The sequence below is a fragment of the Odontesthes bonariensis genome, chromosome 19, assembly GCF_027942865.1.
Source record: "Odontesthes bonariensis isolate fOdoBon6 chromosome 19, fOdoBon6.hap1, whole genome shotgun sequence".
NCBI classification, from domain to species: Eukaryota; Metazoa; Chordata; class Actinopteri; order Atheriniformes; family Atherinopsidae; genus Odontesthes; species Odontesthes bonariensis.
This window is the reverse complement of record NC_134524.1, coordinates 613,317-683,032: the sequence shown is the minus strand read 5'-3', so window position 1 is coordinate 683,032 and position 69,716 is coordinate 613,317. Positions and strand designations below refer to the sequence as shown.

General features: G+C 48.4%; 5 protein-coding genes across 5 annotated transcripts in view; 3 read left to right on the top strand and 2 right to left on the bottom strand.

Annotated features, from left to right (window-relative positions):
- The window catches only part of LOC142368586 (voltage-gated potassium channel subunit beta-3-like), a 40,722-nt gene extending 31,163 nt beyond the window's left edge, over positions 1–9,559 (top strand). The window contains exons 10-14 of the mRNA XM_075450794.1: positions 1–29; positions 6,331–6,425; positions 6,491–6,611; positions 8,195–8,283; positions 8,474–9,559. The exon at positions 1–29 is cut by the window's left edge and continues 92 nt beyond it. Of these exons, the coding sequence (XP_075306909.1) occupies positions 1–29; positions 6,331–6,425; positions 6,491–6,611; positions 8,195–8,283; positions 8,474–8,566 (427 nt within the window). The 3' untranslated portion in view covers positions 8,567–9,559. The remainder of the gene's footprint in view (positions 30–6,330; positions 6,426–6,490; positions 6,612–8,194; positions 8,284–8,473) is intronic.
- Positions 9,560–16,440: 6,881 nt separating this feature from the next.
- On the top strand, positions 16,441–24,343 carry mepceb (methylphosphate capping enzyme b). Its single transcript, XM_075450709.1, has 7 exons — positions 16,441–16,972; positions 19,552–19,933; positions 20,031–20,582; positions 20,662–21,250; positions 21,331–21,543; positions 21,639–21,747; positions 23,827–24,343. Exons 2-7 carry the CDS (start codon positions 19,572–19,574, stop codon positions 23,877–23,879), a joined length of 1,878 nt encoding a protein of 625 aa, XP_075306824.1. The 5' UTR covers positions 16,441–16,972; positions 19,552–19,571; the 3' UTR covers positions 23,880–24,343.
- An 816-nt stretch (positions 24,344–25,159) lies between these two features.
- On the bottom strand, positions 25,160–30,012 carry LOC142369439 (uncharacterized). Its single transcript, XM_075451800.1, has 6 exons — positions 29,849–30,012; positions 27,793–27,897; positions 27,592–27,633; positions 25,664–25,693; positions 25,449–25,583; positions 25,160–25,369 (listed from the first exon to the last, which is right to left on the bottom strand). Exons 1-6 carry the CDS (start codon positions 29,966–29,968, stop codon positions 25,160–25,162), a joined length of 642 nt encoding a protein of 213 aa, XP_075307915.1. The 5' UTR covers positions 29,969–30,012.
- Positions 30,013–44,274: 14,262 nt separating this feature from the next.
- LOC142369434 (uncharacterized) lies at positions 44,275–53,766 on the top strand. Its single transcript, XM_075451793.1, has 8 exons — positions 44,275–44,340; positions 46,193–46,540; positions 47,465–47,578; positions 49,435–49,770; positions 51,308–51,652; positions 51,737–52,057; positions 52,823–53,158; positions 53,648–53,766. The coding sequence occupies exons 1-8, from the start codon at positions 44,310–44,312 to the stop codon at positions 53,764–53,766; spliced, it is 1,950 nt and encodes a 649-aa protein (XP_075307908.1). The 5' UTR covers positions 44,275–44,309.
- Positions 53,767–59,454: 5,688 nt separating this feature from the next.
- On the bottom strand, positions 59,455–62,924 carry LOC142369094 (uncharacterized). The gene is made up of 5 exons (XM_075451340.1): positions 62,870–62,924; positions 61,226–61,267; positions 60,882–61,133; positions 59,944–60,186; positions 59,455–59,715 (listed from the first exon to the last, which is right to left on the bottom strand). Exons 1-5 carry the CDS (start codon positions 62,892–62,894, stop codon positions 59,591–59,593), a joined length of 687 nt encoding a protein of 228 aa, XP_075307455.1. The 5' UTR covers positions 62,895–62,924; the 3' UTR covers positions 59,455–59,590.
- Between the last annotated feature and the right edge of the window lie 6,792 nt (positions 62,925–69,716).

Genomic DNA, 69,716 nt, shown 5'->3' with positions numbered 1-69,716 from the left:
GCAGCTGCCTGAACTTTATCACAAGATCGGTACAAACACACACCCTGGTCCACCAGGTGGTCTAACCCTGGTCCACCAGGTGGTCTAACTCTGGTCCACCAGGTGGTCTAACCCTGGTCCACCAGGTGGTGTAACCCTGGTCCACCAGGTGGCCTAACCCTGGTTCACCAGGTGGTCTAACTTTGGTCCACCAGGTGGTCTAACCCTGGTCCACCAGGTGGTCTAACCCTGGTCCACCAGGTGGTCTAACTCTGGTCCACCAGGTGGTCTAACTCTGGTCCACCAAGTGGCCTAAACCTGGTCCACCAGATGGTCTAACCCTGGTCCACCAGGTGGTCTAACTTTGGTCCACCAGGTGGTCTAACCCTGGTCCACCAGGTGGTTTAACCCTGGTCCACCAGGTGGTCTAACTCTGGTCCACCAGGTGGTCTAACCCTGGTCCACCAGGTGGCCTAACCCTGGTTCACCAGGTGGTCTGACTCTGGTCCACCAGGTGGTCTAACCCTGGTCCACCAGGTGGTCTAACTCTGGTCCACCAGGTGGTCTAACCCTGGTCCACCAGGTGGCCTAACCCTGGTCCACCAGGTGGCCTAACTCTGGTCCACCAGTTGGTCTAACCCTGGTCCACCAGGTGGCCTAACTCTGGTCCACCAGGTGGTCTAACCCTGGTCCACCAGGTGGTCTAACTCTGGTCCACCAGGTGGTCTAACCCTGGTCCACCAGGTGGTCTAACCCTGGTCCACCAGGTGGCCTAACCCTGGTTCACCAGGTGGTCTAACCCTGGTCCACCAGGTGGTCTAACTCTGGTCCACCAGGTGGTCTAACCCTGGTCCACCAGGTGGTCTAACTCTGGTCCACCAGGTGGTCCACCAGGTGGTCTAACCCTGGTCCACCAGGTGGCCTAACCCTGGTTCACCAGGTGGTCTAACTCTGGTCCACCAGTTGGTCTAACCCTGGTCCACCAGGTGGTCTAACCCTGGTCCACCAGGTGGTCTAACTCTGGTCCACCAGGTGGTCTAACCCTGGTCCACCAGGTGGTCTAACTCTGGTCCACCAGTTGGTCTAACTCTGGTCCACCAGGTGGTCTAACCCTGGTCCACCAGGTGGTCTAACTGTGGTCCACCAGGTGGTCTAACTGTGGTCCACCAGGTGGTCTAACTCTGGTCCACCAGGTGGTCTAACTGTGGTCCACCAGGTGGTCTAACTCTGGTCCACCAGGTGGTCTAACCCTGGTCCACCAGGTGGTCTAACTTTGGTCCACCAGTTAGTCTAACTCTGGTCCACCAGGTGGTCTAACCCTGGTCCACCAGGTGTTCTAACTCTGGTCCACCAGGTGGTCTAACTCTGGTCCACCAGGTGGTCTAACTTTGGTCCACTAGTTGGTCTAACCCTGGTCCACCCGTTGGTCTAACTCTGGTCCACCAGGTGGTCTAACTTTGGTCCACCAGTTGGTCTAACTCTGGTCCACCCGTTGGTCTAACTCTGGTCCACCAGGTGGTCTAACCCTGGTCCACCAGGTGGTCTAACTGTGGTCCACCAGGTGGTCTAACTCTGGTCCACCAGGTGGCCTAACCCTGGTCCACCAGGTGGTCTAACTGTGGTCCACCAGGTGGTCTAACCCTGGTCCACCAGTTGGTCTAACTGTGGTCCACCAGGTGGTCTAATTGTGGTTCACCAGGTGGTCTAACCCTGGTCCACCAGGTGGTCTAACTGTGGTCCACCAGGTGGTCTAACCCTGGTCCACCAGTTGGTCTAACTGTGGTCCACCAGGTGGTCGAACTGTGGTCCACCAGGTGGCCCAACCCTGGTCCACCAGGTGGTCTAACTCTGGTCCACCAGGTGGTCTAACTGTGGTCCACCAGGTGGTCTAACCCTGGTCCACCAGGTGGTCTAACCCTGGTCCACCAGGTGGTCTAACCCTGGTCCACCAGGTGGTCTAACTCTGGTCCACCAGGTGGTCTAACTCTGGTCCACCAGGTGGTCTAACCCTGGTCCACCAGGTGGTCTAACTGTGGTCCACCAGGTGGTCTAACTCTGGTCCACCAGGTGGTCTAACTTTGGTCCACCAGGTGGTCTAACTTTGGTCCACCAGTTAGTCTAACTCTGGTCCACCAGGTGGTCTAACCCTGGTCCACCAGGTGTTCCAACTCTGGTCCACCAGGTGTTCCAACTCTGGTCCACCAGGTGGTCTAACTCTGGTCCACCAGGTGGTCTAACTTTGGTCCACTAGTTGGTCTAACCCTGGTCCACCAGGTGGTCTAACTGTGGTCCACCAGGTGGTCTAACTCTGGTCCACCAAGTGGCCTAACCCTGGTCCACCAGGTGGTCTAACTGTGGTCCACCAGGTGGTCTAACCCTGGTCCACCAGTTGGTCTAACTGTGGTCCACCAGGTGGTCTAATTGTGGTCCACCAGGTGGTCTAACCCTGGTCCACCAGGTGGTCTAACTCTGGTCCACCAGATGGTCTAACCCTGGTCCACCAGGTGGTCTAACTCTGGTCCACCAGGTGGTCTAACCCTGGTCCACCAGGTGGTCTAACTCTGGTCCACCAGGTGGTCTAACCTTGGTGCACCAGGTGGTCTAACTCTGGTCCACCAGGTGGTCTAACCCTGGTCCACCAGATGGTCTAACCCTGGTCCACCAGGTGGTCTAACTCTGGTCCACCAGGTGGTCTAACCCTGGTCCACCAGGTGGTCTAACTCTGGTCCACCAGGTGGTCTAACCTTGGTGCACCAGGTGGTCTAACTCTGGTCCACCAGGTGGTCTAACCCTGGTCCACCAGGTGGTCTAACTCTGGTCCACCAGGTGGTCTAACCCTGGTCCACCAGGTGGTCTAACCCTGGTCCACCAGGTGGTCTAACTCTGGTCCACCAGGTGGTCTAACTGTGGTCCACCAGGTGGTCTAACTGTGGTCCACCAGGTGGTCTAACTCTGGTCCACCAGGTGGTCTAACCCTGGTCCACCAGGTGGTCTAACCTTGGTGCACCAGGTGGTCTAACTCTGGTCCACCAGGTGGTCTAACTCTGGTCCACCAGGTGGTCTAACCCTGGTCCACCAGGTGGTCTAACTCTGGTCCACCAGGTGGTCTAACTGTGGTCCACCAGGTGGTCTAACTCTGGTCCACCAGGTGGTCTAACTGTGGTCCACCAGGTGGTCTAACTCTGGTCCACCAGGTGGTCTAACTGTGGTCCACCAGGTGGTCTAACCCTGGTCCACCAGGTGGTCTAACTGTGGTCCACCAGGTGGTCTAACTCTGGTCCACCAGGTGGTCTAACTTTGGTCCACCAGTTGGTCTAACTGTGGTCCACCCGTTGGTCTAACTCTGGTCCACCAGGTGGTCTAACCCTGGTCCACCAGGTGGTCTAACTCTGGTCCACCAGTTGGTCTAACCCTGGTCCACCAGGTGGTCTAACTCTGGTCTACCAGGTGGTCTAACCCTGGTCCACCAGGTGGTCTAACTGTGGTCCACCAGGTGGTCTAACCCTGGTCCACCAGGTGGTCTAACCCTGGTCCACCAGGTGGTCTAACTCTGGTCCACCAGGTGGTCTAACTCTGGTCCACCAGGTGGTCTAACCCTGGTCCACCAGGTGGTCTAACTGTGGTCCACCAGGTGGTCTAACCCTGGTCCACCAGTTGGTCTAACTGTGGTCCACCAGGTGGTCGAACTGTGGTCCACCAGGTGGCCTAACCCTGGTCCACCAGGTGGTCTAACTCTGGTCCACCAGGTGGTCTAACTGTGGTCCACCAGGTGGTCTAACCCTGGTCCACCAGGTGGTCTAACCCTGGTCCACCAGGTGGTCTAACCTTGGTGCACCAGGTGGTCTAACTCTGGTCCACCAGGTGGTCTAACTCTGGTCCACCAGGTGGTCTAACCCTGGTCCACCAGGTGGTCTAACTGTGGTCCACCAGGTGGTCTAACTTTGGTCCACCAGGTGGTCTAACTTTGGTCCACCAGTTAGTCTAACTCTGGTCCACCAGGTGGTCTAACCCTGGTCCACCAGGTGTTCCAACTCTGGTCCACCAGGTGGTCTAACTCTGGTCCACCAGGTGGTCTAACTTTGGTCCACTAGTTGGTCTAACCCTGGTCCACCAGGTGGTCTAACTGTGGTCCACCAGGTGGTCTAACTCTGGTCCACCAGGTGGCCTAACCCTGGTCCACCAGGTGGTCTAACTGTGGTCCACCAGGTGGTCTAACCCTGGTCCACCAGTTGGTCTAACTGTGGTCCACCAGGTGGTCTAATTGTGGTCCACCAGGTGGTCTAACCCTGGTCCACCAGGTGGTCTAACTCTGGTCCACCAGGTGGTCTAACTGTGGTCCACCAGGTGGTCTAACTGTGGTCCACCAGGTGGTCTAACTCTGGTCCACCAGGTGGTCTAACCCTGGTCCACCAGGTGGTCTAACCTTGGTGCACCAGGTGGTCTAACTCTGGTCCACCAGGTGGTCTAACTCTGGTCCACCAGGTGGTCTAACCCTGGTCCACCAGGTGGTCTAACTCTGGTCCACCAGGTGGTCTAACTGTGGTCCACCAGGTGGTCTAACTCTGGTCCACCAGGTGGTCTAACTGTGGTCCACCAGGTGGTCTAACTCTGGTCCACCAGGTGGTCTAACTGTGGTCCACCAGGTGGTCTAACCCTGGTCCACCAGGTGGTCTAACTCTGGTCCACCAGGTGGTCTAACCCTGGTCCACCAGGTGGTCTAACTGTGGTCCACCAGGTGGTCTAACTCTGGTCCACCAGGTGGTCTAACTTTGGTCCACCAGGTGGTCTAACTTTGGTCCACCAGTTAGTCTAACTCTGGTCCACCAGGTGGTCTAACCCTGGTCCACCAGGTGTTCCAACTCTGGTCCACCAGGTGGTCTAACTCTGGTCCACCAGGTGGTCTAACTTTGGTCCACTAGTTGGTCTAACCCTGGTCCACCAGGTGGTCTAACTGTGGTCCACCAGGTGGTCTAACTCTGGTCCACCAGGTGGCCTAACCCTGGTCCACCAGGTGGTCTAACTGTGGTCCACCAGGTGGTCTAACTCTGGTCCACCAGGTGGTCTAACTCTGGTCCACCAGGTGGTCTAACCCTGGTCCACCAGGTGGTCTAACTCTGGTCCACCAGGTGGTCTAACTGTGGTCCACCAGGTGGTCTAACTCTGGTCCACCAGGTGGTCTAACTCTGGTCCACCAGGTGGTCTAACTGTGGTCCACCAGGTGGTCTAACCCTGGTCCACCAGGTGGTCTAACTCTGGTCCACCAGGTGGTCTAACCCTGGTCCACCCGTTGGTCTAACTCTGGTCCACCAGGTGGTCTAACTTTGGTCCACCAGTTGGTCTAACTGTGGTCCACCCGTTGGTCTAACTCTGGTCCACCAGGTGGTCTAACCCTGGTCCACCAGGTGGTCTAACTCTGGTCCACCAGTTGGTCTAACCCTGGTCCACCAGGTGGTCTAACTCTGGTCTACCAGGTGGTCTAACCCTGGTCCACCAGGTGGTCTAACTGTGGTCCACCAGGTGGTCTAACCCTGGTCCACCAGGTGGTCTAACCCTGGTCCACCAGGTGGTCTAACTCTGGTCCACCAGGTGGTCTAACTCTGGTCCACCAGGTGGTCTAACCCTGGTCCACCAGGTGGTCTAACCCTGGTCCACCAGTTGGTCTAACCCTGGTCCACCAGGTGGTCTAACCCTGGTCCACCAGGTGGTCTAACTCTGGTCCACCAGGTGGTCTAACCCTGGTCCACCAGTTGGTCTAACCCTGGTCCACCAGGTGGTCTAACTCTGGTCCACCAGGTGGTCTAACTCTGGTCCACCAGGTGGTCTAACCCTGGTCCACCAGGTGGTCTAACTCTGGTCCACCAGTTGGTCTAACCCTGGTCCACCAGGTGGTCTAACCCTGGTGCACCAGGTGGTCTAACTCTGGTCCACCAGGTGGTCTAACCCTGGTCCACCAGGTGGCCTAACCCTGGTCCACCAGGTGGTCTAACTCTGGTCCACCAGGTGGCCTAACCCTGGTCCACCAGGTGGTCTAACCTTGGTCCACCAGGTGGCCTAACTCTGGTCCACCAGTTGGTCTAACCCTGGTCCACCAGGTGACCTAACTCTGGTCCACCAGGTGGTCTAACTCTGGTCCACCAGGTGGTCTAACCCTGGTCCACCAGGTGGTCTAACTCTGGTCCACCAGGTGGTCTAACTCTGGTCCACCAGGTGGTCTAACCCTGGTCCACCAGGTGGTCTAACCCTGGTCCACCAGGTGGTCTAACTCTGGTCCACCAGGTGGTCTAACCCTGGTCCACCAGGTGGTCTAACCCTGGTCCACCAGGTGGTCTAACTCTGGTCCACCTGTCTCAGGTGTCGGAGCCATGACCTGGTCCCCGCTGGCCTGTGGTCTGCTGACGGGTAAATACAACGAGGGGATCCCTGAGAGCTCCAGAGCCACCATGAAGGTAGAGATGCTGACAATCATCCATGTTCAGGCTGTTACCGTGGTGATTAATGTTTGTGTGTGCAGGGCTACGCGTGGCTGAAGGAGCGCATGCACAGCGATGAGGGGAAGAAGCAGCTCAGCAAGATCAAGGAGCTCCATCTGCTGGCCGACAGGCTGAACTGCACCGCTGCTCAACTGGCTATAGGTACACTGACAGCACTGGAGACACCAGAACCGACACCAGAACCGACACCAGAACCGACACCAGAACTGACACCAGAACCGACACCAGAACCGACACCAGAACTGACCCGAAACCAGACCCGAAACCAGAACCAACACCAGAACTGACCCGAAACCAGAACCGACACCAGAAGTTAACCATATTCAGTTAGCAGTTAGCCATATTCAGTTAGCAGTTAGCCATATTCAGTTAGCAGTTAACCATATTCAGTTAGCAGTTAGCCATATTCAGTTAGCAGTTAGCCATATTCAGTTAGCAGTTAGCCATATTCAGTTAGTAGTTAGCCATATTCAGTTAGCAATTAACCATATTCAGTTAGCAGTTAGCCATATTCAGTTAGCTGTTAGCCATATTCAGTTAGTAGTTAGCCATATTCAGTTAGCAATTAACCATATTCAGTTAGCAATTAACCATATTCAGTTAGCAGTTAGCCATATTCAGTTAGCTGTTAGCCATATTCAGTTAGTAGTTAGCCATATTCAGTTAGCAGTGAACCATATTCAGTTAGCAGTTAACCATATTCAGTTAGCAATTAACCATATTCAGTTAGCAGTTAGCCATATTCAGTTAGCAGTTAGCCATATTCAGTTAGTAGTTAGCCATATTCAGTTAGCAATGAACCATATTCAGTTAGCAATTAACCATATTCAGTTAGCAGTTAGCCATATTCAGTTAGCTGTTAGCCATATTCAGTTAGCAGTTAGCCATATTCAGTTAGTAGTTAGCCATATTCAGTTAGCAATGAACCATATTCAGTTAGCAATTAACCATATTCAGTTAGCAGTTAGCCATATTCAGTTAGCTGTTAGCCATATTCAGTTAGTAGTTAGCCATATTCAGTTAGCAGTGAACCATATTCAGTTAGCAGTTAACCATATTCAGTTAGCAATTAACCATATTCAGTTAGCAATTAACCATATTCAGTTAGCAGTTAGCCATGTTCAGTTAGCTGTTAGCCATATTCAGTTAGTAGTTAGCCATATTCAGTTCACAGTTAGCCATATTCAGTTCGCTGTTAACCATTTTCAGTTAGCAGTTAGCCATATTCAGTTAGCAGTTAACCATATTCAGTTAGCAGTTAGCCATATTCAGTTAGCAGTTAGCCATATTCAGTTAGCTGTTAGCCATATTCAGTTAGTAGTTAGCCATATTCAGTTAGCAGTGAACCATATTCAGTTAGCAATTAGCCATATTCAGTTTGCAGTTAGCCATATTCAGTTAGCAGTGAACCATATTCAGTTAGCAGTTTACCATCTTCAATTAGCAATTAGCCATATTCAGTTAGCAGTTAGCCATATTCAGTTAGCAGTTAGCCATATTCAGTCAGCCGTTAACCATATTCAGTCAGCCGTTAACCATATTCAGTCAGCCGTTAACCCTATTCAGTTAGCCGTTAACCATATTCAGTTAGCCGTTAGCCATATTCAGTTAGCCGTTAACCATATTCAGTTAGCCGTTAGCCATATATTTTTAGCTGTTAACCATATATTTTTAGCAGTTAGCTCTCCACTCTGTCTCCTGAGTCACATGTTTCTGTTCTCCAGCCTGGTGTCTGCGGAGTGAAGGCGTCAGCTCGGTTCTGCTCGGCGTTTCCAACACGGAGCAGCTACTGGAGAACCTGGGTTCCATCAGGGTAGAACAGACACAAACACAGCGGTGGTTCAGTTGGACTCCCTCTGGTGGCAGAGAGGAGAATTACAGAAAACAAAAACAAAAAATAAAAACATGAGTCTGACTCTGAGCATCCAATCAGATCTCTGGGTTTGTCAAAGCATGCAGTTCCAGGTCTGTGATTGGTTGACTGCCTCTGTTCCGTTTTTCAGGTGCTGACTCAGCTGACTCCGCCCCTTATTGCTGAGATGGATGCGTTGCTTGGCAACAAGCCGCGAAACACCAAGAGGGAGGGAAGGAGCTGAGGAGGAAGAACAAACTTTATTTAAAACATTCGATAAGACGACAGAAGACTTTGACACGAAGAAGCACAGAAGAGTGAATTTATTTGTCATGTGACCACGCCGTCGTCATGGAGACAGGAACACAGAAAAAGAGATGGTCTGAAATATATCAGAAATATTTATTCTTGTATTAACCTGAAGACATAATGCAGAGTTCTTACAGTCTGTTAATCATCAATAACTTATCAGATCAATAACTTCAGCAGATCAATAACTTCAGCAGATCAATAACTTCAGCAGAAGAACAAACATCACGAGCACAAAAACAGAGGAAATCTGAATATAATTAATTATTTCTTTAGCTTAGAGCCAGTAATGTAGATATGGAAGCCCATTCATGTGAAAAAAAGGAAAAAAAAGTTCTCTTCTATCAAAAAGTTCGATCGGCTGAGATCAATAACAGATTGATTGATCACTGAATAATCACTTAAATACTACAAAACTAAAAACGTGGTCAGTTTGGAGAAAAGTTTGATGATTGAATCGGTTTATAATTATATATAATATATAACATATGAGTACGTGAAATGTTCCCACATTAGATCTGAAGTTTAAACAGGAAGTTGAATTATTTTTGTTGCTTTAATAAACATTCAGAATTATTTCCACGTTCATTCTTTTTTCTTTTTGGCATTAATGGGCTTCTGTAGTTTGTGTTTCTCGCCTCACGTTAAAGTTAACTGTTGTAAGAACCTACTGTGAAATCTAGATTTTATGAATGTAGACGCTGCTCCTTCTGTCTGTGTTTAGATAGAGAAGATTTTTACCTTTACGGTGCTCAAACTGAGGGGCCGGGACCCCCAGGGGGCCGCAGCCACCGCCTCAAACTGACCACGACTCGGAGAAGCATGAACGGGACACAAATATGGGATGGAACGCATGAACCACAACAAAATTATTCATTATTAATAAAATGTTTGGGTCAAAACAGAACCGACACAAAACTGGGTCAGCTTTAACGGAACCTTTAACGAGACATTAAACAGAACCTTTAAACAGAACCTTTAACGAGACATTAAACAGAACCTTTAAACAGAACCTTTAACGGAACCTTTAAACGGAACCTTTAAACGGAACCTTTAAACGGAACCTTTAACGAGACATTAAACAGAACCTTTAAACAGAACCTTTAACGGAACCTTTAACGGAACCTTTAACGGAACCTTTAAACAGAACCTTTAACGGAACCTTTAACGGAACCTTTAAACAGAACCTTTAAACGGAACCTTTAAACGGAACCTTTAAACGGAACCTTTAACGAGACATTAAACAGAACCTTTAAACAGAACCTTTAACGGAACCTTTAACGGAACCTTTAACGGAACCTTTAAACAGAACCTTTAACGGAACCTTTAACGGAACCTTTAAACAGAACCTTTAAACAGAACCTTTAAACGGAACCTTTAAACGGAACCTTTAACGGAACCTTTAACAGAACCTTTAAACAGAACCTTTAAACAGAACCTTTAAACAGAACCTTTAACGGAACCTTTAACGGAACCTTCAACAGAACCTTTAAACAGAACCTTTAAACAGAACTTTTAAACAGAACCTTTAAACAGAACCTTTAACGGAACCTTTAACGGAACCTTTAAACAGAACCTTTAACGGAACCTTTAAACAGAACCTTTAAACAGAACCTTTAACGGAACCTTTAAACAGAACCTTTAAACAGAACCTTTAACGGAACCTTTAAACAGAACCTTTAAACAGAACCTTTAACGGAACCTTTAACAGAACCTTTAAACAGAACCTTTAAACAGAACTTTTAAACAGAACCTTTAACGGAACCTTTAAACAGAACCTTTAAACAGAACCTTTAACGGAACCTTTAACAGAACCTTTAAACAGAACCTTTAAACAGAACTTTTAAACAGAACCTTTAAACAAAACCTTTAATGGAACCTTTAACGGAACCTTTAAACAGAACCTTTAACGGAACCTTTAAACAGAACCTTTAAACAGAACCTTTAACGGAACCTTTAAACAGAACCTTTAACGGAACCTTTAAACAGAACCTTTAACATGACATTAAACAGAACCTGTAACAGAACCTTTAACATGACATTAAACAGAACCTTTAACAGAACCTTTAAACAGAACCCTTAACAGAACCTTTAAACAGAACCTGTAACGGAACCTTTAAACAGAACGTTTAAACAGAACCTTTAACGGAACCTTTAAACAGAACCTTTAAACAGAACCCTTAACATGACATTAAACGGAACCTGTACCAGAACCTTTAACATGACATTAAACAGAACCTTTAACAGAACCTTTAAACAGAACCTTTAACGGAACCTTTAAACAGAACCTTTAACATGACATTAAACAGAACCTTTAACAGAACCTTTAAACAGAACCTTTAAACAGAACCTTTAACATGACATTAAACAGAACCCTTAACAGAACCTGTAACAGAACCTGTACCAGAACCTTTAACATGACATTAAACAGAACCTTTAAACAGAACCTTTAACGGAACCTTTAACATGACATTAAACAGAACCCTTAACAGAACCCTTAACAGAACCTGTAACAGAACCTGTAACAGTCACATAAACTCAGTTTATTGATCAAACTCTGATCTGATAAAAACTGAAAATATCTGCAGATTTCAGCTGTTTGAGTTATTTCTAAACATTCAAACTCAAGTTCTGACCCTCAGTTCTGTCTGATAGGCGGACCAATACAGAACCCGATCATAGTAATTGATCAGGAGATCCTCTGTGGTTGTACTCTGACACGCCTGGACAGATCGTGACCCTGTGATTTTACTGCGACATGTTTGGACTGATGCTGTTTATGGAGCCTGTTAAGTGATCAATAAACACTGTGTAACCCTATGGAGTGATTATTGATGAGCGTATGAACAGAAACTGATCCAAAGGGGTCCAAACCCAGCTGGATACTGTTTCCATGCAGGAGGGATCCAAACCCAGCTGGATCCTCTGAGTGTTTCCATGCAGGAGGGATCCAAACCCAGCTGGATCCTCTGAGAGTTTCCATGCAGGAGGGATCCAAACCCAGCTGGATCCTCTGAGAGTTTCCATGCAGGAGGGATCCAAACCCAGCTGGATCCTCTGAGAGTTTCCATGCAGGAGGGATCCAAACCCAGCTGGATCCTCTGAGTGTTTCCATGCAGGAGGGATCCAAACCCAGCTGGATCCTCTGAGTGTTTCCATGCAGGAGGGATCCAAACCCAGCTGGATCCTGTTTCCATGCAGGAGGGATCCAAACCCAGCTGGATCCTCTGAGAGTTTCCATGCAGGAGGGATCCAAACCCAGCTGGATCCTCTGAGAGTTTCCATGCAGGAGGGATCCAAACCCAGCTGGATCCTCTGAGTGTTTCCATGCAGGAGGGATCCAAACCCAGCTGGATCCTCTGAGAGTTTCCATGCAGGAGGGATCCAAACCCAGCTGGATCCTCTGAGAGTTTCCATGCAGGAGGGATCCAAACCCAGCTGGATCCTCTGAGGGTTTCCATGCAGGAGGGATCCAAACCCAGCTGGATCCTCTGAGAGTTTCCATGCAGGAGGGATCCAAACCCAGCTGGATCCTGTTTCCATGCAGGAGGGATCCAAACCCAGCTGGATCCTCTGAGGGTTTCCATGCAGGAGGGATCCAAACCCAGCTGGATCCTCTGAGAGTTTCCATGCAGGAGGGATCCAAACCCAGCTGGATCCTCTGAGAGTTTCCATGCAGGAGGGATCCAAACCCAGCTGGATCCTGTTTCCATGCAGGAGGGATCCAAACCCAGCTGGATCCTGTTTCCATGCAGGAGGGATCCAAACCCAGCTGGATCCTCTGAGTGTTTCCATGCAGGAGGGATCCAAACCCAGCTGGATCCTCTGAGAGTTTCCATGCAGGAGGGATCCAAACCCAGCTGGATCCTGTTTCCATGCAGGAGGGATCCAAACCCAGCTGGATCCTCTGAGTGTTTCCATGCAGGAGGGATCCAAACCCAGCTGGATCCTCTGAGTGTTTCCATGCAGGAGGGATCCAAACCCAGCTGGATCCTCTGAGTGTTTCCATGCAGGAGGGACTCAAACCCAGCTGGATCCTCTGAGAGTTTCCATGCAGGAGGGATCCAAACCCAGCTGGATCCTCTGAGGATTTCCATGCAGGAGGGATCCAAACCCAGCTGGATCCTCTGAGTGTTTCCATGCAGGAGGGATCCAAACCCAGCTGGATCCTCTGAGGGTTTCCATGCAGGAGGGATCCAAACCCAGCTGGATCCTCTGAGGGTTTCCATGCAGGAGGGATCCAAACCCAGCTGGATCCTCTGAAAGTTTCCATGCAGGAGGGATCCAAACCCAGCTGGATCCTCTGAGTGTTTCCATGCAGGAGGGATCCAAACCCAGCTGGATCCTCTGAGAGTTTCCATGCAGGAGGGATCCAAACCCAGCTGGATCCTCTGAGTGTTTCCATGCAGGAGGGATCCAAACCCAGCTGGATCCTCTGAGGGTTTCCATGCAGGAGGGATCCAAACCCAGCTGGATCCTCTGAGGGTTTCCATGCAGGAGGGATCCAAACCCAGCTGGATCCTCTGAGGGTTTCCATGCAGGAGGGATCCAAACCCAGCTGGATCCTCTGAGGGTTTCCATGCAGGAGGGATCCAAACCCAGCTGGATCCTCTGAGAGTTTCCATGCAGGAGGGATCCAAACCCAGCTGGATCCTCTGAGTGTTTCCATGCAGGAGGGATCCAAACCCAGCTGGATCCTCTGAGAGTTTCCATGCAGGAGGGATCCAAACCCAGCTGGATCCTCTGAGGGTTTCCATGCAGGAGGGATCCAAACCCAGCTGGATCCTCTGAGAGTTTCCATGCAGGAGGGATCCAAACCCAGCTGGATCCTCTGAGTGTTTCCATGCAGGAGGGATCCAAACCCAGCTGGATCCTCTGAGAGTTTCCATGCAGGAGGGATCCAAACCCAGCTGGATACTGTTTCCATGCAGGAGGGATCCAAACCCAGCTGGATCCTCTGAGAGTTTCCATGCAGGAGGGATCCAAACCCAGCTGGATCCTCTGAGTGTTTCCATGCAGGAGGGATCCAAACCCAGCTGGATCCTCTGAGAGTTTCCATGCAGGAGGGATCCAAACCCAGCTGGATCCTCTGAGAGTTTCCATGCAGGAGGGATCCAAACCCAGCTGGATCCTCTGAGTGTTTCCATGCAGGAGGGATCCAAACCCAGCTGGATCCTCTGAGGGTTTCCATGCAGGAGGGATCCAAACCCAGCTGGATCCTCTGAGTGTTTCCATGCAGGAGGGATCCAAACCCATCTGGATCCTCTGAGAGTTTCCATGCAGGAGGGATCCAAACCCAGCTGGATCCTCTGAGTGTTTCCATGCAGGAGGGATCCAAACCCAGCTGGATCCTCTGAGAGTTTCCATGCAGGAGGGATCCAAACCCAGCTGGATCCTCTGAGTGTTTCCATGCAGGAGGGATCCAAACCCAGCTGGATCCTCTGAGAGTTTCCATGCAGGAGGGATCCAAACCCAGCTGGATCCTCTGAGAGTTTCCATGCAGGAGGGATCCAAACCTAGCTGGATACTGTTTCCATGCAGGAGGGATCCAAACCCAGCTGGATCCTCTGAGAGTTTCCATGCAGGAGGGATCCAAACCCAGCTGGATACTGTTTCCATGCAGGAGGGATCCAAACCCAGCTGGATCCTCTGAGAGTTTCCATGCAGGAGGGATCCAAACCCAGCTGGATCCTCTGAGTGTTTCCATGCAGGAGGGATCCAAACCCAGCTGGATCCTCTGAGAGTTTCCATGCAGGAGGGATCCAAACCCAGCTGGATCCTCTGAGAGTTTCCATGCAGGAGGGATCCAAACCCAGCTGGATCCTCTGAGAGTTTCCATGCAGGAGGGATCCAAACCCAGCTGGATCCTCTGAGTGTTTCCATGCAGGAGGGATCCAAACCCAGCTGGATCCTCTGAGTGTTTCCATGCAGGAGGGATCCAAACCCAGCTGGATCCTCTGAGTGTTTCCATGCAGGAGGGATCCAAACCCATCTGGATCCTCTGAGAGTTTCCATGCAGGAGGGATCCAAACCCAGCTGGATCCTCTGAGTGTTTCCATGCAGGAGGGATCCAAACCCAGCTGGATCCTCTGAGAGTTTCCATGCAGGAGGGATCCAAACCCAGCTGGATCCTCTGAGTGTTTCCATGCAGGAGGGATCCAAACCCATCTGGATCCTCTGAGTGTTTCCATGCAGGAGGGATCCAAACCCAACTGGATCCTCTGAGTGTTTCCATGCAGGAGGGATCCAAACCCAGCTGGATCCTCTGAGAGTTTCCATGCAGGAGGGATCCAAACCCAGCTGGATCCTCTGAGAGTTTCCATGCAGGAGGGATCCAAACCCATCTGGATCCTCTGAGTGTTTCCATGCAGGAGGGATCCAAACCCAGCTGGATCCTCTGAGGGTTTCCATGCAGGAGGGATCCAAACCCAGCTGGATCCTCTGAGGGTTTCCATGCAGGAGGGATCCAAACCCAGCTGGATCCTCTGAGAGTTTCCATGCAGGAGGGATCCAAACCCAGCTGGATCCTCTGAGAGTTTCCATGCAGATTTGGGGTAACGAATGTAGATGTATTACCTGGATTAAGCAGGTTCTGTGGCTCAGTGTAACAACATTAATTCATTAAGAAAAAAGAAATAGATAAAAATTTAATTAATAAATTTATTGAAAAGTATGAATGAACATAAACTGAAATAAATTATATCATAAAAAAACTGTTTTATTTTCTGAATTATACGTCACTCTTTAATTAATTTACGTACTTTTGTATTCAGTCATTCTTCCTTTTACAGATGTACTTGTTTTCAGCTGAAGACTAAAATTGGAGTAAAACTGAATTATTATGTTAAAACATGAGAGTTCACGTGAACACAGAGGACATGGCGTACACGTCAGCGCTTTCTCTTTTTCCGCAACATGAGATCAGATTCTCAGGAAAACTCCAGAATATTAGGAATAATTATGATAAATAAGCCTGAGAAGTCAGTTCAAAGCTACCTGATACCTGCTCAGGTGAGTCGGGTGGAAAACAGCTGAGGAACGGAGAAAATGGCTTTTTTTTACATTCTGATCACCATAAACTGGGTCCTGTATGGAAACTACATTAGTTAGACTGGTCAAATCTGGCTTTCATTATTCTAAAGAGGCTGTGGATTCATTAAAACCTTGTTTGGGATTTGTGAAACCTTTTTCTGATTTGTGAAAATGCAGGGTTGGTATTCTGATCACCATAAACTGGGTCCTGTATGGTGCAGAGGCCGAAGCTTCCTCTGGGAATGAGGAAGCTGTGTTAAAACTTTCACACACAAACACTGAGCTGCTGATGTGCTTAAACGTCACAGTTAAATCACAGTTCAATAAAAACTTCTTTTTACCCTCAGTTTGTCTCTCAGGATTCAATTTTATTTAAACTCTTTTTAAATTTAAAACCAAAAAAACCCAACTCAGGCACTGGCCCATTCGCGTATTTGACCGCCCCCACAGCCATATATTGGGGTCGGCATATTTAGATGTTTAGAGTTTGTGTTTCCTGTAAGAACAGCGTCAGGGCAAAATACTTTCGGCAAGAGAAAAACTCCCCTATTCATCAACAAAGTGAGATTCAAAGGCAATACACCAGAACTTAGTTTGTAATAACTTTATTGAGCTCAATATCCGAAAGTATTAACGCCTCCAGGAACTAAATATCACCCAGCAAGCGAAACTTTTCACCGTTAAATTAGTTTAATGGCTTTGGTTGTGTTTTCAGTCAGGCGGCGGCTCCGGACACCTCCGCTTTAGGCCATTCTCCCGCCCTCACTGGGCCGCAGCCAATCGTACAGCTGCTTGTGGGAGCGAGCGGACCTCGGGCCCACACGTGATTGGTCAGTGGTGTAGTCGCTCGCGCGGGCCTGCTGTTGGCCTATAAATCTGCGGGCTGGGGCTTCGGCTCGCGGTGAGGGCTGCTAACCGTTAGCTAACCGTTAGCTTCGTGTCACGGTCAAATCTCTGCAAGTTTTCAGGAAGTTGCGATCCAACGGCCCGCGCGCACACTCACGCACACGCAAGCTTACATGCGCAGAGCTTCGCGCGTGCTCGTTTTCACGCACAGCGTGGGTTTTTGCGTTGTTTTTGTTTTTTTCTTTAAAGGGGTGTGTGCGTTAGCCGAAGGCAGCTAGCTTTGGAAGCTAACTGTTTGTTTCTTGTGGCGTTTGAATTATTCATGACGGCACTTCGGGATTGGTGGAGTGAGCGGAGGGGGCGTGGCTAAGCCTTTTTTCCCTATGGTATGGGGGAGGGGGAGTTGGCCACAACAACCAACAGACAGCCACGCTGAGGTGGAAGTGAAGAGCTGCAGAACTCGGTGAGTATGAAGGACCCCACAGTGATGGTTATTGGTGCTTCAGCTGTTTCTGTCAACAAAGCATCTCTAGGGAACTTTTTAGGGTTTACCGTCCTGCAGGGCGTCCTCACATGGCCTGTAACAGACCTGTAACAGTCCTGCAGGGCGTCCTCACATGGCCTGTAACCGTCCTGTAACAGTCCTGCAGGGCATCCTCACATGGCCTGTAACAGTCCTGTAAAAGTCCTGTAACAGGCCTGCAGGGCGACCTCACATGGCCTGTAACAGACCTGTAACAGTCCTGCAGGGCGTCCTCACATGGCCTGTAACAGTCCTGTAAAAGTCCTGCAGGGCGTCCTCACATGGCCTGTAACAGTCCTGTAACAGACCTGTAACAGACCTGTGACAGACCTGTAACAGTCCTGTAACAGTCCTGTAACAGGCCTGCAGGGCGTCCTCACATGGCCTGTAACAGTCCTGTAACAGTCCTGTAACAGTCCTGTAACAGTCCTGCAGGGCGTCCTCACATGGCCTGTAACAGACCTGTAACAGTCCTGCAGGGCGACCTCACATGGCCTGTAACAGACCTGTAACAGACCTGTAACAGTCCTGTAACAGTCCTGTAACAGTCCTGTAACAGTCCTGCAGGGTGTCCTCACATGGCCTGTAACAGACCTGTAACAGACCTGTAACAGTCCTGTAACAGACCTGTAACAGTCCTGCAGGGCGACCTCACATGGCCTGTAACAGACCTGTAACAGACCTGTAACAGACCTGTAACAGACCTGTAACAGTCCTGTAACAGTCCTGCAGGGCGTCCTCACATGGCCTGTAACAGACCTGTAACAGTCCTGCAGGGTGTCCTCACATGACCTGTAACAGTCCTGTAACAGTCCTGCAGGGTGTCCTCACATGGCCTGTAACAGACCTGTAACAGTCCTGCAGGGCGACCTCACATGGCCTGTAACAGACCTGTAACAGACCTGTAACAGTCCTGTAACAGTCCTGTAACAGTCCTGTAACAGTCCTGCAGGGTGTCCTCACATGGCCTGTAACAGACCTGTAACAGACCTGTAACAGTCCTGTAACAGACCTGTAACAGTCCTGCAGGGCGACCTCACATGGCCTGTAACAGACCTGTAACAGACCTGTAACAGACCTGTAACAGACCTGTAACAGACCTGTAACAGTCCTGTAACAGTCCTGCAGGGCGTCCTCACATGGCCTGTAACAGACCTGTAACAGTCCTGCAGGGTGTCCTCACATGACCTGTAACAGTCCTGTAACAGTCCTGCAGGGTGTCCTCACATGACCTGTAACAGACCTGTAACAGTCCTGCAGGGTGTCCTCACATGACCTGTAACAGACCTGTAACAGTCCTGCAGGGCTTCCTCACATGGCCTGTAACAGACCTGTAACAGTCCTGCAGGGTGTCCTCACATGACCTGTAACAGACCTGTAACAGTCCTGCAGGGCGTCCTCACATGACCTGTAACAGACCTGTAACAGTCCTGCAGGGTGTCCTCACATGACCTGTAACAGTCCTGTAACAGTCCTGCAGGGTGTCCTCACATGGCCTGTAACAGACCTGTAACAGTCCTGCAGGGCGACCTCACATGGCCTGTAACAGACCTGTAACAGACCTGTAACAGTCCTGTAACAGTCCTGTAACAGTCCTGCAGGGCGACCTCACATGGCCTGTAACAGACCTGTAACAGACCTGTAACAGACCTGTAACAGACCTGTAACAGACCTGTAACAGTCCTGTAACAGTCCTGCAGGGCGTCCTCACATGGCCTGTAACAGACCTGTAACAGTCCTGCAGGGTGTCCTCACATGACCTGTAACAGACCTGTAACAGTCCTGCAGGGTGTCCTCACATGACCTGTAACAGTCCTGTAACAGTCCTGCAGGGTGTCCTCACATGACCTGTAACAGACCTGTAACAGTCCTGCAGGGTGTCCTCACATGACCTGTAACAGACCTGTAACAGTCCTGCAGGGCTTCCTCACATGGCCTGTAACAGACCTGTAACAGTCCTGCAGGGTGTCCTCACATGACCTGTAACAGACCTGTAACAGTCCTGCAGGGCGTCCTCACATGACCTGTAACAGACCTGTAACAGTCCTGCAGGGTGTCCTCACATGACCTGTAACAGACCTGTAACAGTCCTGCAGGGCGTCCTCACATGGCCTGTAACAGACCTGTAACAGTCCTGCAGGGTGTCCTCACATGACCTGTAACAGACCTGTAACAGTCCTGTAACAGTCCTGTAACAGTCCTGTAACAGTCCTGCAGGGCGTCCTCACATGGCCTGTAACAGACCTGTAACAGTCCTGCAGGGCTTCCTCACATGATCTGTTACAGTCCTGTAACAGTCCTGTAACAGTCCTGCAGGGCGACCTCACATGGTCGGTAACAGACCTGTAACATCTGAAATGATCAATGACTGTTAAATCTGATGTTTTGTTACAGTGAAGAAGAAGTGACCTCTGTTATTGATCCATTGATCAGCTGATTGCTTCATGTATTGATCCTGTTGGATCTGATTGGCCCCGCCTCCTGCCGGTCTCACTGACTCCGCCCCTTGCTGCCCGCAGATTGCTGTGATTGGTGGAACATGATCAGGATGTCGCTGGACAAAGAGCCCGTCCTCCCCGCCGAGGTGCCCATCTTCCCCGTCCCCGTCGGCCTATCGGAGCAGTCGCAGCTGGCTAAGCCCCGCCCCCTGGTCCGTCCTAAAAACGGCCTCCAGCCGCCCGGCACCACCCAGCCCCTCCTCCACGCCCCGCCTCCGCCTGCTCAGCGAATCGGGAAGAGGCGTTTCTCCATGGGGGTCGGGTTTAAGGGCGTGGCCAAGCGTCGTCGCCGTGCCAACAGCGACAGCCAGACGGAGCCCGTGCTGCCGAGCCACTTCCTGATGGGCGGGAACATCTTCGACCCGCTGAACCTCAACTCGCTGCTGGACGATGACGTGAACAGGTGAGGCGGCGATCAGGTTGTGTCCGTGTGTTGGTGCACGCTCACGTGCACGTGTGTAGGTGCTGATGTGACCCGGTTCTGCTCTAACTGTCCACAGGGCAACCAATCAGGAGACGCCGAAGTGCTCACCCCTGCCGTCGCGCAGCAGAGACCCCGTAGAGATCCTGGTTCCCCGTGACATCACCGACCCGCTGAACCTGAAGGGGGGGGGGCAGGACGGGGGGGCGGCGGGGGTGCTGCTGTCGCCCCTGAAGTCCAGGCGGAGACACCGGTACCGCCACCACGGCGGAGGGGGCGGGGCCGCAGGCGAGGCGGAGAAGGAGGCGGTGCCCGCCCGGCTGTTCCGCCGTTCGGGCGATGCGCCTCCCGCCCTGACCATAGAGGGCGGCGTCTGCACGTCCCCGCTGTCCTGCGAGCTCAACACGGCCATCACCTGCCGGGACGACGTGGCCCCGCCCCCCATCCTCCCCAGGAGACACACCCACCCGCCGCAGGGCACCGCCCAGAAGTCCGGGGCCCAGGGCGACGGCCGCCATCGGAAGCGGCGCCGCACCACGTCGATCAGGTCGGCGGACACTGTCGCCGTGGTGACCGCGTCCCTGCCAACCAAGTTTCAGACGCCTCTTGTGGGCGGGGCTAAAGCCGGCAGGTGAGTGTTACACCGGGTGTGATGCAGCGCGCTGATCTGATTGGACCGTGCGGTCATGTGACCTCTGTGGCTCTCGTAGGTGTGGAGGACCTCTGCTGGGCTCCGCCCGCCCACCACAGAAGAAGAAGAAGGACAAGCACAGATACCAGCACGGCAACCACTGCCGTTACTACGGCTACCACGGTTTCTATGGCGACCAGCACGAAGGGCGGGTGGGCGTGGAGGAGGACCCGAGGCTCCGCCTCCTGGAAGCCGATTGGTTCAGAGACAAGGCGGTGCTGGACGTGGGCTGCGGCGCCGGTCACATGACGCTGGCCGTGGCTCGCAGGTTTAACCCCGCCCACATCCTGGGGGTGGAGCTAGACGGGAGACTGGTCCACGCCGCCAAGCAGAACATCAGGCACTTCCTGTCACATGACCTGGTGGTGGGGGAGAGGAAGCAGGGGGCGGGGCAACAGGAGGGGGCAGGGCTACAGGAGGACCTGGGGCAGGGGGCGGGGCAGCAGGAGGGGGCGGGGCAGCAGCTGGGGCAGCTCCAGCGGGCCCTCTCCCTCCTGCCCTCCCCCCTCTCCTTCAGGGTGACTCGGGGGCCTCTCTCTGCCCCCCTCCTCCTCCTGCCCCCCCCGTCCTCCTCCTCCAGGTTTCCCGCCAACGTCACCTTCATCCAGGTGAGCTCCACCTTCTCTCTCCGGCTGGTGCTCAGCCCGTTGCCGTGGTAACCGCATCGTTGTTGTGACTCCTCCCACAGGGCGACTACGTGTCGGAGCAGGAGGCGTGGCCTGGGCGGGGCCGGTACGACGTCATCGTGTGTCTGGGCGTGACCAAGTGGGTGCAGCTGCAGGCGGGTGACGGGGGCGTGGCCAGGCTGTTCAAACGAGCCTATCAGAGCCTGTCGCCGGGCGGATTATTCATCCTGGAGCCGCAGCCGTGGAGCAGCTACGTCCACAGCAAGAGGGCCTCGGTAACACAGACACACACATGCACACGTACACGTGCACGCACCTGCGCAGCCTCAGGTGAGTCAGCAGCCTCATGAGCGTGCACGTTGTGTTTCAGGAGGCGACGCTGCGTAACTACAAGAGTCTGAGGCTCCGCCCAGAGCAGTTCACCTCCTACCTGACGGACAGCGTGGGCTTCAGCTCCTACAGGCTGCTGAGGCACTCAGGTGAGCTCCACCTGCTGCATGAGCTGGTTAGAGATGGTGACATCACTGGTGACATCACTGCTGCATGAGCTGGTTAGAGATGGTGACATCACCGGTGACATCACTGCTGCATGAGCTGGTTAGAGATGGCGACATCACCGGTGAGATCACTGCTGCATGAGCTGCTTAGAGATGGTGACATCACCGGTGACATCACTGCTGCATGAGCTGCTTAGAAATGGTGACATCACCGGTGACATCACTGCTGCATGAGCTGCTTAGAGATGGTGACATCACCGGTGACATCACTGCTGCATGAGACTGTTAGAGATGGTGACATCACCGGTGACATCACTGCTGCATGAGCTGGTTAGAGATGGTGACATCACCGGTGACATCACTGCTGCATGAGCTGCTTAGAGATGGTGACATCACCGGTGACATCACTGCTGTATGAGCTGGTTAGAGATGGTGACATCACCGGTGACATCACTGCTACATGAGCTGCTTAGAAATGAAGGTGACATCACCGGTGAGATCATTGCTGCATGAGCTGGTTAGAGATGGTGACATCACCGGTGAGATCACTGCTGCATGAGCTGGTTAGAGATGGTGACATCACCGGTGACATCACTGCTGTATGAGCTGGTTAGAGATGGTGACATCACCGGTGACATCACTGCTGCATGAGCTGGTTAGAGATGGTGACATCACCGGTGAGATCACTGCTGCATGAGCTGGTTAGAGATGGTGACATCACCGGTGACATCACTGCTGTATGAGCTGGTTAGAGATGGTGACATCACCGGTGACATCACTGCTGCATGAGCTGGTTAGAGATGGTGACATCACCGGTGAGATCACTGCTGCATGAGCTGGTTAGAGATGGTGACATCACCGGTGACATCACTGCTGTATGAGCTGGTTAGAGATGGTGACATCACTGCTGCATGAGCTGGTTAGAGATGGTGACATCACTGGTGACATCACTGCTGTATGAGCTGCTTAGAGATGGTGACATCACCGGTGACATCACTGCTGTATGAGCTGCTTAGAGATGGTGACATCACCGGTGACATCACTGCTGCATGAGCTGCTTAGAGATGGTGACATCACTGGTGACATCACTGCTGCATGACCTGCTTAGAGATGGTGACATCACTGGTGACATCACTGCTGCATGAGACTGTTAGAGATGGTGACATCACCGGTGACATCACTGCTGCATGAGACTGTTAGGGCCATTTCAGACCAGGGCGGCAAAGCGTGGCGGAACGGAAGCGATTTTCACCGGCGGAGGTGAAAATACATGGAAACAGATCTGTCCTTGCACACCGACGCAGCGGTAGTCGGGCGGTAGCGGCGCGGAGACGCCTCCGTCCCGCGCTGCTTTTGGAAAATAGAACTCGAGCGGAATTTGGACGGCAGCGGCCGGCGGTGTCTCGTTGAAATGAATGGGGAAATTAAACCAGCTATGTAGTCATGTCTTCGAACTTTTTATTGAAACGGTGATGACCACCCACCGGTTTTAAGGAGCGCTGCTGCTCTTCTTCTGTCGAAGTAAACACGATGGTCTAGAGTAACATAAATGAAATGAAGTTATCAACAATAATAAACCAATAATGTAAAACTTCACTGCGGAGTTATAAAATAGTCAACTCGGAGAGGCAAAGACAAAACTTACCCATTTTGCTGAACAAGTCTCTGGTGGTAACTGTCGGCGTTTTCAACAGTGGCCAGATAGCTTCTGTCTCAGAGACACCTCCCCCAACCCCCTCTTAGAAAAAAGCTACTATTATTATTATTATTATTGTTATTATTATTATTATTATTGTTATTGCATCTATATGCGCAGTTAAATACATAGTCTGTGGGATTTGCAGACAGGGCTGGAGCGGAACTACCGCGGCCGCGGACTGTCCGGTGTGAAAAGCCAAGTTGAACACACCGCCTGATAACCGGCGTAAGACTGCCGTCGTTTCGCTGCCGCCACGCCACGCTCTGGTCTGAAATCGGCCTTAGAGATGGTGACATCACTGATGACATCACTGTTCTGGTCGGGTCTTTTTGATCAGTAAAAGCACCTTTTCTTCTTTCCAGGTAACCAGCGGCCGATCTACCTGTTCCACAAAGGCCCCGCCCACAGGAAGTGAGCCCAGCGGAACACGTGACCGCGGTGCCGAGGCGTCCTGTTTCCACTAGTGAAGGAGCTCCGTCTGATTGGACAGTGGGACTCCTCCTGAGCGCGGGACTGGCTGACACGAGCCTGGCGCCTCTAAGGATTGTGTTTTTTTTTTTTTTTTTTACTCACGGCGAACGTGCGGCCGCATCTCCGGCCAATGACACGAGGAGGTGATGATGACGGACTGAGCGCGCTCAGTGGGGCTCAGAGCTGGAGCTCAGTGTCATGTGACCTGACTCTGATTGGACAGTGGCTGCAGACAGGAAGTGACTCTTCTTTTTAAAATAAAACTTCCCCCTTGTGCTTTTTTCAGAATAAACTGACCTGCTTTCAGAAAATGTTTCAGTTTGATCTGACCGTAATGATGCTGATCGATAACCGATCGATAACCGATCAATCTGAGATCTGACCGGTTTTATTTGATTCAGCACCTGCTCCTCCATGTTCTTAATGTATGTTACACCAGATAAATGTGTTCTCTGATACCCAAATGCATGTTATACCAGGTGTTAATACGATGAAGGCTCAGAGAGGGAAGGTTTGGGGGCACCTGGAAAACCTGATGCAGCAAACATCTGGACGGGTACCTGAAGGGAGACTGATGTTCTGAAACATCTGGATGGATACCTGATTCAAGGTAAACACAAGAAACCTGTGCTAAAGAAAAAAATGGACCAGACTCAGTGAATAATTCCCTATAATATGGATCAGTGAGCAGTGCTGACCAACATGTCATCAGGTGGAAACCTCCTTTCATCAGTGTTTCGTCTAGTTGGGCCCACGACACCTCCAGGAGGCTAGAAGAGGTAGAGATAAGTAGGAATGGGATTCAAACCCTGGTTCGGGTAGGGGGTAGAAATAGACCGATGAAGGAAGACCGATGTTCTGAAACATCTGGACTCTCCTGGTGTTGGATGTTCTGACGCTAACCCGGTTAAATCCTGACTCTGAATAAGACGGCGCTCTGATCCTCGGTGGTCAGATAGTGGAGACATTCGTCCTCCCAGAGTTTACAGCACCAGCAGAGTCGGGTCAGAACCGGGTCAGAACCGGTCAGAACCGGTCAGAACCGGGTCAGAACCGGTCAGAACCGGTCAGAACCGGGTCAGAACCGGGTCAGAACCGGGCCCGCTCAGGGCAGCAGGTGCAGCGTGGTTACGGGAGCATGAAGGAAAAACAGCTAAATCAGCTAAAACTTTATTGAACAAACTTCCACACATGATGAAGTCAGAACAGGGGGCGTGGCTTCTGCTATACCCCCAGCTCTAGCCCCGCCTCGTCACCGTGGTAACCAGGCAGGTGAAAGGTCAGCTCGTCAGGCCCCTCCCTGCTGTCGTCAGATAGCTGTGGAAACGTGTCTTCATTCGCCCGGCTGCCGTCTGTGACCCCGCCTACATCACCTGTGGCCCCGCCCACTTCAGAAGTCTGGTTGGTGTTGCCGTGTTGACCCTGGATAATGGCCTGGGGCGGTGTCAGAGGGTCCAAGTTAAACGTGTCACCTGATAAAGTGTGATGTCATGTGACCTGACGGTGACGTCACCTGATCCGGGCGCTCCTCGTCCTCGCTGTCGCCTCCCTCTTCTCGCTCGGGCATCCCCTGTCCCAGTGAAACCAGTTCGCTGAGGCCCCGCCCACTGCTGGTGGAGTTGCTGGGAGGCGGGAGGAGCTCCGAGCTCTGACACACGCACACGCACCATTAGTCATGTGACCAACCATGTCCGTTCAAACCTGATCTGAACTGAGGCGGCGGCTCACCTCCTGCGATGAGTCCACCTGCTCCGCGGCCTGCAGGAAGTGACATCATCAGGACATTGTGACATCACAATGAAAGGTCATTTAAACGAACACATAACCGTGTCTTCCAGCTGCTGCTAAGGCTTGTGGGTAATGTAGTTTAAACTTGAACACATTACCGTGTCTTCCAGCTGCTGCTAAGGCCTGTGGGTAATGTAGTTTAAACTTGAACACATTACCGTGTCTTCCAGCTGCTGCTAAGGCTTATGGGTAATGTAGTTTGAACTTAAACACATTACCTGGGCTGTGTTCCAAACCGCATACTTCTCCTACTACTCCTACTAACTTTCTGAGTTACTAAGCGAGTTTGAGTAAGCGAGAAGTTCCCGGATGCATACTAGATTCTCCGAAATGTTGGGTATGCATCATGAGGTTACTACTCATACTCAAACTAGCCAAGATGCAACGTAACGTGACGTCGCCGATCGTCATTTCCTGTCAAAACGGCAGTTTCAAGCTAGCTACAACGAGGGTAGGTTCACTTCCTGTTTTCAAAACAAAAGCACCAATTGTATGGTAATGGCTTTCCCTATGATAAAAGGCAACGGGTATTTTATTTTGTGAAAATAACAGGAAGTGCGTTAGCTTACTGCGGCTAGCTTTAGTAGCGCCGAATTCGTGGGAACAAAATTGTAAATAGCCGGTATTTTGTCAGGTTTTCAACACGTTGGGGATCTAAACGACTACTTTCTCTCCTGAAAATGTTTCAAATGTTGCTAAAGTTTACAGAGTTTAGAGCTTAAGAGAAATCAGCTTCAGGCCGGCTGATTTCGGCTCGGGCAGGAGCGAAATGCATTGTGGGTAAACGCTCTGCATACTGTCTGATCGATAAGTATGTAGTATGTAATATGCTAAGGCTTGTGGTTAAAGGCCTTCAGAAAGGTGATTTTTTTTTTTTGCACAAAACTGAAATAGCAGATCGATTCCTTATATACCATGGAATTTTTTTATGATTTTAAAATAATTTTAGGCCCCTGGATAGTCCTGATTAGGCCCAATAAACTATCACCACATTTGACTCGAATTTGGCAAACTGGAACGACAGGTGCGTGACGTCGCGAGTGCCAGCTGCTGGAACAACCCCCAGTAGTTCTCGTAGCGAAGCCAGCAGTTTGCCAGACCTGGACAGCTTCTTCACGGCAAATTTCGATGTGTGCCGCGGGACGTCGCTTGGAAATATAAAACATTGGGTTCATTGCAATTTTTATTGCGAGTAGATGTACGAAGTGCTGTGGGTGCGTGTGTTGCCCTCAGCAGCAGCAGCTCACACCACCGGGGACAGAGGAAGCAGAGAGACCCGCGGTCTTGTGTCTGTGCCTCCCTGTCCGCCTGCCTCCTCTCTGGTGAAATCAGCCGGAGCCATCCCGCCGTGTTCAGCTCCCTGCGGTGCGGACGCTCAGGGGGAATCCACCTGGCGGAGAGTGGACACACCGCGGGATGGTTGCCCTGAAATGTCCACGTCGGCGCTCTTGATGATCGATCTGCCGAGATTTCCACTCTCCGCCAGGTCTCTCTGCTTCCTCTGTCCCCGGTGGTGTGAGCTGCTGGTGCAACACACGCACCCACAGCACTTCGTACATCTACTAATAAAAACTGCACTGAACCCAACGTTTTATTGCCTTCACCACTCAACAAGCATACTAATAGCGGTAGCCAGGAAAACCCATGGCACCTGTGACGTCACACGGAAGCCCCGCCCCCAGTCTGGAATTCCAGGAAGGATTTCCAAGCGGCAAATTCAAAATTGCAAATTTTCATGCGTTTATGAAATGTTTTGTGTAGAGTCCAATGATCATTATTGTTCCTCTGTGTATGTATTATCATTATGTATTGGGTGTAGCGTCAGCTTTCTGTAGGCCTTTAATGTAGTTTAAACTTGAACACATTACCGTGTCTTCCAACTCCTGAGGGGCTCGCTGCAGCTGGACAGCCTGTGGAGATAAGTCAGGGGTTGGATTCAGACTCCTCACAGCTGCTGCTAAGGCTTGTGGGTAATGTAGTACGATGGTTCACACAGGAGCACGTTATGTGAGCAGGACCAAACCTCATTCACACATTCATCAGATTAAGTTGTCCCCCCCCCCACTGACCTCCAAACTCTGGCTGGACTCTGAGGAAACTGATGACGAAGAGGAGGAGGATGAAGATGATGATGATGATGTCATCCGCTGAGGGACGTCAGGAGTGGGAGTGGGCTGCGAAAACACAACGAAGCTCTGAATTAAACTACAACAAACTGGAGCTTCAGCAGGTGAGTCAGAGGAAGCTGTGAACATGAACAGAGCTGTACGTTTCTGTTTAACTAAAGGGACGTGACGCAGTTTATAAGGTGAAAAACATGAACATAAACCCAGAATCTGAGGCAGAACCAGAGTTAGTTCAGTTCTGAGCAGCTTTAAAGTGAATATCTGCAGATGTTTCCATGGTAACAGCTGCAGAGATTCACTGAAACATGTTCCAACATGAACATAAACCCAGAATCTGAGGCAGAACCAGAGTTAGTTCAGTTCTGAGCAGCTTTAAAGTGAATATCTGCAGATGTTTCCATGGTAACAGCTACAGAGATTCACTGAAACATGTTCCAACATGAACATAAACCCAGAATCTGAGGCAGAACCAGAGTTAGTTCAGTTCTGAGCAGCTTTAAAGTGAATATCTGCAGATGTTTCCATGGTAACAGCTGCAGAGAGTCACTGAAACATGTTCCAACATGAACATAAACCCAGAATCTGAGGCAGAACCAGAGTTAGTTCAGCTCTGAGCAGCTTTAAAGTGAATATCTGCAGATGTTTCCATGGTAACAGCTGCAGAGATTCACTGAAACATGTTCCAACATGAACATAAACCCAGAATCTGAGGCAGAACCAGAGTTAGTTCAGTTCTGAGCAGCTTTAAAGTGAATATCTGCAGATGTTTCCATGGTAACAGCTGCAGAGATTCACTGAAACATGTTCCAACATGAACATAAACCCAGAATCTGAGGCAGAACCAGAGTTAGTTCAGTTCTGAGCAGCTTTAAAGTGAATATCTGCAGATGTTTCCATGGTAACAGCTGCAGAGATTCACTGAAACATGTTCCAACATGAACATAAACCCAGAATCTGAGGCAGAACCAGAGTTAGTTCAGTTCTGAGCAGCTTTAAAGTGAATATCTGCAGATGTTTCCATGGTAACAGCTGCAGAGATTCACTGAAACATGTTCCAACATGAACATAAACCCAGAATCTGAGGCAGAACCAGAGTTAGTTCAGTTCTGAGCAGCTTTAAAGTGAATATCTGCAGATGTTTCCATGGTAACAGCTGCAGAGATTCACTGAAACATGTTCCAACATGAACATAAACCCAGAATCTGAGGCAGAACCAGAGTTAGTTCAGTTCTGAGCAGCTTTAAAGTGAATATCTGCAGATGTTTCCATGGTAACAGCTACAGAGATTCACTGAAACATGTTCCAACATGAACATAAACCCAGAATCTGAGGCAGAAGCAGAGTTAGTTCAGTTCTGAGCAGCTTTAAAGTGAATATCTGCAGATGTTTCCATGGTAACAGCTGCAGAGATTCACTGAAACATGTTCCAACATGAACATAAACCCAGAATCTGAGGCAGAACCAGAGTTAGTTCAGTTCTGAGCAGCTTTAAAGTGAATATCTGCAGATGTTTCCATGGTAACAGCTGCAGAGATTCACTGAAACATGTTCCAACATGAACATAAACCCAGAATCTGAGTCAGAACCAGAGTTAGTTCAGTTCTGAGCAGCTTTAAAGTGAATATCTGCAGATGTTTCCATGGTAACAGCTGCAGAGATTCACTGAAACATGTTCCAACATGAACATAAACCCAGAATCTGAGGCAGAACCAGAGTTAGTTCAGTTCTGAGCAGCTTTAAAGTGAATATCTGCAGATGTTTCCATGGTAACAGCTGCAGAGACTCACTGAAACATGTTCCAACATGAACATAAACCCAGAATCTGAGTCAGAACCAGAGTTAGTTCAGTTCTGAGCAGCTTTAAGGTGAATATCTGCAGATGTTTCCATGGTAACAGCTGTAATGTTCATTTTATCCCTGAAAACATCTGGTCTGAGCAGAGAAAAGTGCTCCTGTTCTGGTTCTGGTTCTGTTCGTGTGGTGGGAGAGACGGACTCACCGCTGACGGGTCCAGTTGGTTCTGCAGGAGGAGCTGGAGGCCGGCATCAGTTCGGTCCATTATCACAGGAGCGGCCCGGTTCTGACCCAGCAGACAGATGATCAGCAGGAACATAAACATCCTGGTCCACAAGGTTCCCGGTGCTGGTTCTGGAGAGTCTGACGGGTTCTGGAGAGTCTGACGGGTTCTGATCGGGTCTCAGATTCTTATAGTGAGTCTGACAGGAAGTGAGTCATGGTGTCACCCTCAATCCGCCCCCCCCCTCCCACTGACGGGCCGCCACAAACAACAACAGGCTGATTTACAGCGTGTGCACGTGTGTGTGTGCACGTGTGTGTGTGTGCACGTGTGTGTGTGTGTGCACGTGAGGATTTCAGAGGCAGATTGATGGAGCTGCGGTGAACCACAGAGTCAACAACTCACCCGGCCGACAGTAAACACATTTCACAGCCGGGATTTACAGCTTTGGAGCCTCCATACAGAAGTCCATAGGAAAACCCTGCGATTTAACAGGAGGCACAACAACAGGCCGGATAAACACCAGCTGTGTGCGGCAGAGGGAGGCCACAAATCAAACCGACGGGATCAGAGTGGACGAGCTCCTCTTTTTTTAAACTGACTTGTAAATATTTAATAACAACAGAGAAACAACACTGGAGTGTTGTCTAAAGTTTGGGAGCATTTCAAAGAAAGAGAAAATACTAAACAGTGTGTCCATTGTAAAAGCCAGTTAGCTTAGCACGATAGCACAACGTTAATGCTACAGCATCTCAGCAGAAAGCAGCCAGTTCACATATCGAGTCCACTGAGCGGAACAAACACGAGGGGAACATTTCACGTTAGCATTTTAATGGAAATCAGTCGGCTTGTTAGCTGAGAAGGAAGTTAGCAGAGAACAGGAGGATGCTAGCAGAGAACGGAAGGAAGCTAGCAGAGAACAGGAGGAAGCTAGCAGAGAACAGAAGGAAGCTAGCAGAGAACAGGAGGATGCTAGCAGAGAACGGAAGGAAGCTAGAAGAGAACAGAAAGAAGCTAGCAGAGAACAGAAGGAAGTTAGCAGAGAACAGGAGGAAACTAGCGGAGAACAGAAGGACGCTAGCAGAGAACAGAAGGAAGTTAGCAGAGAACAGAAGGAAACTAGCGGAGAACAGAAGGACGCTAGCAGAGAACAGAAGGAAGTTAGCAGAGAACAGAAGGAAGCTAGCGGAGAACAGAAGGATGCTAGGAGAGAACAGAAAGACGCTAGCAACCGATAGCGAGCTAGGCCCCTTTAGCCAGTGTGGAGCCACCTAGTGTAGCTAGCTTCATTAGCCTCCCCCTAGCAGCCAGGATTACAACGTGGCTGGGTGACTGTCAGGAAGAGGCATAGCTCTAAAGTCAAGCCCGTTGTTCACCATCGACCTGTCCACGCTTCTAACAGATTTTCCCCACTCAGCGACACACCCGCTGAGGACAAAACCCTGGTAATTAGCAGCTCTATGGTCAGAAACGTGGCATTAGAGGCACCAGCGGCCATAGTCAAATGCATTCCAGGGGCCAGAGCGGGCGACATAGAATCCTGTTTAAAACTGCTGGCTAAGGATAAACGTAAATATGGTAAAATAGTTATTCACGTCGGCCGTAATAACACCCGGTTACGCCAATCGGAGGTCACTAAAATTAATGTTGCATCGGTGTGTAATTTTGCCAAAACAATGTGGGACTCTCTGGACCCCTGCCAAATCTGACCAATCAATCAATCAATCAATCAATCAATCAATCAATCAAATTTATTTATATAGCAAATTTCATGTACAAACAATTCAAAGTGCTTTACATAAAATAAAAGCATTGCAGCAGTGATGACATGTTTAGCCGCATGTCCTCCTGCAATCGTTGGTTGTCTGGATGGCGTCCAGCAAACAACGTGGGCTACAGAGATAATTGGCAATCTTTCTGGAGAAAACCTGGTCTGATGAGGAGAGACGGCATCCATCCCACTTTGGAAGGAGCGGCTCTCATTTCTGGAAATATGGACAAATTTATTATTCACCCAAAAACATGATAAATTTTTACACTTTGGAGTTAAACCTGTAAACTTTGGCTGTGTTGTTTTGACTGTTTTCCTACTTCTATGGTTTTGCCAACATTGTTTTAGTTGTGCAGCACTTTGGTCGAGGCATGAACATGAATATTGAATATGAATTCTCACAGTTCACCCGTTTCCATATGTGCATAAAGGTCAGATGTTCCTGAGGATTCACCAGCATGAAAGGAACATGAACAACATATCTGCTACATGCTTCCTCTTCTTCATGTTTCAGATCAACAGTGGATTAAAGATGGCGTCATTATTAGCTAACCCTAACCCCTTAAAGTTTTTATGTCCCGCCGGCGGGGCGTTGCATACTTCAGGGCCAATCTGGGGTTTTCCTCAGCGCCCCTTTATATGTACCTACATATGTATATACCGTTGGAAAGCTAAGGGTATGTATGGCAATCCAAGATACAATCAGAACTGTGGACACACTTATGTAAAACCAGTCGCAAATACAAAAAAGTGTCAAAGTCACCTATAAAGTCACGGAGTATTCTAAGGAAAGATAAAACTCCAACAAAAACGGTCCTGAAACGTAAATAAATGCGTAGATAAATGTGCTCCAGTAAAATAGTTAGTCTGCAACAAGTCTTACGCCCACAAAGACACAAAGGCTGTGTTCGAAACCGCCTACTACATACTTCCATACTGCATACTTCCATACTGCATACTACATACTACATACTGCATACTGCATACTGCATACTACATACTGCATACTACATACTACATACTGCATACTGCATACTGCATACTACATACTGCATACTATATACTGCATACTGCATACTACATACTGCATACTACATACTGCATACTATATACTGCATACTACATACTGCATACTTCCATACTGCATACTACATACTGCATACTACATACTGCATACTGCATACTGCATACTGCATACTACATACTGCATACTATATACTGCATACTACATACTGCATACTATATACTGCATACTACATACTACACACTGCATACTACATACTGCATACTACATACTGCATACTACATACTGCATACTGCATACTACATACTACATACTACATACTGCATACTGCATACTATATACTGCATACTACATACTGCATACTACATACTGCATACTACATACTGCATACTATATACTGCATACTACATACTGCATACTGCATACTATATACTGCATACTACATACTGCATACTACATACTGCATACTACATACTCATCGATCAGACAGTATGCAGAGCGTTTACCCACAATGCATCTCGCTCCTGCCCGAGCCGAAATCAGCCGGCCTGAAGCTGATTTCTCTTAAGCTCTAAACTCTGTAAACTTTAGCAACATTTGAAACATTTTCAGGAGAGAAAGTAGTCGTTTAGATCCCCAACGTGTTGAAAACCTGACAAAATACCGGCTACTTACAATTTTGTTCCCACGAATTCGGCGCTACTAAAGCTAGCCGCAGTGAGCTAACGCACTTCCGGTTATGCTGTTTTGACTGCTCTCGTCCCGTTAACGGAATTTGACCGTTCAAATGCCTTACCGGAGAGTTTTGTCAGCTCTGAGACGAAGATCGGCCCGCCGTCTTCGGTACATCATGCTCACAATCGACTGGGGATTGCTCTCAGATGTAAGTTTACTTTGTTTCCCTATAAAGCTAAAGAGAGCTAGCTAATGGAACGCAATATAACATACCCTACTGCCTGAAAATTGGATTGAAAAATGGGCATCATTGAGCAACAAAGTTGTGAATTGATTTATTTCATAAAGTTTAATAAGTTAAATAAATAATTAATCAATTAATAAGTGAAATACATCCCATTTTAAACAATATAGTTACTTCACAGCATCATATACTTAAGCAATTGTCTGTAAAAATCATATTGTTCATTCATATTATATATTACAGGTGGCTTCAAGAGGGCCATATTGCAGGGTGAGTCCCCACGTTCCACTGTTTCCTCCTCCACAACCTCTGCATTGGAAATGGGGACATTTTGGAGCCTGAGCCTGTGGAAGAGGAAGATGGTGGTGATGATGGCGATGGAGAGGAAGGTCCCGAGCCAATCCAGCAGTCTGGGGAAAACCTCAGGCACAGGCTTGCAGCTGCATTATCTGCCCCAACAGTTCTGCAAGAACACGATTATTGTTAATTTGTAAATACACAGGGAGTTCAGTTTGAAGTTTATGTTCTTGTTGTATTCAACCCTGTTGTAAAAAGTTAGAAATCCAAGCCCACGTCCAAGTCGTAAGAGGTGGAAACGGGTAAAGTACAGGATTGGCAGACAGGGCAAAGTATGGTGGGTGGTTCAGTCTAGTAAATGTGCAATAAAACATTTTCTAATACTGCATTTGCTATTAATCTGTCTGTGAAGGTTATTATTCATCCTGGTCATGGCTATCCGGTGTAGATGTAATACTGGCACCGTAAACGATGATGTGCTTCCTGTGCTATGATCGAATCTAATCTTTTCTGCTCCTGTTTCATTTAAAAGAATCAGATGACACTGACACTCCAAACTCCTTTTTTTGGGGGGGGGCTTTTTATGCCTTTAATGTCAGAACAGTTTGAGAGAGACAGGAAGCAGGGGGCAGAGAGAGGGGGAAAGACACGCAGCACAGGGCTGCTCGGTGCGGGAGTTGAACCGGGGCCAGCTGCAGCGAGGACTAAAGCCTCTGTACATGGGGCGGCTGCTTAACCCACTACGCCACCGACCGCCCCGACTCCTCAACTTTTAATATAAAAACGAACAATGAACCATGAACAAATTAACAAAACTATTTGTCAAGGAACTTTTCAAGTATTGACATTAATTTTTCTTCCCTCGCCGGGAGTTTCACCGAGTTTCACCAAGCTATTACAATTACTATATAAAGTTTTTATAGCCTTCTTAAAGAAATGACCCAACCCCAACAAATCTAAAACATCAAATAACGTGTTATGTCTTACTGTATCAAAAGCTTTATATATGTCAATAAATAAAATAAAACTGCTGTCAGTTAAAAGTTCTCGATAATCAATTCAATCCAAAATTAATCTAATATTAGTACTAATATGTCTACCTTTCATAAACCCAGATTGGGATTCATCTATGATTGAAGGAAGACAAAGCTCAAGACGTTGTGCAAAAATATGTGCAAATATTTTTGCATCATTGTTAATTAAAGTAATTAGCCTCCAGTTTTCAATCAATAAGCAATCTTTATTGGGCTTGGGGATCAGAGTAATTAGACCGTGGCACATAGATGTAGGGAGTTTTCCTATCTCTATAGCTTCTTTAAATACTTGCAACAAAAATTCAACAATGTTATCTTGTAATGCTTTGTAAAATTCACCTGTAATACCATCATCACCAGGGGATTTATTGTTTTTAAGTTGGCCAATACTTTTCTTAATTTCATTCAAAGATATATTCTGGTCACATAGATTTTTTTGTATCTGGTTTATTTGCCTAACATTCCTCAAGGACGACAAGAAGGGGAGTGTATTACACGTTGGGTCTGGCTCTGTGTATAATTTACTGAAAAATTCTTCAACAAAGACAGATATTTCCTGGGGATTTTCAGAAATAGAATCATTCATTTTTAATTGGTGTATGTTGTTAATGCTGGCATTTCTTTTTTCTAAATTATGAAAGTATTTAGTGTTCTTTTCACCTTGTTCTAGCCATTTACGCCTGGAGCGAACAAAGGCACCTTGCACCAAGTTCTCATATATTTTGTCTAATTGCAGCTGTAGATCTGATAGTTTCTCAACATCCATTTGACACAAAGAGTCTTCTTCATAAATGGCCATTATACTCGCCTTAAGAATGTTTTCCTGTTGACTTCTTTTTATTCTGGCCATTTCCTTTCCTCTCATAATTGCAATGTTTCGAATCTGGAATTTAGTATATTCCCAGTGTTTTCCAAAAACTTGCTCCTCTTGAGCCTTGTTCCAGTTATCAGTGACAATATCTTTTACTGTTTCCATAAACACAGGATCTTTCAATAGGGTATTATTAAATTTCCACATGTTGAACTTTTGTGCAGTTGTAGAATCAGCCATTTGTAAAGAAAGAGAGATAACCTTGTGGTCCGACAAAATTGATGGATTAATTTCTGTTTCGGTCACCTTGTCAATTAGTTCATTTGACACAAGCCAAAAATCAATCCTCGATTTTCTAGACATATCTTTGTTATTCCATGTGAACTTTGTTTGCCCTGGGTTTTTTGTTCTCCATATATCACAGCAGTTCAAGTGCAGACATATGTTTCTAAATTCACAGTAAGAGCCTCCTATGGGTTTTGGTGGGAAACAGTCTTTAAGGGGGTCACTAATAGAATTCCAATCTCCTCCAAATATAAGTTTAGCATTAACAAAGGTGTTAGTCAGAGCCAGAATCTGCTCCTCAAATTCTTCAAACAAATTCCTGTTTCTCACAGAACCATTGTAACCATAAATGTTACCCAAAATAAAAATATGATACGGTATGATCCATCTTCCAAAGTTGTCACATATACTCTTACAAACTTTCCCTTTAAAAGAGCCTTTTAAAATTGCCACCCCAGCAGAATTGCTATCACCGTAAGACATCCAGAGGGCATCCCCCCGTTGGCTTTTCCATAATTTGAGATCTGAAAGTAAAGAATGGGTTTCTTGAAGAAAATAAAAATCAGCCTTTAGGTTTTTGCAAAATAAGAAAACAGCTTTCCTCTTAATTAAATCACGAATACCCCTAACATTAAGTGAACATAAAGAAAGTGCCGTGCTGAGCACTAGAACCAGTCGACAAAATGAACTACCAGAACCAGTATAGATGAACCCCACCTCTGAGAGTAGCGTTATGAATCGAGACTTCAGAAGTGATTGAAATTGCCCAACTTAAAGTGTCAATTGAAGATATATGGCTTGAGCCATGAGCTATCATTATTAACCAACGTCATAGTGGAAGAGAGAAAAAAAGAATGGGGGGGATATCTGAGATAGGCTATCGGAGGAAAATATAGGTTACTTTTGTCAGCAATTGGAATAGTTCTTTATAGTAGAGTTAAAAGCTGACATCAAATGCAAATAATAAGTTGTAAAACTGTGTAAAGCAGAATTAAAAAGTGTAAAGCAAGAGTAAAGCTTACAGCAGACCATTTGAAGGTCTGCTTTAAAAATTGCAGAAGTGAGAATCAAACGGTTGTTTCATTCCCAAGCCCGGACTGCTGTACCATCGATCATGGCATTCGCACCAACGTAGAATGCCTTCTTCCCTTCTTTGCGAGCCCTGTCGATCTGTGGCCACAGCTGGTTGCGTGCCTCCTTATCCTGGGAGGTGAGGTCGTCTCCAAACTTCAGCTTGTTATCTTTGAGGAAGTCGGATCCCTTTGCACATCTCCAGACCAGGTCCCGCGTAGATCTCAATGTGAAACGAGTGATGACTGCACGCGTTTTATTTGGTTTCTTTTTGCCGCTCCTGTGAGAGACGTCTACTTGGAATTGTAGATCCTCGCCATTCTTGCTCTCGACTACAGCTTTGCAAATGTCGATAACACGCTCCTTCACATGTTCTCCCTCCTTTTCCTCAAGCCCATACAGTCTTAAGTTCCATCTGCGATGATGTCGCTCCATTTCATTCACTTTTTCCTCAAGCTTTGCGATTCTGCCCTCCTGCTTCTCCTTAACTTGCTTCACAATGATCACATCAGCTTTAACCGTCTGAACCTCTCTTGCTAGGAATTCTGTAGACTCTTTCAGCGACTCAATAGAGTCTGCATCTTTCTTGATCAAAGACGCTAGAGACTCGGCATTTTCTTCCAGTTTTTCTGCTACCAACCTCACGATGTTGTCTTGCAGCTCGGCCAGTGTAGGTTCCATCTTTCCCTTTTTCGTAGCAGGGGTGGAAGGAGTAGAGTCGGGGAGTAGTACTAATTCAGCTTGAACATATGCATGTCCATTAGCTGATATAATGTCCATGTCGTCTGCATTTTGCACGAGTGAAGTAAAGGAAAGATTTTTTTGGGCATTGCCTTGCTCTCTTGACCACTTGTCCGCCATGATAGCTAGCACCGTTAACTAGCAAACGATGAGAGAAAAAAAAGACTGGTATTGTAGATTCCAACAAAAGTTATTCTAGCCTACAGTCCAAAATATATTAACAGGGAACAATTCCCTCGATTCGGTAAGTCCAGAAAAAAAAGTTTAGCGAAAATTAAGGTGAAGTGTCCATCATCAACTGACTAAGCGACCATTATATCAGCTGCTCACCACCACCGTTACCCCCTTCTTTCCTGGTCGCGGCAAGGAAATGACGATGGGCGACGTCACGTTACGTTGCATCTTGGGTAGTTTGAGTATGAGTAGTAACCTCATGATGCATACCCAACATTTAGGAGAATCTAGTATGCATCTAGTGTACATCCGGGAACTTAAAAAAGTAGGAATAGTAGGAATAGTAGGAGAAGTAGGCGGCTTCGAACACAGCCAAAGTCTGCAGCGGAAAACTCTCAGAATTGACATCAGAAGCATATTTTTCCGCACATTCTTGGCATACATGCTAACTGAAGTTAGTACTAAATTAGTATTTTTGTTTAATTTTAGTTGTTTATGATAAATTGGTTTGTAATCAATTTAATTATTTTTTTCACACATGAATACTTTGGTTTCAGGGAGCTGTGGGTGAACAGGTGAGGCAACAGGTGGGTGAACAGGTGAGGCAACCAGTGGGTGAACAGGTGAGGCAACCAGGGGGTGAACAGGTGAGGCAATCAGGGGGTGAACAGGTGAGGCAACCAGTGGGTGAACAGGTGAGGCAACCAGGGGGTGAACAGGTGAGGCATTAAGGGGGTGAACAGGTGAGGCAACCAGTGGGTGAACAGGTGAGGCAATCAGGGGGTGAACAGGTGAGGCAATCAGGGGGTGAACAGGTGAGGCAGCCAGTGGGTGAACAGGTGAGGCATTAGGTGGGTGAACAGGTTAGGCAACCAGTGGGTGAACAGGTGAGGCAACCAGTGGGTGAACAGGTGAGGCAACAGGTGGGGGAACAGGTGATGCAATCAGGGGGCGAACAGGTGAGGCAACCAGTGGGTGAACAGGTGAGGCAACCGGTGGGTGAACAGGTAAGGCATTAAGGGGGTGAACAGGTGAGGCAACCAGTGGGTGAACAGGTGAGGCAATCAGGGGGTGAACAGGTGAGGCAACCAGTGGGTGAACAGGTGAGGCAACCAGTGGGTGAACAGGTGAGGCAACCAGTGGGTGAACAGGTGAGGCAACAGGTGGGGGAACAGGTGATGCAATCAGGGGGTGAACAGGTGAGGCAACCGGTGGGTGAACAGGTGAGGCAACCGGTGGGTGAACAGGTGAGGCAACCGGTGGGTGAACAGGTGAGGCAACCGGTGGGTGAACAGGTGAGGCAACCAGTGGGTGAACAGGTGAGGCAACCAGTGGGTGAACAGGTGAGGCAACAGGCGGGGGAACAGGTGAGGCAACAAGTGGGTGAACAGGTGAGGCAACCAGTGGGTGAACAGGTGAGGCAACCAGTGGGTGAACAGGTGAGGCAACAGGTGGGGGAACAGGTGATGCAATCAGGGGGTGAACAGGTGAGGCAACCGGTGGGTGAACAGGTGAGGCAACCGGTGGGTGAACAGGTGAGGCAACCGGTGGGTGAACAGGTGAGGCAACCGGTGGGTGAACAGGTGAGGCAACCGGTGGGTGAACAGGTGAGGCAACCGGTGGGTGAACAGGTGAGGCAACCGGTGGGTGAACAGGTGAGGCAACCGGTGGGTGAACAGGTGAGGCAACCGGTGGGTGAACAGGTGAGGCAACCGGTGGGTGAACAGGTGAGGCAACCAGTGGGTGAACAGGTGAGGCAACCGGTGGGTGAACAGGTGAGGCAACAGGTGGGGGAACAGGTGATGCAATCAGGGGGCGAACAGGTGAGGCAACCAGTGGGTGAACAGGTGAGGCAACCAGTGGGTGAACAGGTGAGGCAACCAGTGGGTGAACAGGTGAGGCAACAGGTGGGGGAACAGGTGATGCAATCAGGGGGCGAACAGGTGAGGCAACCAGTGGGTGAACAGGTGAGGCAACCGGTGGGTGAACAGGTAAGGCATTAAGGGGGTGAACAGGTGAGGCAACCAGTGGGTGAACAGGTGAGGCAATCAGGGGGTGAACAGGTGAGGCAACAGGTGGGGGAACAGGTGAGGCAACAAGTGGGTGAACAGGTGAGGCAACCAGTGGGTGAACAGGTGAGGCAACCAGTGGGTGAACAGGTGAGGCAACAGGTGGGGGAACAGGTGATGCAATCAGGGGGTGAACAGGTGAGGCAACCGGTGGGTGAACAGGTGAGGCAACCGGTGGGTGAACAGGTGAGGCAACCGGTGGGTGAACAGGTGAGGCAACCAGTGGGTGAACAGGTGAGGCAACCGGTGGGTGAACAGGTGAGGCAACCAGTGGGGGAACAGGTGAGGCAACCGGTGGGTGAACAGGTGAGGCAACCGGTGGGTGAACAGGTGAGGCAACCAGTGGGTGAACAGGTGAGGCAACCGGTGGGTGAACAGGTGAGGCAACCGGTGGGTGAACAGGTGAGGCAACCAGTGGGGGAACAGGTGAGGCAACCAGTGGGTGAACAGGTGAGGCAACCAATGGGTGAACAGGTGAGGCAACCGGTGGGTGAACAGGTGAGGCAACCAGTGGGTGAACAGGTGAGGCATTAAGGGGGTGAACAGGTGAGGCATTAAGGGGGTGAACAGGTGAGGCAACCAGTGGGTGAACAGGTAAGGCATTAAGGGGGTGAACAGGTGAGGCATTAAGGGGGTGAACAGGTGAGGCAACCAGTGGGTGAACAGGTGAGGCAACCAGGGGGTGAACAGGTGAGGCAACCAGTGGGTGAACAGGTGAGGCAACAGGTGGGGGAACAGGTGAGGCAACCAGTGGGTGAACAGGTGAGGCAACCAGGGGGTGAACAGGTGAGGCAACCAGTGGGTGAACAGGTGAGGCAACCAGTGGGTGAACAGGTAAGGCATTAAGGGGGTGAACAGGTGAGGCAACCGGTGGGTGAACAGGTGAGGCAACCAGTGGGGGAACAGGTGAGGCAACCGGTGGGTGAACAGGTGAGGCAACCAGTGGGTGAACAGGTGAGGCAACCGGTGGGTGAACAGGTGAGGCAACCGGTGGGTGAACAGGTGAGGCAATCAGGGGGTGAACAGGTGAGGCAACCGGTGGGTGAACAGGTGAGGCAATCAGGGGGTGAACAGGTGAGGCAACCGGTGGGTGAACAGGTGAGGCAGGAAGGATCCTGGGAATCTGCCATGTTTGGTTCTGCCTGCCAACTATAATAAATAAATAAATAAATGAATAAATCCGTGATGAACTACATTTTTGGACGTTTTTTGTAAACCAGAAACCCTGTCTGAGACTATCTGAGTTCTGTTTAATTTAGTTTGGTCACCTTTAAGTCCAAAGTTTTTTCTGTTTTAATTTCATAGACAAACAGTCAGTAAATATTCAACAGAAAATATCCCGGCTCAAGCACTACCATTCCGCTTAGCCTCTACTAGCTTTCAATACTTTGGTATTAATATCTTCGATAGTCTCCCTTTGTTGTATGAACATAACATTGCGGAATTGGTTAAAAAGGTTAAATCGGATTTTCAACGCTGAAACGTCCTCCCATTGTCGCTCATAGGTAGAATTAATTCTGTTAAAATGAATGTCCTACCGAAATTCCTATTTCTTTTTCAGTATTTACCTATATTCCTGCCTAAAGCATTTTTCAAAGAATTGGATAAGATTATTTCACATTTCATCTGGGCAGGAAAGAATCCAAGGGCAAGATACACAATTTTGCAAAGAACCAAGGATGAGGGGGGCCTTGCCCTACCGGATTTTAGGACATACTATTGGGCAGCCAATTTGCAAAAAATTCATACCTGGTATAACTCCCCCAGTACAGATTGGTGTCAGATGGAAGCTTACTCATGCAACTCCATCTCTTTATCAGCCTTAATATGTGCTCCTAGTAATGTACATCCAACTAAAGTCACCTCCAACCCAATTGTTTTGTCTACTGTTAGAATCCTGAAACAGTTTAAACAGCACTTCAAAATCCCCTCCCTCTCTACATTAATGCCCATCTGTGAAAACCATTTATTTACACCCCCGTCACTTGACTCAACATACACTCTGTGGAAAGAGAAAGGACTGGTGAATTTGATCAACTCTTTGATAAATACTTTTTTTTCTCCTTTGCTGACCTACAAACTAAATTTGCCCTCCCACAAGCTCATTTATTTAGATACTTTCAAACCACAGATTTTGTTCGCTGTAATTTTCCTAACTTTCAGCAAAAACCACCTCGCACTCTCCTTGATGCAATTTTGTCTCTTCCTGCAGTTCGTGGATTCATTGTAATCGTGGTAAAATTAATTTTGTCTTCACTATCAGCCCCTCTGGCGACTAGGAACTCATGGGAAAAGGAGTTCGGTGGTACCTTGTCAGACGAATGGTGGCAAAGTGCCCTTGACAGGGTTAACTCCACCTCTTCTTGTGCCAGTCTGACATTGATCCAGTTTAAGGTCTTACATAGGATAGATTTTTCTAAAGCTAAGCTTAAAAATTTTTTCAACACAAGTGACACATGTGACAGATGCTTTCTGTCATCAGCTAGTCATACACACATGTTTTTTTCTTGCCCGAGATTGAGCTCTTATTGGTCCTCCTTTTACAGAACTCTTTCAAAAGCTCTAAGCAAGCCAGTGCCTTCGAGCCCTTTAACCTCCATCTTTGGTGAGCCTGAAGATTTCACACTCTTCACCAACAGGGAAAATAATCGTATCGCTTTTACATCTTTGGTAGCTCGTAGACGTATTTTACTTCATTGGAAGGATAAGATCCTCCCTCCCCTAACTCTTGGCAAAAGGACTTAATGTCATTCCTATACTTATATTCTATATATATGTATATATATATCCTGTCAGAGTTCTGTAAGAAGCCAGTGTGTCTATGATTCAATGTAGTGGTGGTCATAGCGTATTTGTGCTGTTTGGACTCCTCTGAATGTTCCCTTTTATAATTATTATTATTATTTTTTTTTCCTTTGGGGTGGGGATAGAGTTGTGTTTGCTTATTAGCATTATTACCCATTGTTATGTGACTTAGGCTGCGGCACGAAAACGTTTTTCACTGTAAACGATACTTTTTCTTATCGTTTGGCTGTCGCGGCCACACGGAGCCGGCGTTCCCACTACCCCAAAGCTATAGTTTTTGAGAACGGGTTCCAGAGTGGGAAAGTTTGAAACGGTGTCATTTTGTTTCCATTGTTACAGCTAAAACGTTTTTGCGTCAGTCAAACGTTGACGCTGTGAGACTTCTCTATTGTCTCACAGCGTGGCGTGACACAGTGGCGTGTGTACTGCATCGTTTCATCGTGTTCATCCGTTTTCGTCTGGACCTGAGTCTTTACAGCAGCGTTGCCGTGTGGTCGCAAGAATTTTCGTACCCGTTTTAAAAAAAAAACTCGTTTCGTTTCCGTGTAGCCGTAGCCTAAGTCAAGTAAATGTGACTCAACGTTGGGGGAGTTCTAAAAGGGGAAAAATAGGTGAAATGTATCCTTTCAGATTGATCTTGGATTGTATATTGACAACCTAATAAAGATATATATGTAAAAAAAAAAAAATTCAACAGAAACTGTGAAACGGATCCACATGTTAACCCTCCTGTTATCCTGCGGGTCAAAAGTGAGCCACTGCCATGTTTAGCTGTATAAAAACACCTTAAACTATCTTTTTCCAACTTGAAATGTTATGACTTTTCCTAAAGGGACCCCATCATTAGAAAAAGTCACACTTTATTTTTGTTTATGTTTCCATGTGGGCTGTACACCACTAGGGTACAAAGATTGCCTTATGGGTAATTTTTGACCCGTGAATTATAAAAACATTTAAACACCAGAAAAAAGTTCACTGTTTTTTTCCCTTTCAATATAAATAATTCAGAAGTAATTACTTCACATTTATATAAAAGCAATAATAAACCTTTATTATGTAAAAGAAAACTGAGAAAACAAGAAAACTGTTGGTCCCACTGATGGTTGGTTTGTGGTAATAAAAAAAAAAAAGTGTAATCCTGAAAACTGGTGATTGTCTTTTTGTAATGTGTAACAAAAAATACATGATAAAAAAATGTATTGAGTTGAGTTGAATAGATAAATAACAGGTGGTTTCATCATACAAAACAGATTTTGGATTTAAAATTCAATTAAGTTGCTTTGTTTTGGGGCTTTGGTAGGGCGGCTCATAGGACAAGGGGAGTAAACACAATGTTAATACCACACAAAGGGTTAAGCAGTGAAACAAGGGGACAATCCAGTGGATCCGGAACCGAAAGTGAAACAGCTGCGGCGGTCAGCTGGGCTCGGCTCTGCGGGACGATGTTTCTGGTGCTGCTGGTCCTCCTGCACGGTAAGAACCCCGCTGGGCTGATCCGGTCCTGGTCCCGGCCGGACCCGCTCTGGTCCCGGCCGGACCCGCTCTGGACTTTAAGGCGGACTGAGCTCTGGTTCCTTGGGTCGGTCAGAGCCTGTTCTGGGGGGCAGAGACCGGTGGTTCGGGCTCCTCTCTGACCCGCTTCGGAGGACAGAAGCCCCCGCAGTCGAACCGGGGGGTCCTCAGCGGGTCAGAGGTACGCGGGAGCGCTCAGGGTGGCTCCACGGGAGCGCGCTTTACACCCGGAAACATTCTTCCGGAGCTTTTAGTGGTTCTGTCCGAGTTACCGAACCGGATCCATTCAACAGAACCTGCAGCCCCGCGAGGTTCTGGGAGCCGTGATCCGTTTACAAAAGGGGGGGGGGGGGAACAAATCATTTCAACTCAATAAGCTCATCCTATGGAAGCCCGGAGCGGACGTGGTGCATATAAACTTTTTTCTGATGGTTTTCAAGGCCACCTATTCTACCCAGCCTGCCCCTGTTTATATGTATTTATATGTGTGTTTAATGTGTTTAATGTGTTTATATGTGTTTATGTGTGTATGTATTTATATGTGTGTTTAATGTATTTATATGTGTTTATATATGTATAAGCTATTTTTATGAGCCCTGGATAGAGGGATGTTTGAGCATGTTTGTAACATCCGGTATTTATGCTAAGAGCTTTTATTTTTGTACTCAAGACAGGAAATGGTTGCGGTGTTAAAGTTTATATGTGTTTATATGTGTTTATATGTGTGTTTAATGTGTTTATATGTGTTTATATGTGTGTTTAATGTGTTTATGTGTGTGTTTAATGTGTTTATATGTGTTTATATGTGTTTATATGTGTGTGTTTAATGTGTTTATATGTGTGTTTAATGTGTTTATATGTTTATATGTGTGTTGAATGTTTTTATATGCGTTTATATGTTTATTTGTGTCTATATGTGTGTTTAATGTGTTTATATGTATATACACATAAACACATATAAACACTTATAAACAGGGGCGGGCTGGGGAGAAAAAGTGAACTTGAAAACCATCGGTAAATTAATTTTTTTTGAAAACCATCATAAAAAAGTTTATACGCACCACGTCCGCTCTGGGCTTCCGTACATCCTGAACGCTGCTGCTGGAGTTTTAACCCGGACTAAGAGATGAACACATCACAGCAGCTTTAAAATCTTTACTCTGGCTTCCAGTCAGTCACAGAATAGATTTTAAAAGCCTGCTGATGGTTTACATCTGTGATATGTTCAGAGAATATAAAGCCGGCAGAGCTCTTAGATCCAAGGACTCAGGTCAGCTGGTCCAGTCCAGAGTCCAGACTAAACATGGAGAAGCAGCATTTAGCTGTTATGCTGCCAACAAGTGGAACAAACTGCCAGTGGAGATTAAACTTTCACCAAATGGAGACATTTTTAAATCCAGGTTAAAAACATTTCTGTTCTCATGTGTCTATGCATGAAATCTGCACGCTATCTTTGAACTTATCTGGACTGTTGCTGGTTTTTAATTCATTTAAATGATTTTATTTGTTTCTCTTTATATTCTTTTAATCATTTAAATTATTTCATTTGTTTCTCTTTATATTATTTTATGTATTTTAATGCTTCTTCCACTCCCTGCTGCAATGCTTTTATTTTATGTAAAGCACTTTGAACTGTTTTGATAAGTTATTTTTGCGTAATCTGGGTACTAACTCTCCCCGTGGGTTATCTCTGGGGAGGGTTGTTCTGACACCTGTGAAACTGTGGTCCGGGCCGGCGGTATTACATGTGTTTTCTGTCTGTGGAGTCCTGCCCTCTGATTGGCTGCTGACCTGCTTCTGTTTCTGTCCCCAGTTTCCCAGCATGCCTCTTGGGTGCAGGTGCAGGTGTTTGAGGGGGAGGAGTCTGTCCTGCTGCCCTGTCAGGTACCGGTGAACGTCTCCAACGGATCCACGGTGGTGTGGGACCGCGGCGACCTGAAGATCTCCACAGTTCACGTCCGTAGGCCTGCTGGGGAGTACCTGGCGGATCAGAACCAGATGTACCAGGGCCGGACCTCAGTGCAGGACGGCGCCCTGCAGACCGGAGACCTCAGCCTCACGCTGACTAAACCCACTTTCACCGACGCTGGAAACTACACCTGCACCGTCCGCAGGGTGGGAGAAGATCTGAGTCAGACTGCCATCCATCTGCAGGTCAGAGGTCAGTACAGCGGGTCAGAGGTCAGGACAGAGGGTCAGAGGTCAGTACAGCGGGTCAGAGGTCAGGACAGAGGGTCAGAGGTCAGTACAGCGGGTCAGAGGGTCAGAGGTCAGGACAGAGGGTCAGAGGTCAGGACAGAGGGTCAGAGGTCAGTACAGAGGTTCAGAGGTCAGGACAGAGGGTCAGAGGTCAGGACAGAGGGTCAGAGGTCAGTACAGCAGGTCAGAGGTCAGTACAGAGGGTCAGAGGTCAGGACAGAGGGTCAGAGGTCAGTACAGAGGGTCAGAAGTCAGTACAAAGGGTCAGAGGTCAGAACAGCAGGTCAGAGGTCAGTACAGAGGTTCAGAGGTCAGGACAGAGGGTAAGAGGTCAGTACAGCAGGTCAGAGGTCAGTACAGAGGGTCAGAGGTCAGTACAGCAGGTCAGAGGTCAGTACAGCAGGTCAGAGGTCAGGACAGAGGGTCAGAGGTCAGTACAGCAGGTCAGAGGTCAGTACAGAGGGTCAGAGGTCAGTACAGAGGGTCAGAGGTCAGTACAGAGGGTCAGAGGTCAGTACAGCAGGTCAGAGGTCAGTACAGCGGGTCAGAGGTCAGGACAGAGGGTCAGAGGTCAGTACAGCGGGTCAGAGGTCAGTACAGCGGGTCAGAGGTCAGGACAGAGGGTCAGAGGTCAGGACAGAGGGTCAGAGGTCAGTACAGAGGGTCAGAGGTCAGGACAGAGGGTCAGAGGTCAGTACAGCAGGTCAGAGGTCAGTACAGCGGGTCAGAGGTCAGTACAGAGGGTCAGAGGTCAGTACAGCGGGTCAGAGGTCAGTAGAGAGGGTCAGAGGTCAGTACAGAGGGTCAGAGGTTAATGCCGCTGGTCTGGATCATGTGAATATGTGGGATGATTCTCAGGTTGTATATATGTTTGTGTTGTCTGCAGAAAATCCTGGTTTCTCATTCGGCGTTCTCATAGCGGTCCTGGTTCCCCTGGTTCTCCTGGTTACTGTTGGTGCCTTAATGTTTAACAGACGTAAAAAGAAGAAGCGCAAAGCAGGTATGTTGTGTTGAAGCTGGTAGCAGTACAAAGAAGGACAGAGTCCTGACAGAGAACCCTTGTTTCTTTGGGTTCTTCGTGGCCTTCAGAGAACCTCATTGTATGCAGATGACACACCTTTCTGATCTGCAGAACCCCGCTGAAACACCACTCATGTGAAGTAAAGCAAAGCTTTGCACCTGTTGTGGATTTTTTTTTATCAAAGTGGGTAAGAAGAGTACTTAGATAATAATAAGAGGAAATCCGGATTTAGTCTTTCTTTATATTTTATTTAAATGCAAATAGCATTTGAATAGTCCCCTGTCTGCATGGCGTCAGGACAGAGAGAGAAGAGGAAACATCACACATTAATTTTTATACTCCAAACGGGGGGTTATCTTCAAAGAACAAATGGCCCCCCTTTTCTCTGTTCTGAATCTGAGAGAACACAGTTTACCAGGTTCCCCTTTATGACTCCCTTGAGCTAACCTCCCCAGAAAGTGTCAACCATAAACCTTAGGGGTGGGACGAAATGCTTTGGTCACGATTCCTGATAATTGCGATTCTACATAATCAGTAATTGCAATTTTCTTCCTCCTTAAAAAAACAAACAAGTTGAATCAGAAGCCCCTTTCACACTGCGACCCGCTACCTTAGCGGGTCCAAATTACACCTTCGACCCGCGTCGAGCAATGTGAACGCTCGGCGTGTTGGTGACCCGTGTCGCCTGAAGCCGAGTTCAGGGGGCGTGGCCTAGTGGCAGAGCGTCACAGGAAACACATAAAATGCTGGGCGTGCACAATGACGTAGGCACAAGCCATGCGTCGCAGGTAGGGTTAAATACACCTCGAGGACTCGTTTTTGCAATTGTATATGCAGTTCATGGAGATGTTATTTTACGGGGTGTGGATGGTTACAACGTGGGATGCCGCCGAAGAACATATGCGGAGAATACAAGAGCACTATAGTCCCCGACATGTGGCGGTAAATAACGTCCTCTGCTCGGAGGCTGAGGAGCTCGCGGACCTCCTTGTCTCCCCAGTTGGCCATATTAAAAAATGTCTTCTACTTGATGTAGGCTAAAACAGAGTAAAACTTGTCCTCAGCTGTCGCTGTTGTTCTGAATCAGCTGTCCATTCTGTCTTTTAAACTCCTCACGCCACGCCCACGTCCGACCCGCGTCGATTGCGTTCACACCAAACTCGGCTCGGCAAAAAGACGAGGGTCCGACGCGGGTCGAAAGGCGAGTCGAGTTGACGCGGCAGCCCGGGTCGGCAGTGTGAACGCAACAGCGGACACGCTAAATTCGTGAATTAAACGCGGGTTATTCGGCAGTGTGAAAGGGGCTATACACTCCTAGAATGAATGTCGTTCCCATAAACGATGCACATCAGTCTGTGTCAGTCAGTCCAGCAGCTGACCTTTATTTCAACTCAGACAAAAAGAGCTACTTAACATGTACAGCATTTTTTAAAGTTTACAGTAACAAAATAAATTCAAATTTCCACACAGCACTAATGTGGGCTAGTTTTAACATAACTTAATGTAATGAATTGATGAAGTTTATCTGGACACGGATATGACGTAATATAATCGATTCAGGGAAGAAAAATCGATTTTTAAAATCATCCCATTAAAAATCGTGATATGTCCATGAATCGATTTTTTTCGTCCACCCCTAATAAACCTCCTCCTGATGGATTAAAAATATGCTTTCCCTCAAATGACCAAACGAAAGGGTCACAGGGTGAATGGGTCAGAGGGAAGTCAACAGACTTTAAAACCAAAGGGACAAATAAGAACTTTTCCATCTCACACCTGTAGAACTTGTTGTTGAAGAAGAAGGAAGTCTGTCTCTCACTCGTTTCTCCTCTCAGTCTGTCAGGCGGAGACGGTGGAGGTGACGGAGGGGAAGAAATCTGTTCTCCTTCCATTTAAAACCAAACCAGACCTCCCCGAGGACCTCAGAGTGGAGTGGAGCTGCTCCAACCACCAACAGTTGGTCCACGTATATCCGAACATCCAGAACCAGTCGGGTGAACAGGATGAAGTTCATCTGGGCCGCACAGAGATGAGGGAAGCCCCCCTGAAAGCCGGAGACCTCAGCCTGAGCCTGAAGAAGCCCCGTCTGAATGACAGCGGAGCCTACAGATGCACCGTGTTACAGGCCGGACGCATCCTGCTGCAGAAGGTGGTGACGCTCAGCGTCACAGGTGAGTTTCTGCACCGCACCGTAGATGTGAGGGCTCACGTAAGGACAAAGGTGTTCGAAAAACGAGGAACAATTTCAATTTAATAGTTCAAAATTAATAAATGCAAAAAAGTCAAATATGAATAACAATTAAATCATACAAAGAACTAATTTGGGCCGAACTAAAATGAGATCAACTAATTGAACACTAACACAACCAAAAACTGACCTCCAAACAAAGAACCAAAGGCTGCTTAAACAGGGACGGAGTGACCCAATTCTGCCACATGTGGGAGCATAATAAAAGGGAAAAATGACAAAATTAACTACAGCAAGATATAAAACAAATAAAGCAAAACTAACTTTAACTTAGCACAAATAATAAGTGAATGTTAAAGTGACAAAATTAAGGAACTCAGGCCAAATTTAACAAATAAAGCCCCACCCCCCCCCCCCCCCGAGCCTTTTAGAAAGAGTGGTATGTTCCAGGCTTCCTCCTCCAGCTGATCTCAGTTTGCAGAATAACAAGTGTAAGTAAATCATTCAAAAAATTATCTGAAATGCAAATATAGAATAAATACTAACACGATGTGGTGGTGGTGGTAAGAGCATCCACCACGGTAAAACATAACAGAGTCTTACAGAGTGAGAAGATAAACAGTTACGGGTACAAAGAGGACATTTTATCAGCCGGTCAAAGCTGCAACAACACGAATGTTTCAGCTCAGATTTAAATGAGACGTTTTTAGTCCTTCAGGGACTCTCACCTGTTATCATCACCCTGTTAAAGCTGATCAGTGACCTTCAATCTTTCCAGTTTCAACACCAAAATGTCTCGTGACGATTGGAGTGTAATCAAAGATATTTCATAGAACTGAATTGGGGACACAGTCGTGTCGGGTTGTGTGTCATCAACTGTGAAACAGGGAGTGTATAAAAACGAAGGGGGCCCGAGGATGGAGCCCTGAGGAACTCCACATTTCCTGTAAATATGATTTAAACACACTATCACTGTAGATCTGCCACAAACTGGTCTGCTCTGTGAAGTAAACCTCTGGAAGCTGAGTCTGAGCTGAGATGCAGGACTATCAGAACCAGAGATGAGCCCAGTTACTGGAAATCAGTCTTTTCAACCCACGTTTGAAGGTTCAGCTCAAAAAGAAGATGAATATCCCAGCTGTATTATTTTTTACCAAGCAGCTTAACTGTTCATCTTAAGCTGAATCTGAGGGCCACTGTCACAGACTATTAAAGACAAAGAAAAAGCACATTTTAACAGTCCAACCGTGTGTCACATTTACAAAGGTGAATCCATCCTCTGATCTCATGGTAATCCCATTTAGGGATTTATGGTTTAATGACTTGTTAAAGCTGGAACCTTTGCTTATTCATTGATCAGTCATTTAAATAAGAACAGTTTGATAGAAATACTGTCTCATAATTTCGACTTAGTATCTCATAATTATGAGATAGTATCTCTTAAATTATGACATAGTATCTCATAATTTCGACTCATATAAAGGCTGTCTGTACACCTCATGTCTGCTCTGTTCTGTCAGAGAGTTTCCTGGAGAAGGTGAAGGTGACAGAGGGGGAGGAGTCCGTGCTGCTCCCGTTTAAAATGGCCAGCGACCTTCCCGATGATGTCAGAGTGACGTGGAGACGCACCGACAGGGACGAGGCAGTGCACGAGTATCCCAGAGACCAGAACCAGGAAAACGTGCGGATCCTCGAGGAGTATCAGGGTCGCACAGAGATGACCGAAGATGGAGTAAGATCTGGAGACCTCAGCGTGACCCTGATGGGGCCGCGAGTGAGCGACAGCAGCATCTACATCTGCAGCGTCTGCAGCAGCGAGGGAACAAAGCTGAAGCTGAAGATGGTGGCGCTCACTGTCAGCACAGGTTAGTCCACAGGGGGCAGGGAACACACCCAACAGGCTTTTCCAACATGGTGCATCTTTGGTTTGACTCGTGTTCTGCTCTCAGTCGGTCAGGTAGAAGTCCTGGAGGTGACGAAAGTGGCGCGGTCCGTCCGGCTGCCCTTTGAAACGCCGCCTCGCCTCCTGTGTCAGGACGTCTCCGTGGAGTGGAGACGCTCCGACAACACGGTGATCCACGAGTACAGGGAAGGCCGACACCACCGGCACCAGGATTACCGCACAGAGATGGGGGACGACCCCCTGACCACCGGAGACCTCAGTCTGACACTGAAAGACCTCCATCTCACCGACGATGTCTACACCTGCACCATCTACGACAACGGGGGGAGAGTCCTGAAACAGAAAGTGGTGGGACTGAGGGTCAAAGGTCAGCAGAAGAAAACCCAGTACATTAAAGGGACAGTTCGCCTCTTCTGACATGAAGCTGTGTAACATCCCATATCAGCAGCATCATTTCTGAACATCTTCTTACCCCCTGCTGCGTCCTGTGAGCAGAGTTCCAGCCTCGTTTTGGTGCTGATGAAGGTAGTCCGGCTAGTTGGCTGGGGTTTAAAAAATAAAGCGTCTTGCTTCTCAGAACAATATGCGTTCAACAGAGTAATACATTTGCATCACAAAATGGTTCTCCAGGAAAAAGTCAGACCTCACAATCGCTTGGCGCTATTTTTGCCTCCCTTGATATCAATGCGTCCAGCCACCTAGCGATAGCCGCACCTGTTACGGTGTTTACTGCTGGGAAGCAGGGGTCTGCTCTTCGGTCTGCACAGTTTACATTGGACGCATTGATATGAAGGGAGGCAAAAATAGCGCCAAGCGATGCGAGGTCTGACTTTTTCATCGAAAACGATTTTGTGATGCAAATGTATTACTCTATTGAACGCATATTGTTCTGAGAAGCAAGACGCTTTATTTTTTAAACCCCAGCCAACTAGCCGGACTACCTTCATCAACACCAAAACGAGGCTGGAACTCTGCTCACAGGACGCAGCAGGGGGTAAGAAGATGTTCAGAAATGATGTTGCTGATATGGGATGTTACACAGCTTCATGTCAGAAGAGGAGAACTATCCCTTTAAATACATCAGATACAGTAGCTGCTGCCCGAATGAACACGTTCTTCTCTGTTCACTCAGTCCACGAGATGGAGATCGTGGAGGTGCCAAAGGGGGAAACATCTGTCGAGCTGCCCTTCAGAACCGCAGCTCTATCCGAGGATGTCAGGGTGGAGTGGAGACACCCCGACTCCAAGCGCACCGACGTCCTCACCTACGAGAACGGAGACATCCAGCCGGACAAACAGGACAAGGTGTACCGAGACCGTGCGAATATGGAGAAAGACCCGCTGAGGACCGGAAACCTCACCCTGACTCTGAGGGACCCCGTCCGCAATGACAACGGCCTCTACACCTGCACCGTCTACAAGGGTGGAGACATTCTGCTGCAGAAGCTGATGATCCTCAGTGTCAGGGGTCAGTAAACGCAACACGGGGGTCAGTAAACGCAACACGGGGGTCGGTAAACGCAACCACAGAATCACTGTGGTAGCTGTTAGCATGTTCAGGGGCTACACATGCTAACACTGTGGTAGCCGTTAGCATGTTCAGGGGCTACACATGCTAACACTGTGGTAGCTGTTAGCATGTTCAGGGGCTACACATGCTAACACTGTGGTAGCCGTTAGCGTGTTCAGGGGCTACACATGCTAACACTGTGGTAGCCGTTAGCATGTTCAGGGGCTACACATGCTAACACTGTGGTAGCCGTTAGCATGTTCAGGGGCTACACATGCTAACACTGTGGTAGCCGTTAGCATGTTCAGGGGCTACACATGCTAACACTGTGGTTCCCTGTGGTTCCTGGAGGGTTTTCATGAGCTTCGCTGACCTTTTGCTCTGGTATTCAGTCAGATAATGTGTCTGATGTAGAGATGAGTTCATGACTGTTTGTCTTCTCTGCAGAAAGCTCCTCGATCAACTTCATTGAACGGATTCCAAGTTACAAAAAGAGAAGACCAAGGAACCCCCCAGAGGCTCTTCCCTCAGAGGCTCTTCCCTTATCACCTCCGTGTGATACTTGATTCCACTTTGACCTTCAAAAATCATATTACATAAAAACTGGCCAATACTGTAACATTTAACCTTAAAAATTTTAAACAAATCAGGTCTTTTTTTAAACACTTGGTGCTGCCAGAATGTTCCTCCAGTCAATGGTTTTATCTCACATTGAATACTGCATCACAAGTTGGTCTCTCACCACAGCTAGCAATCTGAAATTAATTGAATCACTGTACAAAAAAATCTCTTAAAGTTTTTGACCGAAAACCCAATTCTTTTCATGTATGTAATGTTTTAAACAAGTACAATCTTTTAAATTTTTGAAAATTTTATTAATTTTAAGTATGTATGCTTCATTTTTAAAGCGCTACATGGACTAGCCGCACCTCCAGCGTTTACCTTGTTCCAACCTAGGAATTCAAGTGGCCTGAGAACAAGGGCAAGCTTTCTCAATTCTCCCAGATTGAGAAAGCTCAAACTATGGCATGTGACCATTAGACTCTAAACATTCCCTCTGATGCTTCTATTGTATACTATATTTTCTTTCTTATGTATTTTCTTTCTTGTGTATTTGCCTGCCTAGGGACTACGGATGAAAACTAACTTTGTAGCTATAATTCAGCATATTTACATTTGTTTTTATACTGATGTTCATTAGTGTGGATTGTCCCTATTCAAATAAATAAAAATAATAAATAAAGAGAGGCTCCTCCCTTAATCAATTCAAATTTATTTGTAGCACATTTCATGTACAAACAGTTTAAAGTGCTTTACATAAAATAAAAGCATTGCAGCAGGGAGTGCAAAAAGCATTAAAAATACATAAAATAATATAAAGATAAACAAATAAAATCATTTAAATGAATTTAAAAACAGGCAACAGTCTAGATAAGTTAAAAGATATTTCATGCATAGACACATGAGAACAGAAATGTTTTTAACCTGGATTTAAAAATGTCTCCATTTGGTGAAAGTTTAATCTCCACTGGCAGTTTGTTCCACTTGTTTGCAGCATAACAGCTAAATGCTGCTTCTCCATGTTTAGTCTGGACTCTGGACTGGACCAGCTGACCTGAGTCCTTGGATCTAAGAGCTCTGCTGGCTTTATATTCTCTGAACATATCACAGATGTAAACCATCAGCAGGCTTTTAAAATCTATTCTGTGACTGACTGGAAGCCAGAGTAAAGATTTTAAAGCTGCTGTGATGTGTTCAGATCTCTTAGTCCGGGTTAAAACTCCAGCAGCAGCGTTCTGGATGAGCTGCAGATGTTTAATGCTCTTTGTGGGAAGTCCAGTTAAAGGAGCATTACAGTAATGGAGTCTGCTGGAGATGAATGCATGGAGGAGTTTCTCCTGGAAACCTTTAATTCTGTTGATGTTTCTGAGATGGTAAAAAGCTGCCTTGGTGACAGCTTTGATGTGGCTGCTGAAAGTCAGATCTGAGTCTATCAACACTCCGAGGTTACCAACTTGGTCAGTGATTGTAAGGTCCCGAGTCTCAAGATATTTACCAACTCTGACCCTCTTCTCTTTGCTCCCAAACAGAATGATCTCAGTTTTGTCTTCATTTAATTGTAGAAAATTCTCTCTCATCCAGGTGTTTACTTCCTCCAGACACTGACACAGTACGTCTGCTGGGCTGCAGTCGCCATGGTGACAGAGACACATAAAGTTGTGTATCGTCTGCATAACTGTGATAATTGATGTTAAAGTTCTGCAATATCTGACCCAAAGGGAGCATATACAAGTTAAACAGAAGAGGTCCAAGAATTGACCCCTGGGGGACTCCACAAGTCATGGCCACTCGCTCAGATTCATAGCTGCCAATTGTAACAAAATAACTCCGGCCTTCTAAGTAGGACCTGAACCAGTTAAGGACCGCTCCAGAAAGTTCTGAGAGGCTCCTCCCTTAGAGGCTCCTCCCTCAGAGGCTCCTCCCTCAGAGGCTCCTCCCTCATAGGCTCCTCCCTCAGAGGCTCCTCCCTTAGAGGCTCCTCCCTTTGAGGCTCCTCCCTCAGAGGCTCCTCCCTTAGAGGCTCCTCCCTCAGAGGCTCCTCCCTCAGAGAGGCTCCTCCCTTAGAGGCTCCTCCCTTAGAGGCTCCTCCCTTAGAGGCTCCTCCCTCAGAGGCTCCTCCCTTAGAGGCTCCTCCCTCATAGGCTCCTCCCTTAGAGGCTCCTCCCTTAGAGGCTCCTCCCTTAGAGGCTCCTCCCTTAGAGGCTCCTCCCTCAGAGGCTCCTCCCTTAGAGGCTCCTCCCTCATAGGCTCCTCCCTTAGAGGCTCCTCCCTTAGAGGCTCCTCCCTTAGAGGCTCCTCCCTCAGAGGCTCCTCCCTTAGAGGCTCCTCCCTCATAGGCTCCTCCCTCAGAGGCTCCTCCCTTAGAGGCTCCTCCCTTAGAGGCTCCTCCCTTAGAGGCTCCTCCCTCAGAGGCTCCTCCCTTAGAGGCTCCTCCCTCATAGGCTCCTCCCTTAGAGGCTCCTCCCTTAGAGGCTCCTCCCTCAGAGGCTCCTCCCTTAGAGGCTCCTCCCTCATAGGCTCCTCCCTCAGAGGCTCCTCCCTTAGAGGCTCCTCCCTTAGAGGCTCCTCCCTCAGAGGCTCCTCCCTTAGAGGCTCCTCCCTCATAGGCTCCTCCCTCAGAGGCTCCTCCCTTAGAGGCTCCTCCCTTAGAGGCTCCTCCCTCAGAGAGGCCCCTCCCTCAGAGAGGCTCCTCCCTCAGAGGCTCCTCCCTCAGAGGCTCCTCCCTTAGAGGCTCCTCCCTTAGAGAGGCTCCTCCCTCAGAGGCTCCTCCCTCAGAGGCTCCTCCCTCAGAGGCTCCTCCCTCAGAGAGGCCCCTCCCTCAGAGAGGCTCCTCCCTCAGAGGCTCCTCCCTCAGAGGCTCCTCCCTCAGAGGCTCCTCCCTTAGAGGCTCCTCCCTCAGAGAGGCCCCTCCCTCAGAGGCTCCTCCCTCAGAGGCTCCTCCCTCAGAGGCTCCTCCCTTAGAGGCTCCTCCCTTAGAGAGGCTCCTCCCTCAGAGAGGCTCCTCCCTCAGAGGCTCCTCCCTCAGAGGCTCCTCCCTTAGAGGCTCCTCCCTTAGAGGCTCCTCCCTTAGAGGCTCCTCCCTCAGAGGCCCCTCCCTCTGAGGCTCCTCCCTCAGAGGCTCCTCCCTCAGAGAGGCTCCTCCCTCATAGGCTCCTCCCTCAGAGGCTCCTCCCTCATAGGCTCCTCCCTCAGAGGCTCCTCCCTCAGAGGCTCCTCCCTCAGAGAGGCTCCTCCCTTAGAGGCTCCTCCCTCAGAGGCTCCTCCCTCAGAGGCTCCTCCCTCAGAGAGGCTCCTCCCTCAGAGGCTCCTCCCTCAGAGGCTCCTCCCTCAGAGGCTCCTCCCTCAGAGAGGCTCCTCCCTCAGAGAGGCCCCTCCCTCAGAGAGGCTCCTCCCTCAGAGGCTCCTCCCTCAGAGGCTCCTCTCTTAGAGGCTCCTCCCTTAGAGGCTCCTCCCTCAGAGAGGCTCCTCCCTCAGAGGCTCCTCCCTTAGAGGCTCCTCCCTCAGAGGCTCCTCCCTTAGAGAGGCTCCTCCCTCAGAGGCTCCTCCCTTAGAGGCTCCTCCCTTAGAGGCTCCTCCCTCAGAATCTCCTCCCTTAGAGGCTCCTCCCTCAGAGGCTCCTCCCTCAGAGAGGCTCCTCCCTCAGAGGCTCCTCCCTCAGAGGCTCCTCCCTCAGAGAGGCTCCTCCCTCAGAGGCTCCTCCCTCAGAGGCTCCTCCCTCAGAGGCTCCTCCCTCAGAAGCTCCTCCCTCAGAGGCTCCTCCCTCAGAAGCTCCTCCCTCAGAAGCTCCTCCCTTAGAGGCTCCTCCCTCAGAGGCTCCTCCCTTAGAGGCTCCTCCCTCAGAGGCTCCTCCCTCAGAGGCTCCTCCCTTAGAGGCTCCTCCCTCAGAGGCTCCTCCCTCTGAGGCTCCTCCCTCAGAAGCTCCTCCCTCAGAAGCTCCTCCCTTAGAGGCTCCTCCCTCAGAGGCTCCTCCCTTAGAGGCTCCTCCCTCAGAGGCTCCTCCCTTAGAGGCTCCTCCATCAGAGGCCCCTCCCTTATTATCTTGTCTTATTATCCCTCAGACACGTTTCCTTCTGTTTGAAGTCAACATGCAGAAACATCTTGGATGCCAGCAGCTTCACACATCTGCATTTCTTTGGAGCACAGTCCTTAAAAATGAAGGTGACATGTCTGCAGGCTGCAGTATGAAGGTGACCAGTAGGGGGCAGTGTGGGGTGGGCTCTGAAATCACCTGAAAGCTGCGTTTTTGCCACGGAACAGTGACACGTAAGGCTGTGAAAAGTACTGCTGGGTGTTCCATAGCAATGTGGACGTGTCGGCGCACAGAGGAACTACGGCAATACGACAATACGAAATACACACCTGGATATAGGATTTCTGTATTTTATTATTATCTATGTTGCATGTATGATTTTCATACTATTCTTTTTTTTTAAAGTCTGTAATGGTGCTGCTGAAACCCTAATTTCCCCGAGGGAACCTCCCAAAGTGATCAATAATGTTTTATAATCGATATTTTAGTGTCCTTTAAACACTTATATTCTAATTCTGAGCTTTTATTTTAAACTTTTAACGAACATCTTTGTCCAACCAGCTTGAGAAAGGTGCATTCTGGGAGATGCAGTTTAATTTTTCTGTAAATCTGTCGCGTGTTTACGGAAATGAAATGTTCCCAAACTCTTACTTGTTAAGTTTGAAGGTTTCACCAAAGCGTCCCGATCAGATCTGAGTTGTTTCTCGCTCACTAAGTGTCGTCACTCATTGGATGATGATGTCACATGGCCCCGCCCCCCGTTCCATGTTTTACACAAACCATACAAATAAATCCAGAAATCCAACAACAGGCTCTGAAACACATTATTTTTTATTTCTGCAAGCTGCCTAAAGCTGGAGTACGATGACTGCAGGTGTTTCCAGGTGTTTCCAGGTGTTTCCTGACCTCAGGCTCGTCTACATGAATGTGTTTTAACTGAGAACGCTGCTGGTGCAGGAGGCCTCCGTCAGTCTCAGAAGTTGTGCTCAGTGGTGACATCATCAGGGACGCCTTCTTCAACAGGCTGGGCCGTCTCCATGGAGACCGCTTTGTTTCCTGTGGGTGGAGTTAAAGAGGCCTGGTTAAAGTGATGGCGTTGCCATCTCCCCTGGTCCTTTACCCGCCATCTCCTCTGGTCCATCACCTGCCATCTCCTCTGGTCCTTTACCTGCCATCTCCTCTGGTCCTTTACCTGCCATCTCCTCTGGTCCTTTACCTGCCATCTCCCCCGGTCCTTTACCTGCCATCTCCTCTGGTCCTTTACCTGCCATCTCCCCCAGTCCTTTACCTGCCATCTCCTCTGGTCCTTTACCTGCCATCTCCCCCGGTCCTTTACCTGCCATCTCCTCTGGTCCTTTACCTGCCATCTCCCCCGGTCCTTTACCTGCCATCTCCCCATGTCCTTTACCTGCCATCTCCCCTGGTCCTTTACCTGCCATCTCCCCTGGTCCTTTACCTGCCATCTCCCCCGGTCCTTTACCTGCCATCTCCCCCGGTCCTTTACCTGCCATCTCCCCCGGTCCTTTACCTGCCATCTCCTCTGGTACTTTACCTGCCATCTCCTCTGGTCCTTTACCTGCCATCTCCCCCGGTCCTTTACCTGCCATCTCCCCCGGTCCTTTACCTGCCATCTCCTCTGGTCCTTTACCTGCCATCCTTCCCATTTTATTTGTTTTTGCTCTACATGTCAGACCCAGCTGACTGGGAACATCTAACACTTCTTCTCAAGTTCTCTAATCTTTTCCATTTTTTCATCGACTTGATCTGAAAAAAGATATTTCCATTTCTTTGGGTGTTTTTTACAAACCCACAGTGTTCAGAACCAGGTCGGGTTCTCTACCTGAGTTCCTGCTGCAGCAGATCCACACCAGCAGGACGCTGCAGATGCAGTACGGACAGATGACCAGCAGGCGGCAGCAGAGACCTGGGAAGGAGACAGAGGGAGGAGAAGGAGAAGAAGGAGGAGAAGAAGGAGGAGGAGGAGGAGAAGAAGGAGAAGGAGAAGTAGGAGGAGGAGAAGGAGGAGGAGAACCAGGAGGAAGGGAGGCTTTGATGGTGTGAGGAGGAGGATCTACAGGAGAGATGAGAGAAGCTTTAGTCAGTTTATCATCAGGTCACGTCTGTAAACAGGAAGTGATGTCAGAGTCCTGACCTCTGACCCTCAGGGAGCCCTGAGGAGATTTCCCAGCTGTGTCAGTGGAGCACCAGTAGAGACCTTCATCCCTCCTCTGGACTCCTCTGATGACGAGCTCCGCCGCAGATTCAGCTCCGACGTGAAGGCCGTCCACAAAGAAATAAGCAGAAACTATCTGGCCGCTGCTGCGTCTGCAGCGCAGAGTGACATCACATCCTGTCCTCACAGGAAGTGCCGGGATCTCCAGGATCAGACCTTTATCTGAGCAGCAGAGACACAGACAGGTGTCAGCGCCGGTCGCTGGGCTCTGAGCGGACGGCCCGAGGCAGGCGGCAGTGGCGATTCTAGAGATTTATACATGGGGTGGCAGCCATGTATTGTAGGGTGGCAATTTTTTTATGAAGCCCATCTTACCTTGTACTTTGTATCAACCCATATACAACAGTTTTTTCAACGTTAACGTTCGCCTTTCTGATGCTACACACAGAAATTCTGCTAGCCTTACCCACCACTAGCATACTAGCTAACGCCAACTAGCAGACTTTTTAAGAACGGTTCATAGGACTACAATGATATGAAATTCCACAACTTCAATTGGTTTCAGCTCAAGATGTCAAAGGCTAGCCAGTAGCTAGCTAGTTATCAACTTTTTTCAGCTAGGTAGCGCCAGCTATCTAGTTACCGAACTGGCTTGAAAAGCTATCTTGTGGCTAACCGTGACATGAGGTAAAACATAGCTAGCGGTTATCCGGAGACTTCTTTGGACCAACGTGTTTCCTTTTCAAATTTAACATTCTGCAGTTTGACACCGATTTCGGATTGTTTTGCATTTGATTTGATCTTAAAACGGTATTAATAATAATTATCCAATAAATCATCAGTTGGTATTTTTTGACTGGGGTGGCAGACCCCTTTTCAGGGGTGGTAGTTTCGCGTGTGGCAGGCGGCGGTCTCACCTGACACACCGATGCTGACGTCCTCACTCCTCTGTCCTGAAGCGCTTTCACACCAGAAGCGTCCGCCGAAGGGGACGGACAGACCCAGAACACAGAGGGAACCAGAACCTGCTGTACAGTCCTCAGTGAGTCCCCCTGAGGTCCTCTGCACCGTCCATCCATCGGCCGCCCGTCCATCTTCAACACAGCTCAGAGACACCGAAGAGTCTGAGGAGAAGAACTGCTGAAGGTTCGGGCTGATGTTCAGAGAGACTGCAGGACGCACAGAGGAGAGAAAACCCGTCATCACTACTCTTCTCAGTTTGGTAACATGTTCGGGTATGTTTAGTCTTTCATGGACTCACCTGCAGAAACAGTGAGGGCAGACAGCAGCAGCCCAGAAACGCCTGCAGGGGATCAGAAACACAGTTAACGTCTTCAGGAACCTTCTAAACCTTCTGACATCACAAACTCTGTGGCTGTGTTCCAAACCGCATACTACTCCTACTACTCCTACTAACTTTCTTAGTTAGTATGCGAGTTTGAGTAAGCGAGAAGTTCCCGGATGCATACTAGATTCTCTTAAATGTTGGGTATGCATCATGAGGTTACTACTCATACTCAAACTACCCAAGATGCAACGTAACGTGACGTCGCCGATCGTCATTTCCTGTCACAACGGCAGTTTCAAGCTAGCTACAACGAGGGTAGGTTCACTTCCTGTTTTCAAAACAAAAGCACCAATTGTATGGTAATGGCTTTCCCTATGATAAAAGGCAACGGGTATTTTATTTTGTGAAAATAACCGGAAGTGCGTTGCTCACTGCGGCTAGCTTTAGTAGCGCCGAATTCGTGGGAACAAAGTTGTAAACAGCCGGTATTTTGTCAGGTCTCCACTTCCCTGGTTGTAGAGCAGCGGTAACCTTCAGGTAGCAGCGACACCTCTGTGACGGAGAAGATTACAACTACTGGCGCATCAAATATAGCCAGCACGAAACCGTGACGTCATCAACACCGCTCGCACAAGCAGACGCTGCAACCATGCTAGAGGCTTAATGCGGCGCAGCCGTCTGCGACAGCGACGTGTTACTTTAGCGCCACATTGAACAACAAAACAAAACCCGGTTAAAGTAAGGAGAGAAGTTAAAACAGCACAAAGAAGCTAACATGGAGAGCGGGGAGGCCACCGTGTTCATGGTCTGCATGATGGTGATATTAATCATGGACGATCACATGGGGCGTCTAACATGGAGGCTGGAAGAGCTCACAGAGAGAGTCAGGAGACGCAGGATGGAGCGCAGGCCATACTTCTTGGTTTCATGAAGGAAGGAGAGCAGAGCGCCGCAGACAAGAGACCACGTGGAGGTTTAACTTATTAAACACGCCAAGGGTGTGTCCGTGTGTATGAGGAAACATTTCAGCCTGACAACATGACAAGGGGCGGAGCTACCGACCCCCAAGGGGCGGAGCTACCGACAACCAAGGGGCGGAGCTACCAGCCACCAAGGGGCGGAGCTACCAACCACCAAACACCTCCGTCAGATGTGTTCCTGTTGAACCCAGAACAGACCCAGCTGAGGAGAAGGAGCTGAAATGGTCCCTAGTTCCCGAGGGCCGTGGTCCAGAGTTAATCAGAGTTAATTAGAGTTAATCAGAGTTAATCTGAGTTAATCAGAGTTAATCAGAGTTAATCAGGTGGCTTCACCCGCCTGCTGCTCTGCTTTAGGTGCATTTAATGCCTCCAGATGCAGATTCACAATGAAGAAAAGAGTTGATCATGTTTGATTGTTGAACCTGCCTCGGCTTCACTCTGACTTCCTGTTTCAGCTCCTGCAGGAGCAGCAAAACTTTCCCTCAGTTTCTGCCCCCAGCTGGAGCTGCTGTGCCCCTGGTGGGTGGATGGTAGGTGGATGGTAGGTGGATGGTGGGTGGATGGTGGGTGGATGGTGGGTGGATGGTGGGTGGATGGTGGGTGGATGTGGGTGGATGAGTGCAGCAGTTTGACTCACCGAGCAGCAGATTCACGCTCTTCATGTCGTCTGAATGTCCGTCTGACGGCTTCTGCCCCACCACTTCCTGTAAACTGCTGCTCAGAGCAGGAAGGGTTCAGTACCTAAATCTGACACCACCTCTCTGACACCACCTCTCTGCCACCACCTCTCTGAGCTGAAGCTATATTCAGATTCATGAATATAGCTTCAGTTAAGCACTGATCACAGAGCTGAAACTCTACGGACAGCTGCCCCAGCTCAGAGCAGCTGGGTCCTATCAGTGAGATACCAGGATACCCAGATGTTGAACCCAGCTCCTCCTGGGGGTCCCGAGGTGTTCCCAGGTGGGATGTATAATCCCTGCAGAGAGTTCTGGTTCTGACCCGGGGCCTCCTCCCAGGAGGCACCATGACCAGAGGAACCACCTCAGGAAGCAGAGATGGAACCCTGAGGTTCCCTCCTGATCCATGAAACCACGAACAGGACCGGAGACGAGGCGCAGAACTGGTGGAGTCCAACACGCTCCGTAAACCAGAACCACTTTGGGCCGTGGTCCCTAGTTCCCGAGGGCCGTGGTCCCTAGTTCCCGAGGGCCGTGGTCCCTAGTTCCCGAGGGCCGTGGTCTCTAGTTCCCGAGGGCCGTGGTCCCTAGTTCCCGAGGATCGCGGTCCCTAGTTCCCGAGGGCCGCGGTTCCTAGTTCCCGAGGGCCATGGTCCCTAGTTCCCGAGGGCCGCGGTCCATAGTTCCCGAGGGCCGCGGTTCCTAGTTCCCGAGGGCCATGGTCCCTAGTTCCCGAGGGCCGCGGTTCCTAGTTCCCGAGGGCCATGGTCCCTAGTTCCCGAGGGCCATGGTCCCTAGTTCCCGAGGGCCGCGGTTCCTAGTTCCCGAGGGTCGTGGTTCCTAGTTCCCGAGGGCCATGGTCCCTAGTTCCCGAGGGCCGCGGTTCCTAGTTCCCGAGGGCCGCGGTCCATAGTTCCCGAGGGCCGCGGTTCCTAGTTCCCGAGGGCCGCGGTTCCTAGTTCCCGAGGGCCGCGGTCCATAGTTCCCGAGGGCCGCGGTTCCTAGTTCCCGAGGGCCGTGGTCTCTAGTTCCCGAGGGCCGCGGTTCCTAGTTCCCGAGGGCCATGGTCCCTAGTTCCCGAGGGTCGCGGTCCCTAGTTCCCGAGGGTCGCGGTTCCTAGTTCCCGAGGGCCGTGGTCCCTAGTTCCCGAGGGTCGCGGTCCCTAGTTCCCGAGGGTCGCGGTCCCTAGTTCCCGAGTAGATGTGACAGCTGCGTACAAAATGAAGTGTTGTTCTCATCTAACCAGATGTAAATATGATCATTTATTATATTTAATCTATCGTAGCCTAATGTCCCATAGCCATAATATTATTTGTATGTGTATATTCGTTGACACTAAGTAAAATACTTTAAATCAAACTGCAACGAGGAGCATCATTCTTCATGCAAGAGCCGATGCAGAGTGTAGCATCATTCTTCACAAAACAAACTATTGGCAGCGAGAGCCGGTAAGATTGGTGCTAGATATTAGTCCGCGGCTGCCAAACTTTCAAACCAGGAAGCACGAATGGCTGCGGGTGATAAAATATAATTGTAAGGTTGGTTTTACTCCCTAAATCTCTCTATCAACGTAGATATTTGCATCGATAGCCTTGCAAGACAATTGATGTGCTTTGAGTGTTTATTGAATTGGGCAAGACTGTTTTCTTGTGGCAGGCTACCAAAAGTGGATCACTTGCGCTAGCTTAGCAACAGCGGTGGTTTTACAAGGGCTGCATGGAATTTAAAAAAAAAAAAAAAAAAACATTTCTTACACTCTGGTTGACTCGGAAATGAGGTCCAATGTCGAAAATTCCAGAGTGTCGCTCTAATGCTTCCAGATGCAGATTCACAATGAAGAAAAGAGTTGATCATGTTTGATTGTTGAACCTGCCTCGGCTTCACTCTGACTTCCTGTTTCAGCTCCTGCAGGAGCAGCAAAACTTTCCCTCAGTTTCTGCCCCCAGCTGGAGCTGCTGTGCCCCTGGTGGGTGGATGGTGGGTGGATGGTGGGTAGATGGTAGGTGGATGGTAGGTGGATGGTGGGTGGATGGTAGGTGGATGGTGGGTGGATGGTAGGTGGATGGTGGGTGGATGGTAGGTGGATGGTGGGTGGATGGTAGGTGGATGGTAGGTGGATGGTGGGTGGATGGTGGGTGGATGAGTGCAACAGTTTGACTCACCGAGCAGCAGTTTCACGCTCTTCATGTCGTCTGAATGTCCGTCTGACGGCTTCTGCCTCACCACTTCCTGTAAACTACTGCTCAGAGCAGGAAGGGTTCAGTACCTAAATCTGACACCACCTCTCTGACACCACCTCTCTGAGCTGAAGCTATATTCAGATTCATGAATATAGCTTCAGTTTAGCACTGATCACAGAGCTGAAACTCTACGGACAGCTGCCCCAGCTCAGAGCAGCTCGGTCCTATCAGTGAGATACCAGGATACCCAGATGTTGAACCCAGTCGTTTAGATCCCCAACGTGTTGAAAACCTGACAAATACCGGCTGTTTACCATTTTCTTCCCACGAATTCGGCGCTACTAAAGCTAGCTGCAGTGAGCTAACGCACTTCCTGTTATTTTCACAAAATAAAATACCCGTTGCCTTTTATCATAGGGAAAGCCATTACCATACAATTGGTGCTTTTGTTTTGAAAACAGGAAGTGAACCTACCCTCGTTGTAGCTAGCTTGAAACTGCTGTTTTGACGGGAAATGACGATCGGCGACGTCACGTTACGTTGCATCTTGGGTAGTTTGAGTATGATTAGTAACCTCATGATGCATACCCAACATTTCGGAGAATCTAGGATGCATCCGGGAACTTAAAAAAAGTTAAAGTTAGTAGGAGTAGTATGTGGTTTCGAACACATCCATGGAACCCTGAGGTTCCCTCCTGATCCATGAAACCACGAACAGGACCGGAGACGAGGGGCAGAACTGGTGGAGTCCAACACGCTCCGTAAACCAGAACCACTTTGGACCCAGAACACTGAGCTCTGAGTTCTACAGGGACCGGACGGGTCATAAAAGACTCCGTTTTTTTTTCTTTTACAGAAATTGGCGTTTACATCATATAAACAAGTATTTAATAGTGATGCTCCGATCGATCGGCTGCCGATCATGATCGGCCGATAATGCCCAAAAATCGCCTGATCGGCGATCGGAAAAATATGCCGATCAAAATGCCGATCACGTGACGTAAATTACTAGCAACCACTTTCTAATGTGGTACGGGACGTGTGTACAGAACCGAACAGGCAAAACCTCTACAGTGCATCTATACAACATGACCTCTCCTGTCTGGAATTTCTTCAAAGTGTGTCAGAAAGATGTGAAACTTACTGCGGTCACGCCATCTGCGCTTCGGAGAGGCACGGTCGCGCTAGCTACACTTGAAAATCGAGTGCCCGTTTACATCGCGTCATACGGTAAAGCGTGTGAGCGATTTATGGTGCATTCAAGTGCACCCCGTAAACTCAGAAATCTATATCGAAGTTGATTTTCATTTGTTGGAATACATACACCTGTCATTACTTGGTTGTTTTTTTTACTACATTCTTTTTAATGATTAAAACGAAATGATAGAACAAAATTATTGAAGCATATTCAGAATCAAACTCATTTCTGCATAGTCAGATTTGAAAACTTCATTTAGAACCAAATCAAAATGTTCTCTGCCGACTCCACCAGATTCTTGTTCTACATGTCCCCAGCTACCTCTGGCGGTTTAATTTCTATAAATGGTGCACTCTCTGCTAGATGAAAGGCATGGAAATGTCCGATTCCTTCCGTGATCGGCAGTGATCGGCAATCGGGCAGATCATGATTTTGGTGATCGGTGATCGGTCCAAAAAATGCTGATCGGAGCATCACTAATTTAAAGGGTTACATTTTTGAAAATAATTGAAAACTTGGTAGTTATAATCAGAACTGAAGTGGAATAAAAGATCTATGGGGGAAAAAAAGCAGAAAAAAATATTAACATGTGATGTTTTTAGGTCGTTTTAAAAGGGGACAAAAATGTCCCTTTTCAGAAATTAAGTTGTGTTTTAAATCAGGCATGAGGGTTAAAAAAGGATCTAAAATGCAAAGGGTCACCACTAAAAACAGGAATTTCTACAGATGGGAGAAGTGAAAGTCTCTGCTGTTTTCATGCTCTCTGTTAAAGCACTGCTATGGACATCAACCTGAGAAGAGATGTGCTTTGGGCTTTCCCCTTCTGGTTTCACTTTTAATGTTACATCAGTGGCGGCTCCTGACATTTTTTTTAGGTAGTGCAATTTCCCCCCGTTATGTCCATAAGTACCATAAAAGTCCATTGGACTGAGGTATATTTGTCGAGGTAGCAAGACCATTTCCCTAACTTGTTTGTGCCTATAAATTCAGATATCAGATATCAATTTTAGGCAATATCTCTTTTGTCCACCAGATGGCAACACTGAACCAGTTAAAAGTGTCAAACTGGGGAAGTTACATTGTGAAACCTTCAAAGCAAAACATTTGCCAGTTAATAATTTACCAATCAGTTAATATTACACCTTAACCATTATTTTTTTATTTTCCTCATATTGTTCCAGGATTCTATTAAATAACTCAACACATAAGCTCTTAATGATGAGGTTCATTCAATTTTCATTCTAAAGAATGTAATTAAAATGACAGCATATAAATCCAAGTCAATGTTTTATTGAAGTTTTGGAAAATATGACTTAGAAAAGCATAACCAGTTGTCAAACATGGTTAAGTGCAGCTAACTTACGTGAGATTTCTCTCTTTTTTAAATATAATACTGCACCATTAACAATGAATGTGTCATTATACATTCTGCTATTATTGTCAACATTATATAAAAAATTTTAATCATTACAAGTCAATGACTGAGCACAAAAGGTTAAGTTATTTAGCTACCTGGAAAAATAGCAGGGTTGGTGGAGCCCTGGGTTTCATCTTTGCCTCGCAAGGCTCGCTCCAAAATCCCGCAAAATCCTTCCAAACTTCCTTCTCCGCATTAGTACGATGACTGAAGGGTACTTCTGTCAGAAACACTACCGTATTGTTGCACTCGACACTTGCCATCTTCTTCGTAGAATGTTCATAAACCCTCATAGAAAATTAGCAGGATTTTTGAAAAAAAACTGACATGTCAATGGGAGATTTCTGGTGCAAATTCGACCCTGACAGAAATCGCCCCAAATGGGCGTGGCAACACCAGGCGCGACCTTAATCTGATTGGACAATGACATATACAGCCAGTTTGCCTACAGTAGATCAGTCCCGCCTTAGCAACTACATAACTCCATATGAAGGAACCGCCTCTATGAAGGAACCGCCTCTATGAAGGAACCGCCCCTATGAAGGAACCGCCCCTATGAAGGAACCGCCTCTATGAAGGAACCGCCCCTATGAAGGAACCGCCCCTATGAAGGAACCGCCCCTATGAAGGAACCGCCTCTATGAAGGAACCGCCTCTATGAAGGAACCGCCCCTATGAAGGAACCGCCTCTATGAAGGAACCGCCCCTATGAAGGAACCGCCCCTATGAAGGAACCGCCCCTATGAAGGAACCGCCTCTATGAAGGAACCGCCCCTATGAAGGAACCGCCGCTATGAAGGAACCGCCCCTATGAAGGAACCGCCTGTATGAAGGAACCGCCCGTATGAAGGAACCGCCCCTATGAAGGAACCGCCTGTATGAAGGAACCGCCTCTATGAAGGAACCGCCCCTATGAAGGAACTGCCTCTATGAAGGAACCGCCCCTATGAAGGAACCGCCCCTATGAAGGAACCGCCCCTATGAAGGAACTGCCCCTATGAAGGAACCGCCCCTATGAAGGAACCGCCCCTATGAAGGAACCGCCTCTATGAAGGAACCGCCCCTATGAAGGAACCGCCCCTATGAAGGAACTGCCCCTATGAAGGAACCGCCTCTATGAAGGAACCGCCTCTATGAAGGAACCGCCCCTATGAAGGAACCGCCCCTATGAAGGAACCGCCCCTATGAAGGAACCGCCCCTATGAAGGAACCGCCCCTATGAAGGAACCGCCTCTATGAAGGAACCGCCCCTATGAAGGAACCGCCCCTATGAAGGAACCGCCCCTATGAAGGAACCGCCTCTATGAAGGAACCGCCCCTATGAAGGAACCGCCCCTATGAAGGAACCGCCCCTATGAAGGAACCGCCCCTATGAAGGAACCGCCCCTATGAAGGAACCGCCCCTATGAAGGAACCGCCTCTGGTTCGTGTTTTAACCGAACCAGGAGAAAAAATGCCTCTTCGCTCAATTGGATAGACCTACAACCAATCAGAGCAACGTAGTATGTGACGTAGATTAAGCGACACACACTTGTTGTCAAAGGAACTCTGTTCGTCTTTCAAAATGAATGCAATGTGGAGATCCTGCAGAACAGACTCGATGGCAGAATCTACACACCCGAGCTCTCCAGCGGCAGCCATGTTTGTTTCAAACGAATTCAAACCAAGCGCTCTGTAGTGACGTAGTCGATACAGATCCAACAGATAATGGTCCAGTACAAAGTTTCCCATTGCAGCTCAGTGTCTCTGCTCATTCCAACAAAGTGTCGCATTTACTCACCAACTTTGTGCGTCTTCTCCAAGTCCAATTATCCAATCTTCCAAGCTTTTCCGATGTCCAAGCGTGTCCAAAAATGATTTTTTTTACTTAATGTCGCGGCCTTTTTAAATTTCCAAATGATATTTTCCAACATAGGCCGTGGGTGGCAGCAGGTGGTTGTGTTCTTGCACGCACTTCAGTTGATTGTTAAAAAATATATGTAGTTTATTTTTTAACAACAAAAAAATTG

Bases quoted from the DNA above. Each gene is read 5' to 3' on its own strand.
- mepceb (XM_075450709.1), top strand. From the start codon at position 19,572: ATGATCAGGATGTCGCTGGACAAAGAGCCCGTCCTCCCCGCCGAGGTG. The intron at 21,251-21,330 runs GTGAGCTCCACC...CTCCTCCCACAG, and splicing joins CCAACGTCACCTTCATCCAG to GGCGACTACGTGTCGGAGCA. The intron at 21,544-21,638 runs GTAACACAGACA...GTTGTGTTTCAG, and splicing joins TCCACAGCAAGAGGGCCTCG to GAGGCGACGCTGCGTAACTA.
- LOC142369434 (XM_075451793.1), top strand. From the start codon at position 44,310: ATGTTTCTGGTGCTGCTGGTCCTCCTGCACG. The intron at 51,653-51,736 runs GTTAGTCCACAG...TTCTGCTCTCAG, and splicing joins GGCGCTCACTGTCAGCACAG to TCGGTCAGGTAGAAGTCCTG. The intron at 53,159-53,647 runs GTCAGTAAACGC...TCTTCTCTGCAG, and splicing joins GATGATCCTCAGTGTCAGGG to AAAGCTCCTCGATCAACTTC.
- LOC142369439 (XM_075451800.1), bottom strand. From the start codon at position 29,968: ATGTTTATGTTCCTGCTGATCATCTGTCTGCTGGGTCAGAACCGGGCC. The intron at 27,898-29,848 runs GTGAGTCCGTCT...GTGTTTTCGCAG, and splicing joins ACCAACTGGACCCGTCAGCG to CCCACTCCCACTCCTGACGT. The intron at 25,694-27,591 runs GTAATGTGTTCA...CACTTCCTGCAG, and splicing joins CTCAGGAGTTGGAAGACACG to GCCGCGGAGCAGGTGGACTC.
- LOC142369094 (XM_075451340.1), bottom strand. From the start codon at position 62,894: ATGAAGAGCGTGAATCTGCTGCTCG. The intron at 61,268-62,869 runs GTGAGTCAAACT...GATCCCCTGCAG, and splicing joins GAGCGTGAATCTGCTGCTCG to GCGTTTCTGGGCTGCTGCTG. The intron at 61,134-61,225 runs GTGAGTCCATGA...TGCGTCCTGCAG, and splicing joins TGCCCTCACTGTTTCTGCAG to TCTCTCTGAACATCAGCCCG.